The 72,089-nt window shown below is 37.5% G+C and overlaps 2 protein-coding genes across 2 annotated transcripts; both read left to right on the forward strand.

Annotated features, from left to right (window-relative positions):
* The first annotated feature begins 9,162 nt into the window (after window positions 1-9,162).
* On the forward strand, window positions 9,163-13,646 carry LOC115929022 (caldesmon-like). The gene is made up of 4 exons (XM_030997055.1): window positions 9,163-10,277; window positions 10,717-10,780; window positions 11,117-11,406; window positions 11,628-13,646. The coding sequence occupies exons 1-4, from the start codon at window positions 9,296-9,298 to the stop codon at window positions 12,221-12,223; spliced, it is 1,932 nt and encodes a 643-aa protein (XP_030852915.1). The 5' UTR covers window positions 9,163-9,295; the 3' UTR covers window positions 12,224-13,646.
* Window positions 13,647-28,406: 14,760 nt separating this feature from the next.
* Window positions 28,407-47,356, forward strand: LOC105440971 (myosin heavy chain, clone 203-like). The gene is made up of 5 exons (XM_030997295.1): window positions 28,407-28,536; window positions 40,971-41,996; window positions 43,293-43,616; window positions 44,063-44,400; window positions 47,285-47,356. The coding sequence occupies exons 1-5, from the start codon at window positions 28,407-28,409 to the stop codon at window positions 47,354-47,356; spliced, it is 1,890 nt and encodes a 629-aa protein (XP_030853155.1).
* Window positions 47,357-72,089: the final 24,733 nt, after the last annotated feature.

The following is a 72,089-nucleotide window of genomic DNA, read 5'->3' on the forward strand; positions in this document are numbered from 1 at the left end:
TCAGACACTGAAAGTACAAAGTCCATGAAAGCCATATTTTGAACAATAAACATTTGCCGTACGAGAATATACTGATTGCATTAACTGCATTAGGTTGTACTTATTCATACGTAGGCAGGTAGTTATTCAAAATGGCTTCCTCAAACGTGGATATTGAGACGAGGATCGCTACATTACGACATGAAATCTTGTCGTACAAACCAGGCAAGGCTGTATCTTGTGATGATGAACGCGTGGTGTTTCCTGATAAGCTTGTCATTGGTATGATCGAAGCTTATTCGATCGGATTGGGTGCGTACAGGTATACGCCCGACAAAGTCCCTGCTCTGAGACGCGCTCTTCATGGAGACGTAAAGCCGAGCAAGCATGCTGATAAACGACAAACATCTACCGAGGATCAGGAGGAATATCTGACCGATTCTATATCTGTCATCATAAAAACATGCCTTGGGGGTTTGTATATTGAAAGAAAATGAAATGCTGATTTATTTGTGTTTGTTTGTTGAAAAAATCAAATGAAACTACACCACGAAGTTTGAAACTGTAACTATGGTATGATTTTTTGCCTTACCCTATAATCATGAAGTTGGAAGTATGTTTTTGGTAAAATGATGAAACTTTTGACCAAATTCTGTCTTTGGTATTACTAAACCAACACAAAGCTCTTTGTACCTCATTAAACCAGCATTGTGTAGAATTCAAAACACTCTAGATATGGCGGATGAAATAAATAATTGATTCCATTTCCCATTACCTAAAATATGGGAATTCAGATGCAACTTGCGTGGTTGTACATTTGCAGAGATCTGTAAAAAAAACGGTTGTTGGTCAAAACGAATTATCTTTCCTTTATTAGATTACACTAACTTTAATATCACAATCATACGTTGTCTAACAATGCACAAAATATACTCAGTCGCTTTGTATGTTAAATCATGTTTGCTAGATTGCAGTTGTCTTGAGCATTTTAATTGTTTGTAAATTGAAGGTATAAACCAGGACATACGCCTGAGTAACCCATGAACTATTGACATCATCCAACATATATCATCTGAAAGGGGGAATTATGTGAACACTTGCGTTCTTTTAAAAAGTCATTGGTTTAACGGTAAACAAATAAAACTCTTCGAATTCGTATTACATGGCACAAATTAAACATATGGAACGCAGTATATCTTCTTTTTTTTTTAAAGAATGGAATAAAAACAAACGAATATGCGTAAGTCATTGATGAAATTAACATGTCAGCTATAATAAACAATTATTAGTTAGATGATATGTATGTTTCACTGTGACTATATACCTGACATGCCTGATGTAATTAGTTTGGAGACAACCAGGAGGGTATTATGCATAGGCTTACACGTGTGTATGCTAATTGGGGAAACAGGTTTTTGAACATTGTCAATCGTCATATCACCACATTGGGATTATTAAGGAACTGCGAATAATTAAATAACTAAGCTTTTCTCTCAAAAGCATTTGGGGATACAAATAAGGGGCCCTAACAAGCATTTCTCAAATCCATTTTCAATATTATGAAGCTCAAACAGTGTTGATATATAAATGCAAACATTTCAACAAAGAGAGTAATGTCGTGGGCTTTTCAAACATCCTCATTTTGTTGATGTCGTATAGGTGTTTCTATTTCTGGTTTTGGAATTTTACAATTACCGACCACTTCAATTTTTACGAAATTCTTGCATGGCATTATATATTATAGGCCTACATATACCCATATATAATTATTTATCACAATTTTGGTTTCCCCTTTTAAGTATGATTTCACGACAAATCCGTGTAAGATTCAAAATATCATGTTCACTTGTTTGCGAACACATAATATTATTTTGTGTGGTTTCATTAAATGTTATTGCACAAACAATTCTTCCATGCGTGTTTATTCTGACGTATTACATGCAACTTATGGAACTATACAAACTTGTCTACTTTATTTACTCTCTACTTCTGCATGTAGCCTACATGTCTTGCTCATAGTATCCCAATTGTTCATCATGATGCACAATGTATCAAACATGTTCTCTCTTGTCATCTTACCAGGTTTCAATAAAGGTGTTGTACAAGACCTTGCTGGGAAAGTTGGATGTATGGTGCTGTTAGTTGAGTAAGTTTTTTTTTCGCTCGTCATATACACATGGGCCGTATATATTTTTGACTGAAACCAAATCATATAATTCTTCATCGCAAATCTGAAGAAAAAAAAATCATTCACAAAAATAGAAGACACATGTTTTAGCACTTTGATCAAAATTCCCTCAGTCACTAGGTCCTCTTATTTCGTCGTACACAAAACGATACCAAACAATAACTTCAAGAGCAAGTTCATTGCTAGTTATGTTTATTGGGTGAATTGTTCTTTTTTTCATAGCACCTTGTAAATAAAGCGCGATTTAGCAAACCTGATTCAGCAACAACAAAAAATACACGAAAGAATAGCAAATGTGAGAAGTACAAACACGAAGGGCATCGTCAAGCATGTTGGCAAAGCTTCCAAATTCGGGAGTTTTCCGATTCATGAAATCAGTTCCGTAAAAGCCTAATTGGTAAAGGAAATTACACACCTTTATCGTAGAATATAGTGAACTGCCAGTGTCACAAATCAGATATAAAAATATGCTCATCTGACCGTAATTAAATGCCTAAAATCCCTGAGCTTCCAGGGGCTCCGCCTTTTATACCCAACGCCAATTTACGCTTAGTCTAGTTCTGGACCCTTTTCATTGATTGTTTTATTCGCCGACTGTACGCATTAAGCCGAGTGATGGCGCGATCCCGAGAACCGGTCCAGAAAAGCAGGTAATTTTCGGGAATAATCTCGAGATACTTTGTTTTCGGACGAATAAGTTATTTAAAGTTTCACAACATGTGGCATTCAAAAGGAAAGAAAAAAGAACGAAAGGAAATTAACTCACTTTTGTTTCAATCATTTATCAACAATGGTGTATATACGGGAGAGGCAGAAGATGCAGGGAGGTACAAAGGTAAGAAAGAGAAGATGAAGCAAAGTAGGAAAGAAGATTTCCCGAAATAAGAATAGGCACCAAAGTACAAAGCAAACGGTGCACTGGAAAAAGACTTGTTGAAGTTTTAAAACAAACTAATTTTCAAAATCATGGTCACTTTTATCTATCGTATAATCATGCCAATTCGGGATCGTGTAGTTCTGCGCCCCAACATAGCATAGTCCATACGAAGGGGTCAACATTAATTCTAATCGCTTTGCTCTAATTGAAATGTGTTTAATTAGGCTCTTTTCAAATTAGGCGCTGGAGTGTACACAAATAAGGTTAACAATTTAAAAGGAATTTCAACATTGTAGCATCTGACCTAATTTCTTGCCTACATTTATCGCGAGGGTTAGTGGTGAAGTCTTAATATGCAATTTACGTAGGTGCGAGGAACAAGAATTAAATTTAGGAGAGAGCGCTTAGAACTTATCGAAATGCTGCAATTTTTGTAATCAATTATATGTATTATGATGTTGATACGCGTGCCGTGCGACAAACATGAGTTTACCTTTACCCCTAATATACGGTAAGTCCCTACCTGCACACTTCCAGGGTTTTGGCATAAAGTGTGTAGGTTTTGGAAATATTTCTTTCTATGGGTATGCTCGAGAATGTCGCGTCCAAGTTAGAAACGGAAATCGGATTTTGAATCATGAAAGTGTGTATTTCCAACTTTTTTTTTTTGGAGGGGGGGGGGTGGGGGGCGGGGGCAAAATGGTAAGTGTAATTGTCCTGTCTTGAAGTTTTTGAAGTTTTATTTATTCCACATTTTACATAAAACAACAGTTTATTTATATAAATATTTGTTGGGTACAAGCGTATCGTATATTGTATAAGAGTAGATTCCACATTAGAAAAAAAAAAGGGTACGAGAAAAACAAGTTCCTACCTCGTTTTGTAAAGATTAGCACTTGCCCCGAATGTTGATTTCGGGGAATGTTGAGACACGGTTTATAATGTACACGCAGTACTGTATAACTTGGTTTGCGAGGGAGTGTAGTGACCGAATATTTAGAATGTTAATATTTTACATTTTAGAGCCAAAAAAGGCATTTGTGTTATATACATCAACGTCATTTCACGTCATTTAACAACATTTCTTTCTGTCTTGAGAAGGTGCTCATTGAAGGGGTCGAAATCGATTATTAGCACTTAAAATAATGAAACAAACCCACAAAAAGTCAGATAATTGCATGTTGAAGCGTTGAATTTTCACAATAATAAATTATATTCGTTATACTACAAGAGGGGCAGAAACGAATTAGCCGTCCTCTTAATCATGTTTAATGGTCCTCGCATTTAACGCCTCTGAAAGACAGGGTATATTCAACATACGCCTACCATTTCTGTTGTTGTTGTTGTTGGTGTGCGTGTGTAATGTAAAGGATCGTAGCATCCATTTAAATACAATACGGAAAGAAGGGTGAAACTGCATTTCAGACCTGTTATAACTGAAAGCTTTACTGAACATTATTCATTGTAATTTAGGCGCAAGAAGTACTTCCCCATCCATTGATAAATGGAAGCACCTGCCCACTCATCCAATGCCTATTCTACACAGAATGTTTACGGTGCTGAGAAACATTGCATCTTCAAACATTCGATGGAGCATACCCACGGAGCGAGAACAATTTCATTGTGATATGCTTAAGGTTTGCGTATAGGGTTAACGTGTTAGAACACAATGAACACATTTTTTAAGTGTAGGGTATAACAAATACATACACGTTATCTTCTTTGAGGTGGCCTTTGGTGGGGATGGGTTGCAGAATCATGTTAATATCATTAACCCTTCAATCATCACCACGTGAATGATAACGATTCTGAATCGGTGGATTTTCTTATTTTTATCTTCAGCCCATCTTATATTAAATATTACCCAGCATGGATCGAGATGATAAAGAGGAGTACAGGTGAGTTTGCCACTTATCCTTAATGGTAGGTAGGATCATAAAGTGAAGACATATGATGTTTATCTTTAAACAATTTTGAATTAATACAAATTGCACTGTTTATACACACAGTATACACTACAAGGCGTTGATTTACACCACCTTATTTAGTTAAAAGAATGATTAATTAAATAAATAATGTTACTAGCCAGAATTCTTTAACGCATGAATCATTATGTAGGTTGTTTAACTTTGTTTACGTATATGGTGTTTTGTGTTATATGCACTGTTATTAAATGTGTAGGTATCTAACAAAAATGACACCTGCTCCACAATAATGTTTATCAGTAATGAATAGGACATGAAAGAAACAAATATTATTCAATTTATATCATAATCAAATTTCTACAAGCAATTTCTTTTTGTTAATCATTATTCACATATTTAAAAAACAGGGTAGCTCATTCACAATCGTGTTCAACCATGAAGCCCTGTACATAAACAGAGAGAAAGAAAGAAATTAAGGATATACATAAAAAACATGACCTATCCACATATACACAATGAAGTAAAATTTAAGAAAGTTGGGACATATATATATATATAATAAATCAAGTATTTAGTATCAAGTATCAAGTTTATTTGTCTTCCGGAAAGCACATGTGACAAAATATGATAGAGTATAATCATAACAGTACAATGTAGAATAAAGAAAGACGAGGAGACCTTGGCTGAAGCACAGCTTGTTAAGTTAAGACCCCCTCATATGATGTGACAAAGATAACTGATTCATGAATACAACAACAAATCTGGAATATATAAAACTATTTACAAAATACTCTCAGAAAACAACTACCCAACGATGCATCGACCACAGCATGGATGACCACACATGTATACCCGAATATGCGCACATCCCTATCACACCGGGTGAGCTAACAAACTCACCGGCCCGAATTCACATAGGTGGTTTGTCGATTTACCTAGGTTTACGTACGTCATATGACGCGTATTGACGCGTTTTTTTTTACAAACCTTGTTTGTAAAAAACGCGTCGAAACGCGTCATATGACGCACGAAAACCTAGGTTTGTCGACAAACCTCCTCTGTGAATTCGGGCCACCGTGTGTGTTAAAATATATGCCATATGAGCAAGAACAACCCACCCATGGGAGGGCGACCTAATATGGACAAACCCAAGACACCAAATCGAGACATCAATGAGTGCAGAGGTTTAGTAGGAATATATGGTATATGTACAGATGGGAAAGAAGAAACAAAAAGCTGTGAAATAATTTGCCCATAAATATAAGAGAAGAAATAACAAGATCATCATTTCGTCAAAATGTCAGAATTAAACTCCTAAGCAGAGATGAATCATAAGGATCAAATAATATGATATTGAGACAAAATAAATGTTAATATAACTTTACATACAGTTTTAGAAACTCGGAAAAACCAATCCCGACTAGCACTCGTGCTAACTTTTGGTTCTCCCTTTAACAACATTTTAAGTTTTTAAGTTTAAAAATATCCTTTATTTGAATCACTTATACGTTATTGGAACTCGGTGAATTTCAATTCTAGCCACACATCTCTACGAATTATTAAGTTATAGCTAATTCACAGGTTTGATATGACATGATATATGATTAACTTAATTTGTACATATGGTTCAACTATGGATATTTTCTTTTACTTTGTAACCCATGTACATGGATATATCCGACATGTTATTTTTGTTACCCACTTGAATACATTTTGTAACATTGTGTTAGGTTGTTAATAAATTCAAATTATTTATTTAAAACAAAAAAGAGGGATCAAGGGGATTATGTCAAAGTCAAGAAATAGCGAAAAATAGATAGAGAGTAGAGTTAAATATGCTACAGTACATGATTTGACTTTGAAATCAAGTATTCTGATCTAAGTTTTCTATATTATCCATATTAATTACACACCATTAATTCTGATCACGTTGATATCGTAGACTCTTAAAAGCCCCCCTTTCCGTTCATTTTGTGAATTATATACGTTTTCCTTTCTTAGTAAATTGCATGTTACTTACCTCTACTTGTGTAGGCTTGTGTTAATATGTATGATAGGCCTATGTGATAACACTATTTCCCATTAAAGGGATCCGGTAACTTTGTCTCAGATTCTGAAACAAAATTCTTGATTTAGCTCATGATGTAATGATAATTATAAACCTTTAGGTCAGTCAGGATCCCCATGACTTTTACAAGCCGATCGCCTGTCTGATTATCAAGATATTTATGATTGGAATTACAAATTTTGAAAACCGTCCGCCTGACGGTTTTCATAACACTACAGTCTATTGGGGAAAACGAGTATGGTAAAACCGGTCACTCAAAGATTTTTACTTTTTTGAGGCACTTCTTGATCATTTTGAAGCGCAATTTTTTCATGGCTTCAATATTACACTATATCACAGACACTGATAACACTTAGGGCCGTGTATCTCAGATTTAACATTGTTAAACGATTCCTTTAATTTGATTATCATACCATCCATTGAAATGCTTGAACAAGATTCATTTTTTTTTCTATTAGAGTTAATATGTATGCTCACAGGCGCGTACGCAGGATTTTTTCAAGGGGGGGGGGGGGGGGTTAACATTTATAAATCGGGCCGAAAATTTCGCAATGACTCAGCCAGCCGCCGAATGAGCGGGGGGGGGGGGGGGGAGAGGGTAAGAGGACACTTTTTTTCGGGGGGGGGGGGGGTCTCGAAATTTGAAAAATTGACATTTTGCTCCGTTGGGGGGGGGGGGGTAAGGTCACCTTTTTTAGGTCAGCCATGGGAATATTTTTTTTTAAAGGGGGGGGGGGTTTAGGGGGTTACGGGGGGTTTACACACAAGCAAATACAAAAGGGGGGTAACCCCCCCCCCCCCTGTGTACGCGCTTGCATGCTCATATCATCTCATATCCTCGGTTGGTAACCAATCGAATAATCACGGTGATTTTATAAGATTTAGGATTTTGAGACCATCCTGTAAATTCATTTGAAACAGGCATGGTGTGTACTATGTACCATTCCCCCAACATCTACCTGCTCCCGTGTTGACATGGTTGACCTTAATCAGCTGAACATGGATCTACGTGAGACATACGGCCATGATCTGACGATCCACAGTCAATAATTTAAACATAAATAATATATCTGAAACGACTTTGACTTTATATTTGGATGAAACATAAATTAAGCATAAAATAGAAATATACCTTCCACTTATCTGCTTGTATACTATATCATGCAATTTGGTGCTTAATATCCATTTTCCGTGTACTGGATACAGGTTTCTAACTTTGAGCCGAGGCATGGGGGTGATTAAAGTTAAATATAATTATGGCAATGCTTACACTAATACCGATATTATTTTAATCGAGTCCAACTTGGTCTTGATTTCATTTATTTATTTATCAATTAATTTTCACTAACTACCGATCTTTAAATTTCCAAATCGTGTTTCAACCTTTTTATCATAAACAACATCATCAGTCTATTATAACATGATTGTCCTGACTAATTTTCCTACCACAAGTATATTACATTTCATTTACATCATCATAGTTTTAAATGTATTTCTATCTCATTACTCACTTCATTTACTTCTTATACCGGCTCCTCCTCAGTCTCCTTCCTTTATCACCCTTATTTCTCTCTCCCCCTCCCTACGTTTCTCACTCGAATTCGCCCATTCTTTTTAAAATTTAAATATGGCAGGAAATGATATGCCACTGAGAATACTGATAAAAACACACATATATGATGATGATGATGATTCACAGCATTTGTATGGCGCCATTTATCTGTTTAAAAACATTCAAAGGCGCGAGCTCCTCCAATAAAGTTATATAGCATAATTTAAATGAATGAAGGAAGATGTAAGTTTTGAGTGAAATATTTCAGATTTTCAGAGTTTCTCCATTCGTTTGTGGTACCCCCCCCCCCCCCCCCCTGGTAGAAAACAGAATATTATGTGACGTAGGTGTGGTATGTAGATGTCATAAAAATATCATGAGTTTGGACGTTATGTTGAGTTTAACTCATTGAATTTGTTTCGATTGAATAGGCCGCGTCCCTCTGTTTGCTATTTTTTCTCACGGAGACATCCCCAAAGCGAGAAATAGATTGAAGCAGCTCGGGATCACTGGTATGCACGTACCTGGCTATAGTGAAATTCGCTCAGATGAGAATAAGTTGCAGTGGCTTGACCTGCTACGTGGATGCCTTAATGAAGGTGACAGAACGTTATTAACTAAAGAACTGAAGAAGTTATGCACGAATCCAAGATGTAGGTTGCTCTTTGAGAAAACCAAGAAAGAGGCGAAAGAAGCAAATCATAAGATGTTAACAGAGCTCGAAAAGCAAAAACATGAATTAAAGAAAGTAAGAGAGGAAGACAGAGCAAAATCTGAGAAAGAGAAGCGCTCATTGGCAGCAGAAATGAGGAAGAAACTGGAGTCTAAGCAACAGCATGTAGACACTTTGATGGAAACCGTGGGGGTGAAAGAGCGAAATGAGACGTCTCTTACACAACAAGTTGAGGAGTTAAAGGAAGGGAGAGAGGAAGACAGTGCAAGAGCTGAAGAAGAGAAGCGCTCATTGGTAGCCTCAATGACAAAGAAACTCGACTCCAAGCAACAGCATGTAGACACTTTGACGGAAGCCGTAAGGGAGAAAGAGCAAAATGAGACGACTCTAACACAACAAGTTGAGGAGTTAAAGAAAGGAAGAGAGGATGACAGAGCAGAAGCTGAAAAGGATAGAGGAAGATCTGAGGAAGCAAAGCGCTCATTGGCAGAAGAAATGAGAAAGAAACTCGATTCTAAGCAACAGCTTATAGACACTTTGACAGAAATCGTAGGGGAGAAAGAGCGAAATGAGACGACTCTGACACAACAAGTTAAGGAGCTAAAGAAAGTAGGAGAAGAAAACCGTGCAAAAGCTGAGAAAGAGAAGCGCTCATTGGCAGCAGATATGACGAAGAAACTGGACTCTAAGCAACAGCATGTAGACACTTTGATAGAAACCGTAGGGGAGAAAGAACGAAATGAGACGACTCTAAGCAAGCAAGTTGAAGAGCTAAGGAAAGGAAGAGACAGAGACAGAGGTCGATTTGAGAAGGACAAACGGTCAATAGAATTAAGCTGGAAGAAGGAGCATGACTACAAAGAACGTTTGGAGCAACTTCAGCGTGAGACCTGGAAGCTGAGAACTAAAATTCAACTAGAAAGTGAGATACGATCAGCAGAGCAGAAGAAGAAAGCAGAGTCACATCAATGGAGTTTCATTCCTTGGGTGAATTCTGGAAAACAAGCTCAGGGTGGTAAGACTTTATTTTCATTCTCCCTTTCAACTCCTTTTTTTTTTATTATACTTAATACTATATAACTCATATTCCATTTTTTGCCACTTTTTGAAATATTTGTAATGTGAAGCTTATCAAGATTATATAGTCTTTAGTATAGCCCCTTACCCCGTTTTTGCTACTTTGAAAATACTCAGAATATCGAGCTTATCACAGTCCATAATAGTACTAAACCTAAATGTGTATGTTTCTCGTTTGTTTTTGTTGTCACTATGCCAAAAGTAACGTCATTCGATTACATTATGCAATGGAACCAGAGTTATGTATTGCTTGTGCATTATTAACACTTTAGAATTAAACAAAACACTTGGAGATACAGTAAACGATAAAGATCATTTGAACTATTTCTCTTATTAATTGTTTACTTATTCAAACTGACTTCATTCCGTCTTGACAGGCCCTTCATCACTTGAGGATAATTCAACTGGAGGACTTGGAACGAGTGATTCAATACAAGCAGGGTGAGATCAATTTATTTACTCTTTACATGACAAAGAACGCATTATTTATCTCATAGTGATAAAGCTACTATGGAACGTACTTTTGGGTGTAAAATGAGAGGTGCTAGACTGTCAATAACGGTTCTAAAAGTATGGCAGGACATGTTTTATGAATCCAAAATTATGTAAATAATTTGAGGATGTTCAGTATGGTCTTATCACCGGAAAAAAGAACTTATTCCAGTTTTTTTCCTTACCTAAGTAACAATTTTAATTACTGTTCTAAGTTGAGAAGTCATACCTACGTTTTCTGACCGCCCCCATCTTTGTATTTTATATTACCGTGTACCATTCTAGAGAGGAGCCCCCAGATGATAAGTTTGCGGGCATATTACAGCAGATAGCTGACGATCTATACGATGAAGCCAAGATCGACAGCCTTGCTGGTCAGCTGGGAATCCTACATGGTGATATACAGAGAGCGCTCATGACCAATGTGAAGTTCAACCGTGTTACCAGTGATGGAACTCGCCATTTGCTGAAACAATGGAGAAGAGGTGTGTCCAGGGAAGATGAACGGATTGAGCTTACGAAGGCACTGCACGCTGCCAAGTTGGTCAACCTTGCAGACCTGTATCTCAGCGAAGGTAAAGTTTATTTTAATAACGATTGTAGTTTCGTAATAAGGACCCCATTCAACACTTCAGCAACATACTGTTATAGTTGGTGTACAATACGGCCCATGTGTTTAGATACCAAGGTGACGTAATGCAGAAAAAATAGCTGTGCACACATGATAATTCCGATTCGATGTCAATTGAGATGAAAAAAACAACAATTATTTCTTTTCTTTCTTGCTGCCGGTCAGGTGTAGCAGAAGAACAGATCGATTCGGAATGTGCCAACGAAGACGACAATGATCAGCAACTCTCTAATAGAGATGACACCTCTCTAGAACAGGACCCGACCAAAAGACACACTGACATCCAGGTACTTCAGGAAACTACAGCAAACAATAACCACACTCCTCGAGATAGTCATACAGGAAACATGGCTGCCAAAGCACAGGAGAACGTGACAGATGGTAGTAGGAGTCAACATCTTGACCAATCGCCAGAGCACAGTACAGAGGACTTGGATGAATCTGAAGTGACTTCTGAAGAAGTTCATCCTGGTGATGATATGAACAACGTTAGTAGCATTCAACCTTCTGAACAATCGCCAAGCCATGAAATACAAGTCCTACCTGAAGACATGTCTGAGATTACCCCTCTGGTATCTTATGGTGGGAAACCCAACGAGGAATCCACCACCTTGGATACAAGCCATGTAGGCGGAATCATAAGTAACGAAGAAGATCTGATTTCTCAACTCGTTCTTACTGATACATCCCCAGAGAAAATATTGCTCATTTTCCTGGTAAAGATAGTAATGGATGCTTCCCAGAAAGCATTCAGTTTATAAGGAATCACCAGATAATCTTCATCATGTCAGGTTTACTTACATTATTTTAGCTTGCGACGTTTCAGGTCCACTCCGGGACCCTTCATCAGGATGACTAGTCTTTAGTGTCAAATGATTGTTGACCCATGAACACGGTAACGTGGTCGAGGAACGTCGGCATGGTCGGCCTGATGAAGCGTCTGTAGACGTAAGACGTCGCAAGCAAAAAAAGTAAATCAGTTGACTATTTAAAAATACATTATCTACTGCCTGCATATTTGAAAAGAGTCATGAACATAACCTTAATGATCATTAAACCGAACCATATTGTATCCAAACACCGCATTTATAATTTCAACATTTCAACATTGTTAATTTTTGTAAATATTACACGAATTGCATGCAGAGCGGGATGTTTTTTATGTACTTTTGAATTTTCTTTTGGCAAGATATCTGGATATAGAAATTCAATCGATTCTAGTAGTTCAAAAGTCACATATTATAACCGGAGCAATTTTAATGTATTGTTATACTTTAATCTGTCAAAAAGATATGAGGTTTGATCAATCCTATAACATTATTTTTTAACAATTTACTATACTTTAAACAAAAAATCTTAATTTGAAGCAGTAGAATCGAATTATGTCAATTAGAAAGCTACAACACTCGTTGTTATTTCTGTACCAACCGCCATTTTAGAATAGTAGTTAAAACAAGTGTCACTTTTTATTTTAAGACAGTTTCTTGACAATATCTCAAAAATATCTCTAACTGTTTATAATGTTTTGAATTACACAGATTATAAAAAAGACTTAGATGTAGGCCAATACGGTAGAACATATATTATTTGCTACGTGTTTTCCTATGATGCATTCGGTGTTCAAGATAATAATGTTCTTTGTAATGTTTGTGATTATAATTCTGATTTTATCCATATCATCTTTTCATATGTCATATATGTTATCTTATGTCATTTTTCTTAGTACCGTTATTGATATTCCGACCTTATACATATTTCAACTGAAACGGAACATTACACAGATTACATAGTAGACTTAGATGTAGACATGGTAGATATAGGCCAATACGGTAGAACATAATTATAACCAGTTGGCTTATTAGCAGAAACTCATTGGGCTGTACATAGATGTGGTCACACACTGGGAATGCAATTATTAACTATGAAAGGAACTTCCTTAATTACTTGATATGTTAATAACATAAACGGAATAGATGAACATTTATTACTTTAGCATTCTTCTCATTACTTTCTTAGCATTTAACGTAAAACAAAAATAATCGCATGTACAGTATGAAGACGTATCTGCGGGCAAAATGCCATCTTGGCTTGGTTGGCTTACCAAATCAAGCAACTCTTGATTTCTGTGTATCCTCGAATTGCAAATGTATGTTTTGCGCTTATGTATTTTGAATTAATTGTAGGTTGATTAGTATATATTAATTATAGTTATTGAATGTATTATTATCTAAGTACAACTTTGTAAAGCGCTTAGAAACATTGTAATAAGCGCTATAGAAATATAATGTATTATTATTATTATTATAGCACTTGGCAAATGTTAGTTGAACCTAGAAATTATATTGTATATTATAAATCATATGCAACTGTCATTACAATGGCGGGGGAAATTTATGTAGATGATATTCTAAAAATGATGTAAGAAATAATGTGACATGACTTTCGATTTCATTTTGAATATGTAAGCTTCTAATAACATGTCATTGTCTTCATCCAATATATCACTAATGTTTATTTCTCTACCAGATTGTTCATCAGCTTAATATGAGTTTACTTGGAAGATAATCATAGAGTTTGCTTTAAAACATGCTTAATAAATCATTGGTATATTCGTCTGGCATTGATATCTCTCTCATGCGCAAAGTGTTTTCGAAAGTTAAACGAGGTGCGGGGAGGGTATAATTTAACCCATTGTCATCAACGGGTACAGGCATGTATTCAACACCAGAGGGACGAGACATAGATTTTACACTCGCCTTGAACATTGGTTAGTGGCAAATTATGCAGGTTTAAAGGGGGGGGGGTTAACATAAATTACAATATATGTAACAGAGAGGAACATTTGCCAGAGATTTGTGTTTGTGTATTGGAGAAGCATTTAAAAAGAGGTGGGGGGAATGGAGAGAGAAATGGAAAGAAAGAGAGAGAGAGAAGGAGAGAGAGAGAGAGTAATGAAGAGAGAACTAAAGAGGAAGAGAGAGAGAGATAGTACGGAAGAGAGAACTAAAGAGGGGTGAGAGAGAGAGAGAGGGAGAGTACGGAAGAGAAAACTAAAGAGGGGGTGTGAGAGAGAGTACGGAAGAGATAACTAAAGAGGGGGAGAGAGAGAAGGGGGAGGGGAGGGAGCATGTACACGTTACAACCTGCATTGTTTAAATCAAGGCATTATGAAGAGTTAAATGGTAAATGCTCTCCGAAGAGCAAAGACATAACGGTAAACTTCAACACTCTAATGTGAAGTTGACAGAATTATGAATTGCTTGTTCACTTTTATTGTTTTATTTACTTAAAACATGAACAAAGTGCCATTCTAAATTGTTCTTCAACATATAGGAAATGCACAAACTAGCACGACAAAACAAAGTTAAACGACAATTTCTCAGGTGATATACTGGGTGTTAACATCTTGCCCTAAATGAATTTTCAGTTCAGCACTGGAGCCCAAATTATAATCCACGTTCACCCTTACCCTAAATCTAATCTAAAACCCAATACCAACCCTATCCCTGCCGCTATAATTATTATTTTAACGAAATAAAGCCAATCTCATTTTTTTGGCCGGAGTAAATGTTGAATCACTGCAAATTCGAACTTAAAGGCAAGCAAAATGTTATTATCTAATCGCTGACATGTCTGAAGCATTCTCGAAATTGGAAAATGCAATTCACGATTCGACATGGCGAGATTCGCGATAAAAGGCCGGGTTTCACAGCGATGCTTAAAGCTGTATCTTGAAGTTCTAGTTTAAAAAAATCAAGACGAAGATGGCAACAGGCAACAAACAAGCTGTTTACTTTTTAAATGGTTTGACGACTTGTGAATGTATTTGTATTTCATGCCAATCGAGCGCAAATATTTACTTGACGCGATATCAAAATACGAACATAAAGTTCAATGATTAGGTACCCTTAAATCGGTATTTACTCTCTTCAGAGTTTCAAAGTTTGACTGGAATTGAAGCAATACAAGATGCACATTCTCCCTTCTTGCAAAAATTTTGCAAATGCTTTACAAAGTTTGTAATGGCTTATTAGACAATACATTGATTTTGCTTTTGCTATTTTTTTTCTCGCGCCTCTGCCTAATTATTCGAGATAACAGCATATTGATGTTGTTGGTTGTACTTTTGGCCGTTCAGTCAAATTTTACCATTTACGCCTGGAAGGTCTGGTTCTTTAATAGTTGAATCAATCAAGGTAGTCGAGTCGAAAGAGTACCTAGCTTGGAAACTCTGTGCGTCTGTTCTTCGCTGGTGGACTGCTGGTCGTTCGGCCCACTTTGAAGAATCCTCCCCCCCCCCCCCAACGATACGAAAAATCGGTCGGCCAAATTTTAAAATTTTGAGACTCCCCCCCCCCCCCTCCAGCTTATTCAGCGACTGGCTGAGTCGTTGCGATATTTTCGGCGTGATCTTCAAATTTTAACCCCCCCCCCCTACCCCCCCCTACCCCCCCCCCCCCCCACCTCTAAAAAATCCTGCGTACGCGCCTGGCCCAGCTTAATTTGTACGACCGGCCGGTGTCATAGGCGATTTGTTCCGTGCAGGCGATCGGTTCCGGTGTGGTAGGCGATTTTTTTCCGGGTTCCGCGGAACAAATCGGCGCGATAGTTTTCTGATATTAGGCCTACATGTACGTGAAAATGTACGTGAAATTAGTGGTTTCCAAACAAGGGGGCGCAACAGATCTGCCACTGTATGTAGCGGAATGGGGGGGGGGGGGTATAGACACACTATGCTATGGCTCTGTTTAACACTAACTTTTGTCGGCTAGTACCAAGGGTTGAAAATTCAACAAAATATGTCGGGTTTTTCTTTTATTTCTTTTTTTTTATTCTGCCGGACACGTCTTTTACTTGAGGAATTTTCTTTCTCTTATTTATTTTTTATTTTTTTATTGGTCCTTCTTAATTATCAGCTCGACCACTCATTTCTTTTTGTGTTGACCCCGGCCCCCCCCCCCCCCCCCCCCCCCACCCCGCATCTCTTTCATTTAAATTACATGTACATCATGCATTCAGCCCACATGCATAATTAGATTCTGTGATGAAGCCCGGTAATAGGTGGTTGACGTAACACGATATCATATAAAGCAGCATTCAAACCAAATTAGAAGGCCTGATTAGAAAACACCCCGACATCTGCTTTTACAGGCAAACTAAGCCTATGGCAACAACTGCCCTTTTTGCTAGACAACCCAGTCCCCGTCGCTTCGCGACGGCGCTGTCTATAGTTACTGTTTGTGGTCAATCATTGGCCGCAATTATCAACATATTTGAACAACGGGAATCTGCATTTCTATACAAAGTTCTCAAATTGGCAATCGTTGGTGTAGCTAATTTGGAGAAGTTTGATTGGTTGCAAAGGCCCACCCCTAAAGCAAAATGAACTATTCTGGTCGGCCTTTGCAACCAATCAAACTTCTCCAAATTAGCTACACCAACGATTGCCAATTTGAGAACTTTGTATAGAAATGCAGATTCCCGTTGTTCAAATATGTTGATAATTGCGGCCAATGATTGACCACAAACAGTAACTATAGACAGCGCCGTCGCGAAGCGACGGGGACTGGGTTGTCTAGCAAAAAGGGCAGCTGTTGCCATAGGCTTAGTTTGCCTGTAAAAGCAGATGTCGGGGTGTTTTCTAATCAGGCCTTCTAATTTGGTTTGAATGCTGCTTTATATGATATCGTGTTACGTCAACCACCTATTACCGGGCTTCATCACAGAATCTAATTATGCATGTGGGCTGCATGCATGATGTACATGTAATTTAAATGAAAGAGATGCGGGGTGGGTGGGGGGGGGCGGGGTCAACACAAAAAGAAATGAGTGGTCGAGCTGATAATTAAGAAGGACCAATAAAAAAAATTTAAAAAAATAAGAGAAAGAAAATTCCTCAAGTAAAAGACGTGTCCGGCAGAATAAAAAAAAAAGAAATAAAAGAAAAACCCGACATACACTGTTGGTCATAATGGTGGAATAATTATTTTTACCCCAGTTTAGGGAAGGATTTAAAAAAATTATTTATTTCTAATAGATCTAGATAATGGCATACATTCTCAGATTTTATTGAATATTGATTTGCGAGTGTTTCTTTTGCGTGACTGCTAAATCATATGTGTGCTACTATGCTAATCAGCTAGGGAACCTACGTCCTTAAATCATAATTGACAGTAATGAGGATTAATGCCTCACAAAAGGGCACTTATATAGCTGATCGACACGATTTTTATCCTGGGGCCTCACAGTAACGAGGCCATTACTTAGCCCCTGAATCATGACTGTACGCAGTGTTTGCTAGGGTACGCGGCCGCCCCCACAAATCCCCCAAAACGAAGAAAATGCAATAAATTGTCAAAAATTCATTGCAATTTCCCCCCGCCCCCAACAGGAAAAATTTCTCTGTGTGGCCATGCCTTGAACCATAATGCATGGCCCTACAGAGGAATTTTTCCTGTTGGGGGCCGGGGGAAAATGCAATGAATTTTTGACAATTTATTGCATTTTCTTCGTTTTGGGGGATTTGTGGAAGGGGCCGCGTACCCTAGCAAACACTGCGTACAGTCATGATTCAGGGGCTAAGCAATGGCCTCGTTACTGTGAGGCCCCAGGATAAAAATCGTGTCGATCAGCTATATATCAGTGCCCTTTTGTGAGGCATTAATCCTCATTAATGTCAATCAAGACTTAAGGACGTAGGTCCCTTAGCTGATTAGCATAGTAACACACATATGATGAAGCAGTCACGCAAAACAAATACTCGCAAATTAGTATTCAATAAAATCTGAGAATGTATGCCATTATCTAGATCTATTAGAAATAAATAATTTTTAAAAATCCTTCCCTAAACTGGGGTAAAAATAAATATTCCACCTTTATGACCAACAGTGTATTTTGTTGAATTTTCAACCCTTGGTACTAGCCGACAAAAGTTAGTGTTAAACAGAGCCATAGCATAGTGTGTCTATACCCCCCCCCCCCCATTCCGCTACATACAGTGGCAGATTTGTTGCGCCCCCTTGTTTGGAAACCACTAATTTCACGTACATTTTCACGTACATGTAGGCCTAATATCAGAAAACTATCGCCTGCCCCCCCCCCCCGTTTTTCAAATTTTCGGGCTGCGCCCGGCCCCTATTTTCGAATCCTGGATCCGCCGCTGTAGTGCGCACCCTTTCCTTACTTATTCCAAGTGCCATTTTAATATCAATTGTCACAGTTGCTACGTGCACATTATACTTTGACAAAGTGGCCCTTGTACCTTTTATGCATTTCCCTTGTAAGCATGCCCTTTGAATCTGTGATGGGTGTCCCATCTGTAAGTTACACTTTTTTTTTCTTTCCCCTTTTTTTTTAAAAATTAGAATACTTCAGTCTCAGAAAGGCCTCATTCTCTGAAATTTCAGATAATTTTCTCATTGCCCATGTAACTGGCCTGCATGGAGTGGTTATCTTTATTCTCATGTGCTTTCGATGTAGAAACTGTGAAGCCAGTCAGTGTGGTGTAAGGAAATACTTGTGATTAACTGATCATCCATAAAAAATGAAAAAAAGAAACCATGAGCCTGCATGCATGTAACGCAGCAAGAAAGAAAAAAAAAGAAAAAAAAAAGGGGGATATGGGACAGCGTAACAAGGGTTGCGTTAGTGGGGGGGGGGGGGGGGGGAGGGGGCAGGGGGAAATTTAAATTTTATTTCAAAGAGTCCCAAATGAGAGGTGGTTTTATAAGGGGGAAGGTACCTAAGAGGGACATGTGAAAGGGGAGATGTGAAGGAATTTAGGGAATCATATACACAGTCTACTCCCGTTATAACGAGCACATATACGAGATTCCCTTTTAAAGACGCAATTCTACTACCGTCCCTGTTTCAAACATGTGCACATGGGTCTATGTGCCTATTTCATTACAAGGTAATTGGCTTGGTCGCAAGCACCTTGTTATTTTCTAAATGTATTCATTACTGTTTAAACCAATTTCATTTCATGGAGCCAGTCGTCGGCCGCCTGGGTCTGGTCTTCAGCCACCTTATCAATCTTCTCTCTAATTTCTTATAATAACTTAATATGGCCTAATTCTCAATCAATATCATAAGGTACATGTAGCTACGCCAATAGTTATTACAACTTTATGCTTGGAATGTTAAAGCTTCACGAGAGGATTTCTTAAGAAAGAATTTTTACTGTAACTCTCATTGTGTTAGATCGGATGCTCGATCTGCATATGAACGAAAACAAGGAAACGCAAAGCGTAGCATCCCCCTCGCAGGGTACAAATGGCCTATGTATAGTCAGAACAAGTTTATACCTCCATTAGACTTATTACTAGGCAAGGAAATTACTAACATCTGGGGACTGAATGAACAGAATGTTTACTACTTTATGGAATGAAATTACTAACATCTGGGGACTGAATGAACAGAATGTTTACTACTTTATGGAATGAAATTACTAACATCTGGGGACTGAATGAACAGAATGTTTACTACTTTATTGAATGACCTATGACCTTCGACCTTTAACTTGAATACTCCGAAATTAATCTTAGGCTGTATTTTGATACCGTGTACCTTCATCCCAAATTTCATTAAAATCCGTCAAACATTACAAAAGTTATCGAACGGAAACCACATATTCGCATATTTTCATGAGCTATGAACTTTGACCTTTGACCTACATAGGCCGAAATCGAAATTGAGGTGTGTTTTGATACCAGGTACCTCCATATAAAATTGTATTGAAGTTCCGTCAAACATTACTAAAGTTATCAAATGGAAACCACATTTGTTACGGAAGTATCCCTCCAGAGGGATAATAAAGTCAGAAAAAATCTTGGATCCAGGAGGGATTCGAACCCGTAACATCTACCTCTATTCGGGAAGCGACTACACCACGTTGCCATCTCTGGTTCTGCGGAGAAGACACGATGAATTAGGAACAAATACCCCAGGGCTCTTAGTTCTGACTCATTAATATTCAGTCCCCAGTAGGACAATTAAAGATTAGGAATGTTAAAGCTGGGTTATAGTTTTGGTAGCAAAAAGAGAATTGGCATGAAACTGATCAAATATAGTCTGACATTGTCCGGAATGCCTAAATCTATTTGAGACTTCTAGTTTTAAACAATGAACGTTTGACTTAACTTAAGAGTTAAGGATTTCAAAGAAAATGATTTTCAAGTGCAAAATAGACACCCATTAATAAGCCAGGCATAAGCATATTATCATAGAGGTCCAAGTTAAACGTTAGATCTACTAGATTCCTCTAGTCTAGATCTAACGTTAGATCTATGACTATACCCACTTGACTGAGTTCGGTTACGAGGTCGATCTATCGATAGGTTGACCTCGTAGTCATACTCATACTCAGTCATAGTCGTACTCGTACTCAGTTGTACGTATGTGATATCAAGATATAGATCTAGGGTATTATTACCTAGGAATTTTTCAGAAACACAATGCATAACTTACCTGTATAGACTAATTCTGTGAGCCCATCATGTGTCACACTCAACTTGAAGTTGGCTGCTTTCTTTCGGAGCCCCCTCTTCTTGTTGTCACTCATCCCTTCCGGATAACTCCTATTCGCAAGAAACCTTTCGATGTTCCTGCAATCATCAACAAATTGCTCATCTGCCATTTTTTATGACTATCGCTCATACATACGACTACGAGGTTGACCTACGACTACGATGACAATGAATGCTGAAGGTCGATGCTGTCGAAATTCACGTTGACGTTATCGAGTTCGCGCCCAGATCAGCATGCTGTGTCGCAATATATCGTGCCGAGTATGCACGTGCGTGCATGCATATGATATACATGTACTCTGTGCGCATATACTAGTCAGTAGGTTATTTATTTATTTATTTTTCGTACCGCGCGCGGGTAATTCCGTACGAGGTTATAAACCTTATTATTAAGTAATATTTCAAAAAAAATAATATTGGTTTTCATTCCAACAATAAATACAAAAGTATCAAGATAAAGCTAAAATTTATTTTTACTATGTTTATTCGACACAAGTAATAAAAATATACGCGATTATATAAGCAGAAACGTTCGGCCAATGTCGGATAAGAACGGCGGCTTTCAACGTATCTGCGAACGAGTCGATCCAGTAGATTCGTTCCGCGGAACAAATCGCCTACCACACCGGCCAGGTTCTCTATAAGATTCCCTACACTTGCTGCAAACCGCCGAAGATGGCGTTATAAACGAACTCGTACGCCCAGCATTATATGGCTAGGGTATAGAATAATTTGTATCTCTATAATATTACCTACACTTGCTGCAAGCTGTCGAAGATGCCGTTATGACCGGTTATAGGGGGGGGGGGGTTACTTTACTAGATGAGTCTGGCGAGAATTTTCTCAAAGTCACGACCATGGTCAATCCCATTTTCCGGCGAGCGTGACTGGCTGAAGGACAGTACAGAGTCAAACACTGGCCTCATAGTCAGAACTTGACTTTGACTGATCGAGCTGGATAAAATATGGCTCTGACTTCAAAGTCTAAACTTTACTTTCAAAGGAGAGTAAGAAAAAGTAACAAATTTGACTTCGTGCAGATATCAAATTTAGGCGAGAAGTAATATGAATTTCAGCAAAGGGATAGACAGAAAGAGAGAGAGAGGTGACAAACTTTTAATTAGTTAGTTAGATAGATACATACAGAGAGTCAGAGAGAATAGTGAGAAAATTATAGGCTGCTATTTTAGATCCTCCAAAATAAGAATAAGCAAAGGTTTGTAAAACCGTAACAATCCAATCTGAGAGATTCACATTCCCTTTTCGCACGTGTTCTATCGTGTTTCCACTGATCACAAGACCGACCTAAAAGAAGTCAAGAAGAAAAATGCATTAGATCAATATTGTACCACTTACAGGTGACAAGACTTACTCATTAAATTATACGCACACATCATGTATACTCGACCTTTAGGACCCTAGATTGAAATTAAGTAAATATCAATGATCTGTTTCAAAGTCCTTGCTGGTCTCGTAATCATACTCACACGTCAGCTGACGCGTCAATTATGAGCTGTATTGAAGTTTCACTTCACTTGCTTATGACGTATCAAGTTGATTAGTCACATTACGGTCCATGTTGCATACAGTGAACAACTAAATTATTCATACCCCTGATAAATTTAATATTTCTGTTTTTTTTTTATTTGTACTTCAAGAATGAAAGGTTAACTGATTGAATTAGGGCCTTTTTTAATGTAAGCATTAAGATGTCACATTCTGAAGAAACATAAGTTGGGACAAATCGTTTGTTCACACACTTAAAAATTACAAAAATTGGTAAGGGTACGAATAAATCAAATGAAAGCTGCATGATTTTCGGGGAAATCCAACCTCACCATCCGATTTCTATGAAATTAAATTTAGTCAAAATAAAGAGAGAAAATATTCTTCTAGAATGCCATGAAAAGAATGAAAAAGATCCCAATTCCCCAAAACGTCAATTATTTGTGTCTAAAATTCAAAGGGAATGAGACCCAAACATGCAAAAGCTAGTACCAGTCGTAATCAAATTAAGAAATTTTAATATTAAGCCTATTTGATTACTTAGCTGATAAATCAATCCCTCCTAATATTTCGCATTTTCCTTGCTAGCCATTGTCCCATGGAAATTGTCATTTTGGGGTTCACTTGAAGAACGAGCAATACCAACGTATACCGGCCTAGTTGCGTTGAAATTAAATAATCAATACATTTGATCAGCCCGAGCTTCTGAAAAAAATAAATATAGTAGTATTCATCTAGAATTACGGAAATCATACAAAGATGCAGGGAAACAGATGAATCTATTTATTCGTTAAACGAGAGCGGTACGTGAAACAGAGGGATATAGTGAGGGAGACGGGGCGGGAGGGGGACGGGTGTTCGTTGTGGTTCAGGAAAGATATGTCTAGGTCATGTGAATATATGCCGGAAACTCTGAAATGGTACCGTCATACTAAGACAAAATTCAAAAGGTATACATCGTTGTCGTACCTGAAGTCGAAACTAATCAACAATTGCGTAATACATACATCATACAGACACCCCCTCCAACCTCCCTCCCCCACTCTCTCTCTCTCTCTCTCTCTCTCTCTCTCTCTCTCTTACGTACGCTCAAGAGTTTGACTAGTTACTCGAGATATGATCAGGCGCAGATCCAGGATTTCTTAGGGGGGGGGCCAAATTTGAAATTATGCGAGCCAAATATTGGTACGTAATATTGACCAGCAGTGACGTAATGCGGGGAGGGGGTGGGTGCAGGGAGGGGCGAGTTCCCCCTCCCTCTTGACGCGGAATTTTGGACGTTTCATAAGATTGTGAGAGAAAGAAGACGATTCGCTGTACCGTTCTCGAGTCTTAATCCTTGTCTGAATTCAGTCCCCCCCCCCCCTCCCCTCCTGCACGAAGCGCGGAAGCTTTGACGTTTTATTAAATCATTAGAGAAAGAAGACGATGCGTTGTACTGTTCTCTACTCTTAATCCTTGTCTAAATTCGTTCCCCCCCCCCCCCCCTCCCGCGCGAAGCGCGGAAGCTTTAAGTTTCATTTAAATCATTAGAGAAAGAAGACGATTCGTTGTACCGTTCTCGAAAATGATTCTCGTCTGAATTCAGTCCCCCTCCCCCTCCCCTCCTGCGTGAAGCGCGGAAGCTTTTAGGTTTTATTAAAATCATTAGAGAAAGAAGACGATCCGTTATACTGTTCTCGATAATAATCCTCGTCTGAATTCAGTTTTTCCCCTACCGCGCAAAGCGCGGAATTTTGGACGTTTCATGAGATTGTGAGAGAAAGAAGACGATTCGCTGTACCGTTCTTGAGTCTTAATCCTTGTCTGAATTCAGTCCCCCCCCCCCCTCCTGCGCGAAGCGCGGAAGCTTAGACGTTTTAATAAATCATTAGAGAAAGAAGACGATGCGTTGTACCGTCCTCTACTCTTAATCCTTGTCTGAATTTCAAAGATGTTCTTTGTCTGCTCCTTTTTATTCCTACGCCCTCTTTCTTTTCTCTCCTCTCTTTTTTATTTTGACGGCGATTTTCGGGGACCGCCCCCACAGCCCCCCCCCCCCCCCTTGGCTTCGCGCCTGCGGTCAGATAAACACATTTTGATATCTTGTCCGACCCCAGAAGCTCAGGGGCTATAAATTACGGTCAGATAAGCATTCAGGGGCCCACCTTAGGGCCCCTGATGGGGTCGAGGCGGTAGAACCCCCGGAGGCTCAGGAGTTTTAGACATTAAATTACCGTCAGATGAGCATCTAAGAGCCCGTCTTAGGGCCCTAGGTGGAATCCAGGGGCCATCAGAGCTTGGGGGCTTTAGGCATTTAATCACGGTCAGATGAGCATATTTTGATGCCTCATTATTTTTTGACACTGGCAGTTAAGCAAGGCACGCTCGCCCCCCCCCCCCCCCCTGGAACCGCGCCTGGATATGATTTTAGATTATGTTCCTATCTACCTATAGGGATAATAAGAGCAAGTCGTTATTCAATCATGACAGAACAAACAAACACTTCATATATTAGACATCCTGGACTCAATATTGATAATATATTAAAAAACAAACATTGCTTTAAATGAAAAATACTCATGCAGAAATATAATTATAACGTTATATACAGTTTCGTCAATTATATTTATTGAATATTCTCTGCGTCAAGAGGCATATCCGCTTTATGCTTAAAAGTTATTTTAGTTTTGTTATGTAATGTACTTTAATTTGGATATGACGTGCGTATGATCCTTACTCGCAGCACCTCATTTAACCCATACTCGAGTGTTAGGAGCCAGAAGGACGTTAAATCTGTGTTAAAACAGAATGATATAACACCCTTCTGGCTTCAAACAGACGTAGTGATGCTGTATCAAGAGACACAGTACGGACCACTTAACCACGGTTACTCGACTGGCATGTTGAAATAGCAAACAAACTATACCATGCAGCGGTCATGAAGTAGCACATCATGCTTGCATTTTCAATGGTGTTAAATAAGGAGACAATAATGATAATAGTTATAGTGGTTCTAGTAGCAGTATTTATAATAATAGGGACTTTTAGATTTGCGTGGACTGATACGTGTGACGTCCATTCAAGACAGTGCATTAAAAGGACGTCGACCGTAGCAATCCCATTGTCTTCGTGCGAATATAAAAGTCCCAATAACAATAATAATCACAAGAGTATTAACGATAATGATAAAACTACTAATAGCTTTAACAATAATTGGTTCTTGTATAGCACTCATGTATGTCAGACGTGACTCTATTGGCGCTCCAAAATTATTACCCCGACTCCAGAATTCATTTCAGGTACTTCACCTGGGTCGATTGTAACAAAATAATGTAGAAAGTGCCGCGGAAATGGGATCAATAGTCTGGTGACGAATCCACTAGACCACGCCCCTCCACGCGCAAGGATAGATTACACATTGTAATATGTGCACCATCTCCACTCCCTGCAAAAGGCTCATAGAGAAAACATGAGACGATATATATGAAAATGACTTTCATCACCATCATCATCATCGTCATAATCATCAGAGTCTGGTGGTTAGGGACCCACAATGAAACCGTTTGACCCAGTTGTCATTATTAGCATGTCTGATCGAGTCTCTTAAAAGAGGACAATTTAAATGAATAAAGAATGCTTACGATTTATGCGTGTGAAATATTAGATAAGGAGTGATTCCGAATTATTTGGAAGGGTAATATTCACTTGCACCACAAGTATGATACGTAGGAATGAAAACGTGAAAACTAAATTATTGTTTAAAGGTAAAGACCAGTTATGGTCATGCGATTGCATTGTGAAAGAAACGTTGTGGAATCGATCAGAAAAGGTTGATCATCTAGCATCTAGCATCTGCAAGGTTCTGGAATCATCAAAATGATAATAAATTTAGCCCATTCTTCGTGAAGTTACAATCACTATACACAGAAAGATGTATATGGGACTACCCTATATCTCTCACAGACCATGAGAGAAACAAATTTACCAAATATATGAATTAGTAGGCGGTTTCACGGCAAATTTGTTATCATCATGTATTAGTCAAAACATATTCTTTCACATGATTGGTAATGAGAGCCTCCATTTCATTTTTTGAAATTGGGGCGTTTCCAATACTGGTCTTTACCTTTAATATCACACTATAGTATTCTATGGTTTATTTGCGCTCAAGAAATTAGAAAATACGCCTCGCATATCTCCTGACGAGCCTACCAGCTAAATGGGATCTTATCAGTTTGTATTAATAGCAAATTTAGCATATCTTAACTGATTTATGAAACAAAATAACCGCAATTGACGCAACACTAACTTGTAGCAATACTCAAAATTGTTTGCAGCGGAAATTGCAACCCTTTTCAATTTGAAAAAGTTTCAATTTGTGGAGGTAATTGGCTTTTCAGGATGCAGAAGCTAACTTTCATATTAATATCTGACGATCATGCCACAAATATTGAGATTTGACAAACAATACACTCAGTTCAATTCATTCTCCATGAACGCACATTGAAATCAGGTAAACATAATGCACATTCAAACCGTGCAATAATGTTGACAAATCCAAAGGCCATTAGTAACGTAACCATAACGTTAGTCTGATTCAAAAGTGAAAGTGAGGTAACTGAAGAGATGATTGGTCCTACAAAATCAAAAAATAGCAACGAAAACAGACATACCAAAGGTTTTCATCTTCACTCATCGGAATAAATCGCAAAAAAATAAACGGAAAGGCAATTTCGACTTTGTTCTGAAATTGAAGTAAGAGTACTGGAGAAATGCTTGTAGTATGGTTCCCTTCTATTATGTTAGCTGTGTTACGGGGTATATATCGGTTTGTTGCCAATTGGTCTGTAATCAATTCGTATACTACCCAATAAGTTTAATCCCATATGGTCTACATCCAGTCCTTCTACTATCCTTATAGTCTAATAATCGTTTCACCTACTTATCATTTGGTCTAATGACCACTAAGGCTAGTAGCCATTTGGTCTATTGTTTATTTATACTACTAACCAGTCAGTCTAATTCCCAGTATGTATAATGCCAATTTCGTCTATTATACATAAGGTCTAATAATTGTTTGACGATTGTTATTATGTATGATGAAATGAGTATTAAACTATATGGATTGTAGACGAAATGGGCATTGAAAAAACTGGGAATGTGGCCCACTGGAAATTAGAATAAATATGAAATAGCCTTTTTGTTTTCATTGTGATATGTCACGAATATCCATCCATTTCCTAAACTGAATTTAGGGTAGAGTCATAAAGGAGACGCAGTCGCATTTGTTTTTTTTTTTTTGTTTTTTTATTGTGTCTGTACCTATTTGTTATGATTGTATATATTTTGTATTTTGTATTTTTGTAAACGCAATTCGGCCTTTAGCCCCGATGAAATGTTATTAATAAACGATTTTAATTAAATTCAATATTCATTTATATAATCAGCTATTTGTTTCGGCCTATCACCTTAAACGTATTATGTTTGTGTGGTTTTCACTCTGATGCTTTAACACATTAAACAATATATGTGGGAAGGGGGCTTGTGAAAGGGCAGCTCGGTGATCACGACTCAATTGATGCACATGGGAAAACGGAACGAATCGTATATTAAATTATAAGATCGACAAGGGTTTTTATGCACATGTAGCAATGACTCCGGAAACACTGAACGTACAAAAGCATGGTCTATTGATCATATCCTTTCTAAGGTAGCTCGCTCCGATAAAAACAAATACAACTACATTACTAATTGTAATGTAATCTAATTTCATAGATTGATTACTAGTTGATGTCCTTTGGAATCTCTTATCACTGGAGTCTATAAAAACAATATCTTGAACAGTGAACATTTGCCCTGCGAGAATATACTGATTAAATTCACTGCATTAGGTTGCACTTATTCATACGTAGGCAGGTAGTCATTCAAAATGGCTTCTTCAAACGCGGATTTGAAGACAAGGATCGCTACATTACGACATGAAATCTTGTCGTACACACCAGGCAAGGCTGTACCTTGTGATGATGAACGAGTGGTGTTTCCTGATAAGCTTGTCGTTGGTATGATTGATACGTGCGGGTATCCGTCCCACATAGTCCCTGCTCTGAGACGCGCTCTTCATGGAGACGTAAAGCCGAGCAAGCATGCTGATAAACGACAAACATCTACCGAGGATCAGGAGGGATATCTGACCGATTCTATATCTGTCATCACGAAAACATTCATGACGGGTTTGTACATTGAAAAATGCAATGTTGATTCACTTGTGTTTGTTTGTTAAAAACACTTCGAATGAAACTGCACCTCGAAGATGCAAACTATGGCATGTTGTTTTTCCTTATCCTATAATCATACAGTCAGTGTTATGTTTTTGGGTAAAAGGAGGAATCTTATCATCAAATTCTGGTACTACTAAAACAACTCAATGCTCTGTGTACCTCACTAAACCAGCATTGTGTAGAAATTCAAAACATTCTAGATATGCCGGATAAAACAAACAATTGATTTAATTTCCTTTTTGGTGTTTCCATCATTCGCTCTCTGAACGCATAGTATGCTCAATTGCCTAAAATAAAGGAAATCAGACGAAACTTGCGTATTTGTAAATTTTAAAATATCATGTTACAAAATGGCTGTGAGGTAAAACTGCGAGACCATCCAAACTGTGCTTAAAATTACATTCACTTTGGTAGATTACACTAACTTATCACGATCAAACGTTATCTAACAATGTAATAAATATACTCAGTCGCTTTGAATGTTAAATTATGTTTGATAAATTAGTGTTGTCTTGAGCATTTTAATTGTTTGTACATTGAAGGTATAAACCATGACATACGCCTCGGTAACCCATGAACTATTGACATCATCCAACATCTATCTTCTGAAAGCCAGGGATAATTATGTGAACACTTGCGTTCTCTTATAAAGTCATCGGTTTAACAGTAAACAAAAAAAACTCTTCGAATTCGTATTACATGGCACAAATTAAACACAAGGAGCGCAGTAAACAAACGAATATGTGTAAGCCGTTGATTAATTTCACATGTCAGCTATTTGAAACAAGATGATGTGTATGTTTCACTGTTACTATATATATACCTGACCTGCCTGACGTAGTTAGTTTGGAGACTACCAGGAGGGTATTATGCATGGGCTTACACGTGTAATCGTAAATTCTGGAAACAGGTTTTCCAACATTGTCAGTCGTCAGATCACCACATTGGGATTATTAACAAGGAACTGCGAATAAGTATATAGCTAAGCCTTTTCTCTCTCAAAATCGTATGGAGTACAAATAAGGGGGCATAAAAAGCAATTACTCAAATACATTTTCAATATCATATAGCTCAAACAGTGTTGATATATAGATGCCCAAATTTCATTAAAGAAAGTGATGTATTGGGCTTTTCAAACATCCTAATTTGTTTTGATGTCGTTATGGGTGTTTCTATTTCTGGTTTTGGAATTGTACCATTACTGACCACTGCAATTCTTACAAAATTCTTGCATGGCATTATACTTATAGGCCTACATAATTTATACACATATATTTATCACAATTTTGGTTGCCCCTTCTTAGTATGATTTCAAGACAAACCCAGGTAAGATTCTCTACATTAAAAGTATCATGTTCACTTTTTTCGCTATCACATAATATTATTTTGTGTGGTTTCCTTAAATTTTATTGCACAAACAATTCATCCATGCGTGTTTATTTAGTTTATTCTGAAATATTGGATGCAACTTATGGAACTACACAAACTTGTCTACTTTGTTCTCTCTCTCCTTCTGCATGTAGGCTATATATCATGTTCATAGTATTCAAAAGTTCATCATGCACAATGTATCAAACACGTTTTCTCTTGTCATCTTACCAGGTAAATTTGGAAAAGAGGTACAAGACCTTGCTGGGAAAGCTGGATGTATGGTGCTGTTAGTTCAGTGAGTATTTTTTTTTCGCTCTCCATTATTCACATGAGCCGTATATATTTTAACTGAAACCAAATCACATCATTTGTCATTGCAAATTTGAAGAAAAAAAAACATTCACGAAAATAGAAGACACATGTTTTAGCGCTTTGATCAAAATTCCATAAACGCGCATATTAATAATAACAAACGATAAATATTAAGAATTAATCAATTAGGACTGAAACAAGGATTGTGATAATTAAAATTAACAGAAAACTCAGTCACTAGGTCCTCTTATTTCTTCATACACAAAACGATATTAAACAATAACTTCAAGAACATCTTTATTGCTAGTTATTTTTATTGGGTGGGCACCTTGCAAATAAAGCGCGATTTAGCAAACATAATTCAGCAAAAAAAGCAAAAGAATAGCAAATATGAGAAGTACAAACACGAAGGGCATCGTCAAGCATGTTGGCAAAGCTTCCAAATTCGGGAGTTTTCGGATTCATGAAATCTGTTCCGTAAAAGCCTAATTGGTACAGGAAATTAGACACCTTCATCGTAGAATAGCGTCACACAAAAATATCAAAATATGCTCATCTAATCGTAATTAAATGCCTAAAATTCCTGAGCTTCCAGGGGCTCCACCTCTTAGACCCCACACCAATTTACGCTTAGTCGAGTTCTGGAACCTTTTTTATTGATTGTTTTATTCGCCGACTATACGCATTAGGCCGAGTGATGGCGCTATCACGAGAACTGGTCTAGAGTACCTATATATAGGTACTCTAAACTGGTCCAGAAAAGCAGGTAATTTTCGGGAATCTCGAAGATAATTTTTTTTAGAACGACGAAGTTATTTAAAGTTTCACAACATGTGGCATTCTGAAGGAAAGAAAAAAAGAACGAAAGGAAATGAACTCACTTTTGTTTTAATCATTTATCAACAATGGTGTATATACGGGAAAGGCAGAAGATGCAGGGAGGTACAAAGGTAAGAAAGAGAAGAGGAAGAAAAGTAGAACAAACATTTCCCGGAATGAGAATCGGCACCAGAATACAAAGTAAATGGTGCATGGGAAAACGACTTTTTAAAGTTTTAAAACACAATCATTTTCAAAATCATGGTCGCTTTGAGAGTGTAATTCAAAACTCGAAAGTCTTCTGTCCGATTGCAGGGTATTTCGACTTTCCATTTTTCGGGCAATCATCACCTCATCATTATTTACGATTTTGTTCAAATAATGAAATAGCGCCAAATTGGAGGTTCCATGAGTCAATCACTCGCAAAATGTATACACATAATGGACTCATCCCCCAATGGCAATACTTATACGTCTTTGACATCAGTAGGTGGTGCCTTGGGATATTTCTATGGGTAAAATGCATAAGAAATTGTGTTTTTTGTTTAGGGTTACAATTCATGAAACAATATACCGTTCAATCTCTTTGTTTACTCGCTTATATAGTAACGTGAAGTTTGGGCGGAGGGGGGGGGGGGGGAGCAATTTTAAAATATCTAGATACCACACTTGTTATCAGCTTCGTCTTTTAAAACAAGTTTTTACAAAGAAATTAATTATTAGTCAATTCATTTTTCATTAGCAGTAGCATGCACCGTTTCTGGATGACTCGAGGTAGTCGAATGTCACATGACCTCATACAAAATCTATATTTTTCCAAGATCTTGGTCCCTGTAAGAAGATGCAGCTATTAGCCTCAAAACTACATGAGTTGTTAGATTTGTTCATGTTTTATTGAGACACATTTTAGTTAGTTATATGACTATCGATAAATGCATTACACATTAACGAAAGAGGGAAATAAATCACCATCAAGCTCCTGTCCAACAAATTATTGGAACTCACTGTTAGAGCCGACAATGCGGCAGTTCAGAACGCAATGCAATTGAATAACTATATGATACTATTATAAGAATAGAATTGCAGGGCCCTTTTTCGAATTCTCTTTTCGAAGTTCGTTATATCGTGTTTACCTATCGAAATATTATGAAATTGCATGGGAACGAGCAAAAAGAGAGTATGGCACAATAGAAATAAGGTTCTACACAAATGCTGATAAAACAACAAAAATGAACATGATAAGGAACATGTTAATTAGCATGTTCATTAGCAAGTTCATTTTTATGATATTATCCCCATTACAAAGTTGTTAGGAGATATAGAGAGAGAAGAGAGAGAGAGAGAGACTAGTATTTGCTTGCTGAAATCATAATATTTTCAAACAGCAATGTTTGTATATTTTCGTTTAAAAAAAAGATACGCTGTCGTCTTATTTGTACATCCATTGATGTGTTCATCACTAATTAGGCATGGTAAGGTAGAAGGGTAGGGTAAAGGTTGAATGAAGAAAAGGAGGACTGCCAAGAATACTCAATGGGTTTTAAATCACACTTTTCTTGAGCAATTTTTAAAACGCACAAACAAAGAAGATAATACGAATCTCTATACTTTTCATATATATAGAACAGTTCATTCCTAATAGTACACTTTCTCTACAGAACTTATGATCTTATTACTATAAAGAACGTTTATTACAAGGCGAGTGAGAGTAGCGACCGAGCGAGAAAAAAAAACTCCCTCACACGCTTCTACGGTATTGTAATTAATTCAATCAAGACTACATCTACATACACGGACAAATCACAGCCTACTTCGAAATTATGATAATTAGATTGAGCATATGCCATCCTCAGCAGATAGAGCTTTCAGCTAAATATAGCACTTTGTGTGTTGTGAGAGGGTGGCGAAATCGATTGTGCCCTACCCCCTTCATTACAGTTAAACACGGATAAGAAATACTCCATGCATTAATACGCGATTTACATAGGTGCAAGGAGCCAAAAATAGATTTAGAATAGAGCGCTTTAAACTTATCGATATACTGCAATTTTTAAAGATGAATTACATGTATAATAATACGCGTAAACCTTTCCCCCTTCATACGGTAAGCCCCTATCTGCACACTTCCAAGGCCTTGGCATAAGGTGTGTAGTATTTGGACATATTTCTATCTATAAGTATGCTCGAGAACGTCGCGCCCAAGTTAGAAACGGAAATCGGATTTTGAATCATCAAAGTGTGTATTCCCAACTTTTTTTTTCGAGGGGGGGGGGGGGAATAGTGAGTGTAATTGTCCTGTCTTGAAGTTTGTGAAGTTCTATTTATTTCACATTTTACATAAAACAACAGTGTATATTCTTTTTTATTTTTGTTTGTACAAGCGTATATTATATAAGAGTAGATTTCACACAAGAAAAAAAAATGTACGAGAAAAACAAGTTCCCACCTCCTTTTGTAAAGATTAGCACTTGCCCCGAATTTTGACTTTGGGGCCTGTTGAGACAGGGTATATAATGTACACGCAGTACTGCATCACTTGGTTTGCGAGGGAGTGTAGTGACCGAATATTTAGAATGTTAATATTTTACATTATAGAGCCAAAAAAGGCATTAGTGTTATATACATCAACGTCATCTCACGTCATTTAACAACATTTCTTTCTGTCTTGATAAGGTGCTCACTGAGGGGGTCGAAATCGATTATTAGTACTTGAAACAAACAAACAAACACACAAAAAGTCAGATAGTTGCATGTTGAAGCGTTGTATTTTCACAATAATAAAAGATATTCATTATACTACAAGAGGGGCAGAAACGAATTAGCCGTCCCCTTAATCATGTTTAATGGTTCTCGTATTTAACGCCTGTGAAAGACAGGGTATATGCAACATACGCCTATCATTTATGTTGTTGTTGTTGTTGTTGTGCGTGTGCGTGTGTAATGTAAAGGATCGTAGCATCCATGTAAGTACAATACGGACAGTGAAACTGCATTTCAGACCTGTTATAACTGAAAGCTTTACTAAACATTATTTATTGTCATTTAGGCGCAAGAAGTATTTCCCCATCCATTGATAAATGGAAGCACCTGCCCACTCATCCAATTCCTATTCTACACAGAATATTTACGGTGCTGAGAAACATTGCATCTTCAAACATTCGATAGAGCGTACCCACGGAGCGAGAACAATTTAATTGTGATATGCTTAAGGTTTGCGTATAGGGTTAACGTCTTAGAACACAATGAACAATTATTATAAGTGTAGGGTATAACAAATACATACACGTTATCTTCTTTGAGGTGGCCTTTGGTGGGGGTGGGTTGCAGAATCATGTTAATATCGTTAAAAATAAATGTAGGCCTATGCAATTTATATTTTTTGATGTACATGCATTTTCTACAACTTCCTCTTATACTTTTGATTGATTGATTGATTTTATTCGTCAAGTATAGTACATTGAATGGTTACATAAAGCAAAATGAAACGAGAAGATACATTGACAGAATAACCCATGAAAGCCGGAAAAGGCTTATTTCCAACGGGGTCCTATAAAGTACGTGTACAGTACGGCATGAGAATAAAATATCACAACTAATAACTACTACGAATATTATATTATTTCTCCTCTCTGTTTTCCTGACTTCATGTTTTCTTGTTTTCTTATTTTTGCTGCCCTAGCAATCGTATCTTAGTAACTATATATGCATGTATTTCAATATTGACAAATTAATTGTAACTGTATTTTATGTTTGAAATATGCAATGAGTGTTTTATTTGTACACATGATCAATTCAGCCATTGGGCTGCGACACATGTTTTTTTCAATAAACCTTGGTTCAATTCGATTCAATTCAATCATTAACCCTTCAATCATCACCACGTGAATAATAACGATTCTGAATCGGTGTATTTTCTTATTTTTATTTTCAGCCCGCTTGATATTGAATATTACCAACCTTGGATCGACATAGTAAAGAGGAATACAGGTGAGTTTGCCACTAATCCTTAATGGTAGGTAGGATCATAAAGTGAAGACATATGAAGGTTTATCTTTAAACAATTTTGAATTAATACAATTTGAACTGTTGATACACACAGTATACACCACAAGGCGTTGATTTACACCACCGTATTAGTTAAAACAATAATTAATTTAATAAATAATGTTACTAGCCAGAATTCTATAACACATGAATCATTATGTAGGTTGTTTAACTTTGGTTACGTATCTGGTGTTTTGTGTTATATGCACTGTTATGAAATGTGTAGGTATCTAACAATAATGACACCTGCTACATGATGTTTCATCAGTAATGAATAGGACATAAAAGAAACGAGGAACAACTATTATTCAATTTAAATCATAATCAAATTTCTACAAGCAATTTCTTTTTGTTAATCATTATTCACATATTTAAAAAACAGGGTAGGTCATTCACAATCGTGTTCAACCATGAATCCCTGTACATAAACAGAGGGAAAAAAAGAAATTAAGGATATTCATTAAAAAAACATGGCCTATCCACATATACACAATGAAGTCAAATTTAAGAAAGTTGGGACATATACACAATAAATCAAGTATCTAGTATCAAGTAGCAAGTTTATTTGTCTTCCAGAAAACACATGTGACAAAATATAATAGAGTATAATCATATTACAGTACAATGTAGAATAAAGAAAGACGAGGAGACCTTGGTTGAAGCACAGCTTCTTAAGTTAAGGCCCCCTCATATGGTGTGACAAAGATAACTGATTCATGAATACAACAACAAATATGGAATATATACCATTCACAAAATACTCTCAGAAAACAACTACCCAACGATGCATCGACCACAACATGGATTACCACAACAAGTATACCCGAATATGCGCACATCCCCATCACACCGGGTGAGCTAACAAACTCACCGGCCCGAATTCACTAAGGAGGTTTGTCGACAAACCTAGGTTTATGTACATCATTATAACGCGTTTGGAAGCGTTTTTTACAATCCAGAGGGGTAACCTAACTTAACTCTAAGTTGGACTTAAATATTATTAAAAGCCATTTGTAGCCTCAAAATGAAATATATTCAAAAGCAAAAATTCAAGTAATTTAGACTTTTTATAAATTCCACATCAAGAACATGAAATCTCCTTGATAATATAAAATATGAACGATTTTAATTAACATTACATGCCTTTTAAAATAACGTTTACAAGATATTTTCATAGATGCTAACGGCTTTCCATAATGTCCAACTTAGAGATAAGTTCAACTTAGGATCTTTGTGAAACACCCCCTTGGTTTCCAAAAACGCGTCGAAACGCGTCATATGACGCACGAAAACCTAGGTTTGTCGACAAACCTCCATTGTGAATTCGGGCCACCATGTTTGTTAAAATATACGCCATATGAGCAAGAATAACCCACCCATGGGAGAGCGATCTAATATGGACAAACCCAAGCTGACACCAAATCGAGACATCAATGAGTTAATGCTCTCTGAGTGCAGAGGTTAAGTAGGAATATATGGTATATGTACAGATGGGAAAGAAGGAGAAAAAGAAGAGGGATCAAGGGGCTTATGTCAAAGTCAAGAAATAACGACAAATAGATCGAGAGTAGAGTTAAATAGTCTCCAGTACATGATTTGACCTTGAAATCAAGTATTTATCTAAGTTGTCTATATTATCCATATTAATTACACACCATTAATTCTGATCACGTTGATATCGTGGACTCTTACAAGCCCCTTTTCCGTTCATTTGTAAATTATATACTTTTTCCTTTCTTCGTAAATTGCATGTTAATACTTACCTCTGCTTGTGTAGGCCTGTGTTAATATGTATGATAGGCCGATGTGATAACACTTCTTCCCCATTAATTTGATTATTATACCATCCATTGAAATGCTGGAAAAAGATTCTTTTTTTTTCTATTAGATTTAAAGGAAACCAAAACCTTCATACAAAGTTACTTTTATTGTAAAGTTTAAGATGTTTGAAAAATATCAGTGAAAATTTGAACAAAATCGGGCAAGGATTAAGGAAGTAAGAGTTTTTTTAAACTACTAGTCACTAGAGGGCGGTATTCAATTCGATGACATCATCTGTAAACAACTCTCCATGCCTTTTGTACATCAAATTTCATGTTTTTCCTTCTTTCTTGTGATTGAGATAATGTACTCCCCTGAAAGCAAGATATAGAATGCAAAATGATATTCTACTTCACATGTTATGAAGTCGGATCAAGAACACAAATAAATATGAAGAAAACAAAAAAATTGTGAAATTTTATGTACAAAAGGCATGGAGAGTTGTTCAGAGATGATGTCATCAAATTGAATACCGCCCTCTAGTGACTAGTAATTTAAAAAGCTCTTACTTCCTTATTCCTTGTCCGATTTTGTTCAAATTTTCACTGATATTTTTCAAATATCTTAAACTTTACAATAAAATTAACTTAGTATAAAGGTTTTGGTTTCCTTTAATATGCATGCACATATCATCTCATATCCTCGGTTGGTAACCAATCGAATAATCACGGGGATTTTACCAGATTTTGTTTTTTGAGACCATCCTGGTAATTCGTTTGAAACGGGCATGGTGTTTACTATGTACCATTCCCCCAAAAACATCTACCCCCCCCCCCCCCCCCCCCCCCCCGGCGTTGACATGGTTGACTTTAATCATCTGACCATGGATCTACGTGTGAGACATAAGGCCATGATCTGACAAATCACAGTCAACAATTTGAACATCAAAAAAATAAAACGATTAGGGTTATGACGAAAGGGTGGGTAGAGTCGCGTTGACTTGAACGCGACCGTTCGTCCAAAGCCCTCCACCCCCCCCCCCTCCCCCCAGTTGTGCCGAAAGAGTGCGTTGGGAGTGTCGCGTCGCGTCGCGTTGACTGGAACGCGACCATTCGTCCAAAGCCCCCCACCCCCTCCCCCTTCCCGGTTTTGCCGAAAGGTTGCGCTGACTAGTCTTCCACTTCAGTCGTTTATAATAGAATTTAATGAAATAGAAATTTAAGTCGTTTAAACATAAATAATAAAAAAAGAAACAGATTGAAATTCAATAAAAACAAGTTTTGACGTCTGGAAAGGGTGCGTTGACTAGTCTTTCACATCAGTCGTTTTAATAGAAATTAAGGGCTAGAAATGTTAGTCGTTTCAATTGAAATATTCAAAATAGAAACAGATTCAAAATTAAATAAAAACTAGTTTTTACGAAGTCTTGCAGATTAGGCGTTTATAAGAATTAAATCAATGAATAAATTCAATAAATATTTTAAAATGTCAAATAAAAACAATATTCATTTCTTTCTATGTATAGAATTATTTTGTTTGATGTAGACTTCATGCATAAGAGTCTTTACGAATGAAATAACTAATAATTAAAATTAATTATTAATGGAGTAGCGGGCCGGCGGGGGGAGGTTCTCAATTCCATACAATTATAAAAGAAATGGATATGAATATATTTTTTAAAATAAATACACGCCTAATATGCAAGACTAGGCAAACACCTTTATTTGACATTTGTTAATATCAAAGTAAATTATTTGATTGTGTTATTTATTTATTTAATTCTTATAAACGCCTGATCTGCAAGACTACGTAAAAACTAGTTTTATTTAATAGTTTAATTTTTAATCTGTTTCTATTCCTTTAATTCTTTTATAAACGACTGGTGTGAAAGACTAATCAACGCATCCTTTGGGCAAAACGGGGGGGGGGGGGCTGTTTACGAATGGTCGCGTTCCAGTCTACCCGACGCGACGCGACACTCCCAACGCACCCTTTCGGCACAACCGAAAGGGGGGGGGGGGGTGTTGGACGAATGGTCGCGTTCATGCAAGTCGTGATGCTACCCATCTTTTCAGCATAAGCTGAGGCATGGGGGGGGGGGGGTGATGAAAGTTGATCATGGCAAGGCTTACGTCAAATACCGGTATTATATCAATCTAACCCGACGTGGTCTTGATTTATATCCTTTATTTGTTAATTAATTCCTTCGAACTACCGATCTTTAGAATTTGTTGTGGTTAAACAATATCATAAACAATATCATCAGTCTATTCTATCATGATTTTCCCGACTAAATTTCCTATCATTAATATTATATTTCATTTGCATTATCATAGTTGTAAATGTATTACTATCTCATTACTCACTTCAATTTACTCCTAATAGCGGCTCCTCTTCAGTCTCCTTCCTTTATCACCCTTCTCTCTCTCTCTCTCTTTCTCTCTCTCTCTCCCTCTCTACTTTCCTCACTCGATTTTGCCCATTCTTTATACAACTTAAAAATGGCGGGAAAGTCTATGCCACTGAGAATACTGATAAGAGCCCGCATAGATAAGGAAGCATGTCAGATTTTCTCCATTCTTTGTGTCACCCCCCCCCCCCAGAAAAAAGGTTGTATGTGACATAATTTTGTGTTAGATAGTTAGATAGTTTATTGGTTTCCACAATATCTCATTTTACAAAGAGTGTAACAACATATTGAAAATGATTATAATATGCATGTTCATACAATATTGGTACACACTATTAAGAATATTGTCCATTAAGTTAAACTTAAGAGATATAGTGGCGGAGCCTATGGAAAAGCAGAGCTTGTTGTGGATAGGCCCCTTAAACTACAAATGACATAATTAACTAAAGTAAAGTTTATAAAATACAAATATACGCTAAAACAGGGAAAGGGTGATTACAGGGGTACATGAACCGATACTCACAATTAACTACAAAAGACAAGGAAAAGACAAAGACAATATAACAATAAAGTTTGTCCTCGATGCGAGTATATTATAAACATTGTTTGTATGGTCATACCGTTAGTTACTCATTTTAATGAACAAAAGTATACAGCTTGGAGACAAGAATAGTCAGGAATCAGGAACGACAATATGTATTCAAATAATAACTTTTCAATTTACTTCTGAATATATGTACACTTACAGACCTTTTAATCATAGAATCGAAAGAATTCCGGAACTTAGGACCTGTATAATATTTTGAGCAAAGCGTGTACTCGTTCTATATGAAGGTGATAGGAAAACGCCTGTTGGGTAGGATATTCGTGGACTTGATTTCTTTTCTTAAACAAATAAGATAGTGCCTGGGGCAGTTCGTTTCAGCTGGGGCAGCTGAAACATGAGGCAGCCTAATTGTAAATTAAAAATATCCCGAACTCTCAGTACTTTAGTATTAAAGAAAAGAAGGCTCGAGTGAGTACGAATAGGCAAATTGTTCGTATTGCTCTTTTTCGAACAACCAGGATCTTGTCCAGTTGAAGTTTCAATGAACTACCTCAGGCAAGAATACCATAGTTCAAGTAGGGCAACATTAAAGTGGAGTACAACATTTGCAATACATATGATGGGAACATAGGTTTCAGTTTGTATATCACACCAGCATTTCTTGATAGTAATGAACACAAATAATTTGTATGTATTTTCCGGGACATTTTATCGTCGATAAACAGGCCAAGAAACTTGGCCGATTTTACTTTCTTAATTTTAACATTGTTGAAATAGATATCTCCTGGTAAATCGGATAATGAATCGCTAAATAATATGAAATTAGTTTTGTCCAAGTTCAGTGACAGTCTATTCGCAAAAATCCACTGTGTTGTATGTATATGTCATACAAATATCATGACTTTGGACGGAATTTCGAGTAAACTCATTGAATATGTTTCGATTAAATAGGCCGCGTCCCTCTATGTGCTCTACTTCCTTACGAAGACATCCCCACGGTGATAGATGAATTGAAGAAGCTCAAGATCACTTATATCTACGAAATACCTGCACCTGGTCCCATTCACTCAGATGAGGATAAGTTGCAGTGGCTTGACCTTCTACGTGGATGCCTTCATGAAGGTGACAGAACGTTAGCAGCTAATGATCTAAAAAAGATATGCAAGAATCCAAGATGTGGGCTATTTTATGAGAAAACCAAGAAAGAAGCGAAAGAAGCTAATCAGAAGATGTTCACAGAGGTCGAAGAGCGAAAACAGGAATTAAAGAAAGGGAGAGAGGAAGACAGAGCAAGATCGGAGAAAGAGAAGCGCTTATTGGCAGCAGAAATGACGAAGAAACTCGAGTCTAAACAACAGCAAGTTGACACTTTGACAGAAATCGTAGGAGAGAAAGAGCGAAATGAGACGACTCTAACACAACAAGTTGAGGAGCTAAAGAGAGGAAGAGAGGAAGACAGAGTAAAAGCTGAAAAAGACAGAGGAAGATCTGAGGAAGCAAAGCGCTCATTGGCAGAAGAAATGAGGAAGAAACTCGATTCTAAGCAACAGCATGTAAACACTTTGACAGAAACCGTAGGGAACAAAGAGCGAAATGAGACGACGCTGACACAACAAGTTAAAGAGTTAGAGAAAGGAAGAAAGCAAGACAGAGCAATATCTGAGAAAGAGAAGCGCTCAATGGCAGCAGATATGACGAAGAAACTCTTCTCTCAGCAACAACGCGTAGACACTTTGATTGAAACCGTAAGGGAGAAAGAACGAAATGAGACGACTCTAAGACAGCAAGTTGAAGAGCTAAAGAAGGAGCATGACTATAAGGAACAGCTTTTGGAGCAACTTGAGCGTGAGACCTGGAAGCTGAGAACCAAAATTCAACTAGAAAGTGAGATACGATCAGCAGAGCAGAAGAAGAAAGCGGAGACACATCGATGGAGTTTCATTCCTTGGGTGACCTCTGGGAAACAAGCTCAGGGTGGTAAGACTTAACTTTCCAATCTCATTTTCCCTTTCCAACTCCTATTTTGATATCTACAATATGCTACATAACTCCTATTCCATCTTTGGTTACTTGTTAAAATATTGATAATGTGAAGCTTATCAAGTCTAATATGGTCCTCAATCTAAATTGATATATGTCTTGTCTGTTTTAGTTGTCATTATGCCAAAAATATCACCATTCGATTATATTATCCAAGGACGCTAGAGCTTACATGCTTGTGCATTATTTATACTTTACAAGTTAAAATAACACATAGAGATACATTGAACGATAAAGATCAGTAAAGTATGTATCTTTTTTTTTTCTTCATTCAAACTTACTTCATTCCTTCATGACAGGCACATCATCTTTTGAGGATAATTCAAGCGGAGGACTGGGAAGGAGTCATATATTACAAGCAGGGTGAGATGAAATATATATATTCTTTGCATGACAATAAACGCATTATTTATCTTATAGTGACAAAACTACTATGGAATGCACTTTTGTGTGTAAAATGAGTGATGCTAGACCAGGCGCGGATCCAGGATTTCTTAGGGGAGGGGAGGGGGCCCAACTTTTTTTTTTTTTTTGCTCCCGAAAATTTGAAAATCGCGCCGGCCGAAAAGTCGCTCAGTGGGGGGGGGGGGGGGGGGGGGGGGGGGGGGGGGGGGGGGGGGGTAAGCGGACATTTTTTTTTTGGAGTCCCAAAAAAAAAATCGCAACGACTCAGCCAGCCGAAAAGTCGCTCAGTGGGGGGGGGGGGGGGGGGGGGTGTAGTGAGCACAATTTTTTTTTTTGGTCCTCGAAAATTTTAAAATTTGCACCCCCCCCCCTTGAGCGCCAGGGGGGGGGGGGGGCCCAACCCCCAAAAAAGGTAAAAATCGCATGATTTTGCATGATTTTTTTCTCAAGGGGGGGGGCCGGGCCCCCCGGCCCCCCCCCCCCTGGATCCGCCACTGTGCTAGACTGTCAATAACAGTTTTAAAAGTACGACAGCACTTATGTTCTTTGAATAAAAAATCATGACCACCTGTGATTATGTAGAAGCAGAAGTGAATACAAGATTACAACTCATTAACAAAAAAATATTATCTTAGCTGCATTCTTGTCTATGGTGATTAGAGTTAAAAGTAAAATCCTTTCATGAATTGATATCAATAATTTGAGCATGTTGAGTATGGTCTCATCACTGGAAGAACGTATTTTTCCCTTCCTATTTTCACCTAAGTAAAGATTTTACTTTACTTTTTAAGTGTATACGTCATACCAACGTTCTCTGACCACCCCAAGTTTGTCTTTTTTTGTTTACCGTGTACCATTCTAGAGAGGAGCCCCCAGATGATGAGTTTGCAGGCATATTACAGCAGATAGCTGACGATCTTTACGATGAAGCCAAGATCGACAGCCTTGCTGGTCAGCTGGGAATCCTACAGGGTGATATACAGAGAGCGCTCATGACCAATGTGAAGTTCAACCGAGTTACCAGTGATGGAACTCGTCACATGCTGAAACAATGGAGAAGAGGTGTGTCCAGGGAAAATGAACGGGTTGAGCTAACGAAGGCGCTGAAAGCCGCCAAGTTAGTCAACCTTGCAGACCTGTATCTCAGCACAGGTAACGTATATTTTCATTAAGAACAATTGTAGTGTTGTAATAAGGACCCCATTCAACACTTCAGCATCATGCTATTATATTTGGTGTACAATACGGCCCATGTGCTTAAAAAAAGATTGGTAGTATTTCTGAAGCAAGTTCATTTCCCAAATGTATACTGCTGATATAGAGACTAAGGTGACATAATGCAGAGAAAAAAAAGAAAGAGGGAGCTTAATAGGTACTTCTTGCAGTTAGCAATTTCCTCATTATAGCTGTGCACACGAAAAAACCCAATACGATGCTGATTATATAGTAACGTCAAGTTCTCGCCTACTCCCTGGTTAACATAAACATAAAATAAATTTCGAATTCACTGCGATAAGTTCTACACAATCATGATAATTCCGATTCGATATGCTTTGAGAGAAGAAAAAAAAACTTTTTTTTTTCTTGTTGCCGGTCAGGTGTAGCAGAGGAACAGATCGATGATGAATATGCCAACGAAGACGTCAATGATCATCAGCTCTCTTATAGAGATGAGACCTCTCTAGAACAGGACCGAACCAAAGGACACATTGGCATCCAGGTACTTCAGGAAGCTACAGCTAGCAGTAACCACAGTCCTCAAGATGGGCATACAGGAGACATGGCTTCCAAAACCCAGGAGGACTTGACAGATGGAAGTAGGAGTCAACATCTTGACCAATCACCGGAGCGCAGTACAGAGGAGTTGGATGAATCTGAAGTGACTTCTGAAGAAGTGTCCTCAGAAGAAGTTCATCCTGGAGATGATATGAACAACGTTAGTAGCATTCAACCTTCTGAACAATCGCCAAGCCATGAAATACAAGTCCTACCTGAAGACATGTCTGAGATTACCCCTCTGGTATCTTATGGTGGGAAACCCAACGAGGAATCCACCACCTTGGATAAAAGCCATGTAGGCGGAATCATAAGTAACGAAGAAGATCTGATTTCTCAACTCGTTCTTACTGATACATCCCCAGAGAAAATATTGCTAATTTTCCTGGTAAAGATAGTAATGGATGCTTCCCAGAAAGCACTCAGTTTATAAGGAATCAACAGATAATCTTCATCATGTCAGATTTACTTACATTATTTTAGCTTACGATGTTTCAGATCCACTCCGGGGTCCTTCATCAGGATGACTGGTCTTTAGCACCAAATGATTGTTGACCCATGAACACGGTGACGTGGTCGAGGAACGTCATCATGGTCGGTCTGATGAAGCGTCTGTGGACGTAAGACGTCGCAAGCGAAAAAAGTAAACCAGTTGACTTTTTGTTCATACACTATCTACTGCTGGGATGGTTGAAAAGAGTAATAGACATACAACTTCATAATCATTCACTGACCCATATTGTATACAAACACCGAATATGTAATTTCAACAAAGTGAATTTATAAAATATACAAGAATGGCATGCAGAGCGTGATGTTTTTTAATGTAGATTTGAGTTTTCTTTTTGGCAAGATAAAGAAGATATCTGGATATAGAAATTCAATTAAAAAATTCGAGTAGTTATTACAAGGGTCACTTATTATAACCGGAGCAATTCAATTTTGTGTGTATCTACCGCCACTTTGAAATAGATAAAGTAAATACGAATACGTGAAAGAATAACGAACTCAATTAGTAAACAATGAATATGAAATAACGAATAATTTAAATAAAGAGTATAAACATTGATTGTATAAGACACAGCACTCTTTAGAGAAGTATATCTTTCACAGTTTCTTTACGGTTTTGTTTGTCTCTGTTTTTAAATATTTTTCCACGTACGTATTATGTAGACGTACTGAACGTATATGCATTAAAAAAGGCGTGTTAGTTGTTATTCGGGCCATGTCCAATATGTCCAACCTTGTCTACGCATATTTAACCGGTTTCTGTACAGGTATTCGGTCTGATATAATCTTGGTCTTTGACGCGCCTGGTATACTTGTCATTTATCTGATGTCTGTTAGAAATATTATTGATTTGTTTTACATTTCTTTGTGGCCACATACACAATTTATTGTCCGCTAAGTATAGCAGTAAATAACGTTATTCTAAATTATGTAGTCGATGACATTTAAACTATGTGAACTGCATTTTATGGAACGGAATACATGTATATGCGAATCAATGTTACACAATAACGATGTGGGAGATTAGACGGAGACACAAAGGGAATAGACGACCTATCTACGCGAAGACAGCGCGAAAAGCAAATCACAAAGAAAAGAAAATGTATATTTAAATTCTTCAAATTGGAAATATGACAAGATATAATAATAATAATGAACGTTACTTCTATAGCGCATATCACTAACACAAAGAAAGTCCCTATGCGCTTAGGAAAGAAGGAAATAGAGATAGGGCAGAATAAAAATGAACATTTATGCCTGATATATGAAAACTAAAGAATTTGGACCAAACTGCCAAGCCATGTGTGCGTGCGTATGTGTGTGTGTGTATATTATGTGCGTGAGCGTGTGCTTTGCAGCAAGACTACGTCACGAATGTGTCAATTTCCTCTCATGTTGGTGATGCCGTAAAACTAAGGTATACAACAGTGTTTATATAAAACACAATCAGCTGTCTATTTTGTTTTCAGACAGTCGCTTGACCAGATCTCAAAAATATCTATAACTGCTTTTAATGTTCTAAATGAATGTAAAACTAACCACCCTAAAAAAATGAAAATTAAGGAGAGAGAAACAAAATATTATATGTTGAATTTATTTTAAGAACATCACTTATGAATCCTTTGATATTGGGGTGGAAGCATAACCGTGACATTATGACATTGTATTGCTGTATATTATTTGCTACCTGTTTTCCTACGATACATTTGTTGTTGAAGCTAATAATGTTCTTTATAATGCCTGTGATTATAATTCCGATTTTACCCATAATCTTTTCATGTCATATATTTAATTTTAAGTCGTGTTCCATAGTACCGTTATGGATATTCCGAACTTATACGTATTTCATCTGATCTACATGTATTAGTTTTCAGTTCCTAAAATTGTATTTTCAAAATATTTAGGTTAAACAAAACATTACACAGATTACATGAGAAGACTTAAATAGATGTAGACATGGTAGATGTAGGCCAATACGATAGAAAATATAACCAGTTGGCTTATTTCCATAATAATAGCAGAATCTCATTTGGCTGTACATAGATGTGGTCATATACACACGGAAAGCAAATATTAACTCTGAAAGGAACTTCCGTAATTTTTTGATATGTTAATACAAAATACTGAATAGATGAACATGTATTACTTTGCGCTTGTTACACCAATCGTTAATACTCTGTATATACAGAAATGCTCTTAGCATTGAACATAAATAGACCATAATCGCATGTCTGAGTATGCAGGCGTATCAGCGTGCAACATATCATATAGGCTTAGTTGTCATATGCAACTGTCATCATGTATATTACAATGGCGGGGGGAAGTTTATGTAAAATCTTTGTTTCTCTACTATAATCAGTGTTTTTATCACAACACTGAATAGATATAATCAATAAAGTAAGGTAATATTTTGTTGGTTCAATTAGTACTCTTATCATAAGAGTAATTGTAATCGCCTCATTCTTTTAATAATTGTTAATTGGTTTTGCCATGCTTAGTTGTAACCACTGCCCTGTGGTTCAGGTTCTCTTTAGAATCTAACTAAGGCTAAGGGAGCAAACCCTAACAGAAAACCATGCTACCGTGACAGCATTGAGGGCGATTGACGATACGGAACTCCCGACATCCTTCGACCAGTCACTGCAGGGTCTAGTGGTTCACACCCGTCCTGGTTTGTCCTCGCCGGTGTGAAACTGCCACCAGTTCCCCGAGAGAGTGCCGGTAGTAACTTGCAAGAGCTACCGGTACTTATCCACCTTTGCAAGCAGCCTTCACTATGCGCAACAGTATGAAACTTCATACCGGTTCGGTCGTCTTCCGGGTTAACAAGGACCGCGCTGTTAGATCAGGACTTCCGTCGACAGTGCCAAGTATGCTAGGAAGCAAACAACAACAACAACAAAAAGATGACACCAGCGGAATTACTACAATGACGTTTGGACAGTGGAATGTCAGGACACTCCTCGATCGGGAAGGAACTGGCAGGCCAGAGAGAAGGACTGCCCTTGTAGCCATGGAGCTGGAGAAGTACAAAATTGACATTGCTGCTCTGAGTGAAACACGTTTCTCCGAGTCAGGTAGGCTCGATGACATGGGCTACACATTCTTCTGGAGCGGCAAGCCGGACGGGGTACGACGAGAGGCTGGAGTGGGATTCGCCATCAGAAAAGAGATCTTAGCGAAGCTCACAGAAATGCCTAAAGCGGTGAATGATAGAATTATGACAATGACAGTACCACTGATGAAGAAGGGAAATGCTACTCTCATCAGTGTATACGCACCAACCATGACGAGTCCGGATGAAACAAAGGAGAACTTCTACAATCAGCTTAGACGAACGTTGCGGGACACCCCCGGACTGACAAGCTGATATTGATGGGAGACTTCAATGCCCGGGTAGGACGAGACTATGAAAAATGGCAGTCGGTGTTAGGCAGGCACGGAATCGGTAAATGCAACACCAATGGTGAGCTACTTCTAGCGCTGTGCTCTGAGTTCGAACTCCTACTGACAAACACCGTGTTCAAGCAGAGGGAAGAACACAAAACCACCTGGATGCACCCTCGCTCTAAGCATTGGCACCTGATTGATTACATCATAACAAGACAACGAGACAGAATGGATGTTCACAGCACAAGAACTATGCGTGGAGCTAATTGCTTGACCGATCACCAGCTACTAAGATCAAAGATTGCATTTGCTTTACGTTCAAAGCGTAGGAAGCAAGGAGCTACTAAACTTGCAAAGCTGAACACAGACCGGCTACACGTCAACACACAACGGCTAAAGCTAGAGCAAGATATGGAGAAAGCTCTGGCGACTTGGGGAGTGCAAGAGGGAATGACAGTTGATCAGACCTGGGCATCACTCAGCAAAGTAGTATATGACACAGCGAGCAACACCCTCGGTAAACCAGAGCGAAAACACCAGGACTGGTTTGACCCAGAAGACTCCGAGCTTCTGATACTCATGAAGAAAAGGAATGAAACACACCAACGTGTATTACAGACTAGAAGCACCAGGTCAACCACCACCGCGTACAAGGAAGCCTGCAGACACTTGCAGAGGTACACACGGAAAATGAAAACCACCTGGTGGGAGAAAAAGGCAGAGGACCTGCAGCGCTCCGCAGACAATAATGACATGAAGTCCTTCTACACTGGACTGAAAGAAGTCTGGGGGCCCCCAGACTAGGAGTACAGTTCATCTCAAGTCCCTGGACGGTAACACAACCTTTTCAGACAACAAAAGGGTGCTTGAACGATGGTCGCAGCATTTTGAGACACTACTCAACCAGCCAGGAGATATCGAGCCTGCAGCGCGTGATAGGATCAACCAGCGACCTGTAGTTACTGCACTCGATGATATTCCAACACGAAAAGAGCTAAACCTGGCAATTGCCTCCTTGGGTGATGGCAAGGCACCCGGAGTGGATGGGATACCAAGCGAGATATGGAAGCACGGAGGAGCCACACTAACCAACAGTTTACTAATGCTGATACAACAAGCATGGGCAGAAGGCTCCGTACCTCAGGAATGGAAGGATGCTAATATTGTCGCCATCTTCAAAAAAGGAGATAGAACTCAATGTGGAAACTACAGAGGAATATCGCTATTGTCAATAGCAGGGAAAGTTTTTGCCAGGATCCTTCTGAACAGATTGAATACCCACATAGCACCAGATATATTGCCGGAGACGCAATGCGGATTTAGGAACAACCGCAGCACAGTAGATATGATCTTCTGCCTCAGACAACTACAGGAGAAGTGCATTGAGCACAACCGATCCCTCTATGTGGTTTTTGTCGATTTCACGAAAGCCTTTGACACTGTTGGTAGGACAGGTCTTTGGGAACTACTACGAAAGTATGGATGTCCCGAGAAGTTCACCGGAATGGTAGAGTCCTTACATACGGGTATGATGGCTAAAGTCAAGGAAGCAGGCGAAACATCCCATAGCTTCCCTGTAAGTAACGGTGTAAAACAAGGATGTGTGTTGGCCCCTACGCTGTTCTCTATCTTTCTCTCGGCGATGCTGGAGGAGGCCTTTGCTGACTTTGAGGAAGGCGTTTACATACAATCACGTCAAGACGCCGACCTATTCAATGTCGCACACTTCAAAGCTAAGACGAAGTCTACACAGATTCTCGTGAGGGAACTCCTCTTTGCAGATGACAGTGCTCTTGTTTCTCATACACCAGAGCAGATGCAACATGTTATAGATGTATTTTCATCAGCATCAAAGAAGTTCGGTCTACAAATAAACATCAAAAAGACTGAAGTACTATTCCAACCAGGTACAGACCACCGAGAGGAGGAGGAGATCCTAGTGGATGGGACAGCCCTAAACCAGGTAGATGACTTCACTTACCTCGGCAGCACTATATCAAAAGACGGACGCATCGACTCTGAGCTGGTGAAAAGAATGTCAAAGGCCAGCAGTGCCTTTGGAAGACTGCGAACCAGGCTATGGAACAACCATCATGTCTCAACAAGAGTGAAGTGCAAAATCTACAGGGCTATCGTCTTATCCACTCTCTTATACGGTGCGGAAAGCTGGACTCTCTACACAAGTCAAGTAAAGAAACTTCACGCGTTCATGATGAGACACCTTCGAGCAATCATGAGAATCAGTTGGAAGGACAAGGTGACCAACAAAGAGGTACTAGAGCGAGCAAACCTTCCTTCTATGGAGGACCTGCTCATCAGGAAGAACCTACGATGGACAGGCCATGTCATCAGGATGCCCTCTGAGAGGTTACCAAAGCAAGTACTATTCTCGCAACTACCCGCTGGCGAAAGAGGGATTGGTCGTCCACGGCTTCGCTACAAAGACACGATCAAGAGGAACCTTAAGCGGAGGCAAATTGAAACCAAGCCTTGGACAACTGCTGCAGGCCAGCGAGCTGTATGGAGAACAGCTGTAAAGTGAAAATGAAGGCGGTCATTGTCGCTTCGCGACAGACAGCTACTACTACTACTCTGAAAATTATGTAAGAAATAAAGTGACATGACTTTAGATTTCATTTCGAATATGTAAGCTCTTAATACCATTTCTTTGTCTTCCTCAATATATCACTAATATCTCTTTTCCTACCAAATCGTTCATCAGCTTGATATAATATTACTTGCAAGAGAATCATAGAGTTTGCAATAAAATGCTTAATAAATCATTGGAATTGGAAATCGTCTGGCATTTACATCTCTCTTATGTGTAAAGTATTTTCGAAAGTTAATCAAGGTGCGGGGAGGGTATAATTAGTATACAGTTATAATTTAACCCGTTGTCATCAACGGGAATACAGGCATGTATTTAACACCAGAGAGACGGGACATATTTTCACCCTCGACTTGAACATTGGTTAGTGACAGATTATGCAGGTTTAAAGGGGGGGACATCCATTACAATATCATGTAAGAGAGAGGAACATTTGCCAGAGATTTGTTTTTGTGTATTGGAGAGAGAAGCATTTAAAAAGAGGGAGGGGAGCTGGAGAGAGAAATAGAGATACAGAGAGAGAGAAGGAGAGAGAGAGAGTAATGAAGAGAGAACTAAAGAGGAAGAGAGAGAGAGAGAGATAGTACGGAAAAGAGAACTGAAGAGGGGGTGTGAGAGAGAGGGTATGGAAGAGAGAACTAAAGAGGGGGTGCGAGAGAGAGAGTACGGAAGAGATAACTAAAGAAGGAGAGAGAGAGTACGGAAGAGAGAACTAAAGAAGGAGAGGGAGAGTACGGAAGAGAGAACTAAAGAGGGGGTGTGAGAGAGAGGGTATGGAAGAGAGAACTAAAGAAGGAGAGGGAGAGTACGGAAGAGAGAACTAAAGAGGGGGTGTGAGAGAGAGAGTACGGAAGAGATAACTTAAGAGGGGGACAGAGAGAGAAGGGGGAGGGGAGGGAGCATGCACACGTTACAACCTGCATTGTTTAGATTAAGACATAACGAAGAGTTAAATGGTAAATGCTCTTTAAATAGAAGAGCAAAAGCATAACGATCAACTTCAAAACTCTAATGTAAAGTTGACAGAATTATAAATTACATGTTCACTTCTATTGTTTTATTTACTTAAAACATGAACAAATTCTGTCCTAAATTATTCTACAACATAGGAAATGCTCAATCTAAAACCCAATACCAACCCAATCCCTACAGCTTTCATTATTTTAACGAAATAAAGATTTCAAAAGAAGATCATGAAGCTCAATAATCATGTAACCTTATATCGATGTTTACTCTCTTCAGAGTTCAAAAGTTTGAATTGAATTCCAGCAAAACGAGATGTAAAACTTTGCAAATGCTTTACACAGTTTGTAGTGGTTTAGTAGACAAAACATTGATTTTGCTTGTTTTCTTTTTTTCGCGTCTCTGCCTAATTATTCAAGATAACAACATACGTCTATGTTAATGTTTTTGGTTGTACTTTTTGGCGTTCAGTCGAATTTTACCATTTACGCCTGCATGGTCTGGTTTTTTAATAGTTGAATCAATCAAGGTAGTAGAGTCGAAAGAGTAAAATCAATCAAGGTAGTCGAGTCGAAAGAGTAAAATCAATCAAGGTAGTCGAGTCGAAAGAGTATCTAGCTTGGAAACTCTGTGGCCCGAATTCACAAAGCTAGGTTAGAGCTCAGACCAGGGTTTGACCTCAAACTTCCTTTTGTTTCGCCAAACCTCCTTTTGTTATTTACAAACTGGTTTATAAATAACAAAAGGAGGTTTGGCGAAACAAAAGGAGGTTTGCTCAAACCTTGGTCTGAGCTCAAACCTAGCTTTGTGAATTCGGGCCTGTGCGTCTGTCCTTCGCTGGTAGACTGCTGGTCGTCTGGCCAACAACACTTGCTGCAAGCCGCCGAAGATTGCGTTATAAATGAACTCTCACGCTCAGCTTATTCATGGCGGTCCCGGTTCTTATAATTTAACTCTATAATATCAGCCAGTTGACGATTGCAGTATGAGCATGAGCAGATAAAGGTCATTGCGGAACAAATTGTGAAATACACGGAGACCAAATACTGGATACGTGCTCATGACAGTCATGTAATCATTATTCATTCATGCACAAGCAGTGGCACTTCATGATACACAGGTGGAAGTATTCTTTGAAAAGGGGGAACAAAGGCTATTTATGTACCACCTCCATCGCTGTAGGAGTGATTATTTAAAAATGTACAAAGTGGCACCTTTTCATGTGTTGTAGACCAGTGGATATTCGGGGTCATTGCAGCCATGTGCTAACCGTGAACTGGACTATTCCGGTCACTTGCTGCAAGCCGCCGAAGATGGCGTTATCAACGAACTCTCACGCTCAACTAATGCTATGGTCACATTACCCAAAAGTAGCCTGCTCGGCGGCTGAGCGGCGAGTTTTTAACCAATTCTGCCCGGCGGCTGCCCGGCCACCGAGCGGCGGCCGCCAAGGCACCGCTCGTTTTTAGAGCATCGCTCGGTCGCCGCTGAAGTTTTAGCGCGGAGTTAAAATTTGGGCGGTGCCTGCTCACTTTTCACTCGCCGCCCAAAATACGCTCGGTGCCTGGGCGGTCGCCGCCCGGGCACCGACCTAATCGCTGGGCGATGCCTAAATTCCAGCAGCGACCGAGCAGGCTACTGATCGGTCGGTCGCTGCTCTGATTTGTGACCATAGCTTAAGTCCTGCCTGTTTTTATAACACATGCTGCAAGCTGCCGAAGATGGTGTTATCAACGAACTCGTACACCCAGCTTAAAGGTAAAGACCAGTTATGGTCATGCGATTGCATTCTGAAAGAAACGTTGTGGAATCGATCAGAAAAGGTTGATCATCTAGCATCTAACATCTGCAAGGTTCTGGAATCATCAAAATGATAAGAAATTTGGCCCATTATTCGTAAAGTTACAAGCACTATACACAGAAAGATGTATATGGGACTACCCTATATCTCTCACAGACCATGAGAGAAACAAATTTACCAAATATATGAATTAGTAGGCGGTTTCCCGGCAAATTTTTTATCATCATGTATTAGTCAAAACATATTCTTTCACATGATTGGTAATGAGAGCTTCCATTTCATTTTTTGAAATTGGGGAGTTTCCAATACTGGTCTTTACCTTTAATCATGTCGGTTCTTATATTTTATCTCTATAATATTCCCTCCATCTTCGAACTCATACGCTGACACACTTCATGTACCCAACCTTTAATACCCGAGATCGAAATTTAGCATATATCAATGCTCTGTTTCAAAATCCTAGCTGGTCTAGTGGGCATACTCTGACGTTAGATGACGTGCTAATTATGAGCTTTATTGAAGTTTCACTTCACATGCTTATGACATATCAAGTTGATTAGTCACATTACGGTCCGTGTCGCATACAGTGAACAACTAAATTATTCATACCCCTGGTAAATTAGATATTTCTTGGTTGTTTTTTGTAACTAAAGAATGAAAGGTTAACTGGATGAATTAGAGCCTTTTTTAATGTAAATCTTAATAAGTCACATTATCAAAGAACCTAAATTGGGACAAGTCATTTGTTTACATACTTTGAAATTACAAAACTTGGTATGGGTAAATACGAATGATATTGTCAATGTGTTGATGTGGACATAAAATAAAAATTACATGATTCTCGGGAAAATCCGAAGTCACCATCCGATTTTCATTTAAAAAAAAACATACTAAAAAACGAACATTATGGTATAAATATCATTTTGTCTACTTATCATTTGGTCTAATGTCCATTTAAGCTTAAATCCGTTTGGTCTGATGTCCATTTTGACTTATCGTCAAAAAGTCTACTACCCATTTGGTCTATTGTTCATTTATCTTACTAACCAGCTAGTCTAATTCCCAGTTTGTAAAAATACCAATTTCGTCTACTATCCATAAGGTCTAATAATACTTTGACAAATATCATTATTTATGATTAAATTATTATTATACTTTATGAGTTGTAGACGAAATGGGAATTAGACCGACTGAAAATAAGAATAAATATTAAATACGCAATATCTAAATAATACAGTTATTCATCTCATGAGAAACAAGAAAAATAAAAAATAACGCAGACCAGATTTCACAAAATCATAACAACAGTAAGCAAATGTGGAGATGATTAAGAGGCCTTATGCCTAAGTCGTTACCTATTTCTCCCAATACCACAAACGTTGATGGAGCAAATGTGTCAGACAATGCAAATATTGCTGAAGCCTTTAATGACTTTTTCATTTCTAATGCTACTAAGACTATGAAGGACCTGCGGAGCAATACGTCTCTACTGAGAGTAGACGAGGACAATGATTTTGGTCCAACTCATTCGCAATTTAATTTAAATTTGATTACTAAGGATTTTGTTTTGAAACAGATTGATAATCTGAGTATAGATAAAGCAACTGGTGAAGATCCCATCAGCTGTACACTTTTAAAGACGACGAAGAATGTTATCGCAGAGTCTTGTTGTGGTATCATTAACAAATCCCTGTCTACAGGTCTGGAGTTGTTCCACGTGAATGGATCAAGGCTCGGGTAGTACCAATATTCGAATCTGGAGATATTTCTTCTTTGAATAATTACCGTCCCATATCAATTTTACCCATCTTGAGTAAAATTATTTTAAAAAGGGCCGTCCATCAACGACTCAGTGATTTCTTGGACGAGAATCAATGATTACACCCTAATCAGTCTGGTTTGAGACCTAAACTTTTAACAGCTACTGCCCTTGGAATAATTGTAAATCAATGGTCGTTGAATATTAATAACAGAGACATTTCTGGAGTTGCCTTCGTAGATCTTCGGAAGGCTTTTGATAGTGTTGACCATGAGCTACTTTTATATAAACTAGCAAGTATAGGTTGTAGTAATAGGACTATTTATTGGTTCAAATCATATTTAGGTAATCGACAACAAGTGACCCAATTCAAAGGAGCCGAGTCGCATCCATCAACCATCAAATTAGATGTGCCACAATGTTCAGTCTACCTGAATGTACTCCTGAAGGTATCATTATGTATGCTGATGATACGACACTTACCGTCAGCGCTAATGATGCAACTGTTGTGGAAGAAAATCAACTGTTCATTAAACAAAGTCATGGTATGGATTAAGGGAAATCGTCTCTTTCTTAACACTGAAGAAAACTTGTGTCATGATAATAGGCTCTCGTGCTAATCTCAGGATAATTGCATTTCATCAAAAAAGTTCAATTCACCAAATGCTTAGGAATTTTGATAGATGAAGAATTGAAATGGTCTAAACATATAAAAAAAAAAAAGGTAAGTGAACTTACCCAGAAAACATTAGCAAAGAGTTTTTTTGCCTAAACAATCCTCAAGGTACTCTATTACAGTATAGTGTTGCCACGATTAGAATACTGCTCTGCTGTATGGTCGAACAGATTTCATTCCGCGGCATACAACTAAACTCCAAAAAATTGAAACAGAGCCACAAGAATAATATTGAACAAGACATATGACACACCGTCGACTGATTTGTTCACAAGTCTTAAATGGATGACACTAGAAAAACGGTTTCAGTTAAATCGCGTTATGGATGATATATAAATTTGTTCTTAGCACCTTCTTATCTTAGCACCTTCTTACCTTCAGGTAGGCTTAATCAATCATAATGATGTACATCAGCATCATACAAGGCAGTGGATGTTTACGTGTGCCTAGATTTCACGCTGATTGGTATAAGTGTAGACCAGTTGTTTCTTCTATATTCGAATGGAATAAGCTAGATAATTCGATGAGAACGGCTTCCTCTGTCAAATCAGAGATTGTTTTAAAAAAGTTGTAATTCGTCAATGGCTCAGCCGAACATACACTACGTGCATGTTCTGTAATATTAACATGATTTATTCACAAAATTGCGACTTAATCAATATTTTCCTATTGGCATTACAGTTGAACTAGGTTATTGATTATGTTTATTTTACAAGCAAGTATTCGTTACTTTGTTTCACGTATGCTATTGCTCCGTCATATCTTTCTAATTGTATTATGGATTTTTATTTTAACTGTTCTGTTAAAATGGTATGCTTTTTGATGTAAATATGTTCATGCTTATTCAGATCCCTATGGAAGACCACTACTTATTGGTGAATGGGCTACCCTGAAAAAGATTAGAAATAATTAAATACAAATGACCTATTCGATTTCATCTTGATATGTCACGAATATCCATCCATTTCCTAAACTGAATTTAGGGCAGAGGAATATAGGAGACTCATTTGCATTTGTCTTTTTTGTATTATTGTTTATGTACCTATTTGTTATGATTGTATATATTTTTGTATTTTTAACATATAACAATGGAAAACCACAATTCAGCCTTTAGCCCCGACGAAATGTTATTAATCAACCATTTTAATTAAATCTAATATTAATTCATAAATAATTAACATTATTTAGCCTATCACCTTGAAAGTATTATGTTTGAGTGGTTGTCACACGGATGCTTTAACATATTAAACAATGGATGTGGAGAGGGGGGGGGGGTCTTGGGAAAGGGCTCAGTGATCACGAGTCAAATCAATGCAAATACACGTAACTGAAATAGGAACAAAACGAAAGGGGATGCATCAGTTTGAAAGGCCACCAGAGCGAATCGTTAACTCATACAAAATATTAAATTAGCAATGATTTCAGACACTGAAAGTACAAAGTCCATGAAAGCCATATTTTGAACAATAAACATTTGCCGTACGAGAATATACTGATTGCATTAACTGCATTAGGTTGTACTTATTCATACGTAGGCAGGTATAGTAATTCAAAATGGCTTCTTCAAACGCGGATTTGAAGACGAGAATAGCTACATTACGACATGAAATCTTGTCGTACAAACCAGGCAAGGCTGTATCTTGTGATGATGGACGAGTGGTGTTTCCTGATAAGCTTGTCGTTGGTATGATTGAACCGTACCTGTATGCGGCCGACATAGTCCCTGATCTGAGACGCGCTCTTCATGGAGACGTAAAGCCGAGCAATCATGCTGATACACGACAAACATCTACTGTGGATCAGGAGCAATATCTGACCGATTTTATATCTGTCATCACGACAAAATTAGATGGTTTGTATATTGAAAGAAAATGCAACGTTGATTATTTGTGTTTGTTTGTTGAAAACAATTCAAATGAAACTAAGCCTCGAAGATAAAACTGTAACTATGTTATGTTTTCTGTTCCTTATCCTTTAATCATAAAGTCGGAGGTATGTTTTTGGTAAAATGATGAATCTTATAACCAAACTCTATATTTTATTACTAAACTAACGCAATGCTCTTTGTACCTCATTTAACCAGCATTGTGTAGAAATTCAAAATACTCTTCATATGCCGGAAAAAAACAAATAATTTATCTCATTTCCTATTTGGTTCTTCCATCATTCGCTTTCTGAACACGCGCTTATGCTCAATTGCCTAACATAAGGGAAATCAGACGCAACTTGCGTGTTTTTAAATTTGATAAAAATTTGTTTAAAAAAATGGCTGTTAGGTAAAACTCCGAGACTATCCACGCTGTGCTTAAAATTACATTCACTTTTGTAGATTACCCTAACTTATCATTATCATACATTATCTATAAAATGTAATTAATATACTCAGTCGCTTTGAATGTTCAATTATGTTTGCTAAATTGCAGATGTCTTGAGCATTTTAATTGTTTGTATATTGAAGGTATAAACCAGGACGTACATACGCCTGAGTAATCCATGAACTTTTGACATCATCCAACATCTATTATCTGAAAGGGGAATTATGTGAACACATGCGTCCTCTTTAATATAAAGTCACTGGTTTAACAGTTAAAAAAGAAAACTATGGAATTCTTATTACATGGCACACATCAAACACATGGAGCGCAGTATATCCTCTTTGTTATTATAATGAATGAAAAAAAAACACACAAACGAATATGAGTAAGCCGTTGATCAATTTAACATGTCAGCTATATGAACTTAGTTATAATGATGTGTATGTTTCACTGTGACTATATACCTGACCTGCCTGATGTAATTAGTTTGGAGACTACCAGGAGGGTATTATGCATGAGCATACACGTGTGGATATTAATTGTGGAAACAGGTTTTCGAACATGATTGCCAATCATCATATCACCACATTGGGATTTTTTTAAAGGAACTGCGAATGACTTTATAACTTAGCCTTTTCTCTCCCAAAAGCATATGGGAAATAAAGAGCCCTAACAAGCATTTTTCAAATACATTTTCATTATCACGAAGCTCAAATAGTGTTGATATGTACATTGTATAGATGCACAAATCTCATTATGGAGAATGGTGTCATGGGCTTTTCAAACATCCTCATTTTTAAAAGTCGTTACGGGTGTTTCTATTTTTGGTTTTGAATTTGTACCATTACTGACCACTGCAATTCTTACAAAATTCTCACGTGACATTATTCTTATAAGCGTACATAGATTCATCACCATTTTTGCTCCCCTTCTTCTTAGTATGATTCCACTACTTTCAAACCCATGTAAGATTCTATTAAAAAACACATTATGTTCACTGGTTTTGTTATCACATAACATGATTCTATGAAGTGTCTTACATGTTATTGCACAAACAATTCTTGTGTAATTCTGACATATTCCAAGCAATGTATAGAACTACACAAGCTTGTCTACTTTGTTCTCTGTCTATTTCTGCATGTACGCTAAATGTCAAGTTCAAAGTATTCAAAATGTTCATTATGTACAATGTTTAAATACGTTCTCTCTTGTTATCTTCTCAATTAATTTAGAAAGAACTGTACGAGAACTTGCTGGGAAAGTTGGATGTATGGTGCTGGTCGTTCAGTGAGTATTTTTTTTTTTCGCTCTCGATATTCGCATGGGCCGAATATATTTTGAATGTAGCCAAAATCATATAATTTTGTAGCGCAAATCTGAAGAAAAAAATCATTCACAAAAATAGAAGACACATGTTTTAGCGCTTTGATCAAAATTCCATAGACGCGCATATCAATAATAAGAAACAATAATTATCAATAATTAACCAATTAATCAATTAGGACTGAAACAAGGATTGTGATAACAGAAAAATCAGTCACAAGGTCCTCTTATTTCATCATACACAAAACGATAACTTCAAGAACAAGTTTATTGCTAGTTATTTTTATCGGGTGGGTTGCTTCTCTGAAATGTTCTTTTTTCATAGCACCATGCAAAGAAAGCGGCGATTTACCAAACCTAATTCAGCAAAAAAAAGGCGAAAAAATACAAAATGTGAGAAGTAAAAACACGAAGGGCTTTGTCAAGCATGTTGGCAAAGCTTCCAAATTTGGGAGTTTTCGGATTCCTCAAATCAGTTCCATATCGTAAAACCCTAATTGGTACAGAAAATTACACATTTTTATCGTAGAATATAGTGAACTGCCAGTGTCACAAATAAGGTATCAAAATATGCTCATCTGACCGTGATTAAATATCTACAATCCCTGAGCTTCCAGGGGAATTCACGCTTAGTCTACTTCTGGACCCTTTGTATTGATTGTTTTATTCGCCGACTGTACGCATTAAGCCGAGTGATGGCGCAATCCCGAGAACCGGTCCAGAAAAGCAGGTAATTTTTGTGAATCTCGAAGATAATTTTTTTTCGAACGACGAAATTATTTAAAGTTTCACAACATGTGGCATTCTGAAGGAAAGAAAAAAGAACGAAAGGAAATGAACTCACTTTTGTTTTAATCATTTATCAACAATGGTGTAAATACGGGAGTGGCAGAAGATGCAGGGAGGTACAAAGGTAAGAAAGAGAAGAGGAAGAAAGTAGAAAAAAAAATTCCGGAATAAGAATAGGCACCAAAGTACAAAGCAAACAGTGCACTGGAAAAAGACTTGCTGAAGTTTTAAAACAAATTAGTTTTCAAAATCATGGTCGCTTTTATCTATCGTATAATCATGCCGATTCGGGATCGTGTAGTTCTGCGCCCCAACATAGCATAGTCCATACGAAGGGGTCCACATTAATTCTAAGCGCTTTGATTTAATTAAAAATGTGTTTAATTAGGCTCTTTTCAAATTAGGCGCCGGAGTGTACACAAATAAGGTTAACAATTTAAAAGGAATTTCAACATTCTAGCATCTTACCTAATTTCTTGCCTATATTTATCGCGAGGGTTAGTAATGGAGTCTTAATATGCAATTTACGTAGGTGCGAGGAACAAGAATTACATTTAGGAGAGAGAGAGCTTAGAACTTATCGATTATAGCAATTTTTTAATGAATTACATGTATAACAATGTTGATACGCGTGCCGTGCGACAAACATGAGTTTACCTTTATACCTAATATACGGTAAGCCCCTACCTGCACACTTCTAGGGCTTTGGCATAAAGTGTGTAGGTTTTGGAAATATTTCCTCTATGAGTATGCTCGAGAACCCGGCGCCCAAGTTAGAAACGGAAATCGGATTTTGAATCATGAAAGTGTGTATTTCCAACTTTTTTTGAGGGGGTGGGGGGGGGGGGCAAAATAGTGAGTGTAATTGTCCTGTCTTGAAGTTTTTGAAGTTTTATTTATTCCACATTTTACATAAAACAACAGTTTATATATATAAATGTTTTTTGGTGTACAAGCGTATATCATATAAGAGTAGATTCCACACAAGAAAAAAAAAGGGTACGAGAAAAACAGGTTCCTACCTCGCTTTGTAAAGATTAGCACTTGCCCCGAATTTTGACTTCGAGGAATGTTGAGACAGGGTTTATAATGTACACGCAGTACTGTATCACTTGGTTTGCGAGGGAGTGTAGTGACCGAATATTTAGAATGTTAATATTTTACATTTTAGAGCAAAAAAAGGCATTAGTCTTATATACATCAACGTCATTTCACGTCATTTAACAACATTTCTTTCTGTATTGAGAAGGTGCGCATTGATGGGGTCGAAATAGATTATTAGTACTTGAAACAAAGAAAGAAACAAACACAAAGTCAGATAATTGCATGTTGAAGCTTTGTATTTTCACAGTAATAAAATATATTCGTTATACTGCAAGGGGGCAAAACCGATTTAGCCGTCCCCTTAATCATGTTACTGAAAGGCAACATAATGGTCCCCGCATTTAACGCCTCTGAAAGACAGGGTATACACAAATACACTTTGGGCGACCTTCCACGCAAGCCGCCGTAAGTGGCGCTACAGTTGGGGGGCAGCTGGGGGGCTTCTGGATAGCACCTGAATGGAAAATTTGAATGAGCGAGAGCTCGTTCGTACTTAGGCCCGCATCTACTGGCGGTGTGGTGAGAGTGCCTCCGTACCGTAAGATCGAACTCACAACTCTGCTCCAGCTAGCTAAAATTCCTTGAATTATTTATATTCTAACTCTAAATCATTCCGTCTCTCACTCTCTTCAATTCAATAAAATCATCTGCATGTTAACATACACGATAATGAATATGTGGGGCACCGTTACAACGGCGTCTCCCAAACTTCGATTGCCGAAAACGCACGCAAAACTCGCCAATGACGGACATCATCTACCCATTCATCCATCGTAAATGAAATAAATTTAGACAAAATGAAGTTGAAATGTCCGAAAGCGGCAAGGAATAATAAGTGGTTTGTCTGTGAGAAAGCAATGATCGTTGCATGCAAGATGAAAGCGCAAGCTGATAGAAGCCCCCCAGCGTGTAATGATAAACGTAGAGGGCTCACATCCATGAAAATTCGCCCGTATCGGTGTATATGCAACATACGCCTATCATTTCTGTTGTTGTTGTTGTTGTGCGTGTGTAATGTAAAGGATCGTAGCATCCTCTTAAGTACAATACGGAAAGAAGGGGGGAACTGCATTTCAGACCTGTTATAACTGAAAGCTTTACTAAACATTATTTATTGTCATTTAGGTGCAAGAAGTATTTCCCCATCCATTGATAAATGGAAGCAACTGCCCACTCATCCAATGCCTATTCTACACAGAATATTTACGGTGCTGAGAAACATTGCATCTTCAAACATTTGATGGAGCGTACCCACGGAGCGAGAACAATTTCATTGTGATATGCTTAAGGTTTGCGTATAGGGTTAACGTGTTAGAACACTATGAACAAATATTATAAGTGTAGGGTATAACGAATACATACACGTTATCTTCTTTGAGATGGCCTTTGCAGGGGTGGGTTGCAGAATCATTTTATTATCTTTAACCCTTTCGTCATCTCCACGTGAATAATAACGAATCTGAATCGGTGCATTTCTCATTTATATCTTCAGCCCGGGTGATATTGTCTTTTACCCAGAATGGATCGAGATAATAAAGAGTATTACAGGTGAGTTTGCCACTAATCCTTAATGGTAGGTAGGATCATAAAGTGAAGACATATGAAGGTTTATCTTTAAACAATTTTGAATTAATACAATTTACACTGTTGATACACACATTATACACCACAAGGCGTTGATATACACCACCGTATTAGTTAAAACAATGATTAATTAAATAAATAATGTTACTAGCCAGAATGCTATAACACACGAATCATTATGAAGGTTGTTTAACTTTGTTTACGTATATGGTGTTTTGTGTTATATGCACTGTTATTAAATGTGTAGGTATCTAACAATAATGACACCTGCTACACAATAATGTTTCATCAGTAATGAATGGAACATGAAAGAAAACAACTATTACTCAATTTATATCAGAAAGATGAAATTTCTACAGGCAATTTCTTTTTGTTAATCATTATTCACATATTTAAAAAACAGGGTAGCTCATTCACAATCGTGTTCAACCATGAAGCCCTGTACATAAACAGAAAGAAAAAGAAATTAAGGATATACATAAAAAACGTGGCCTATCCACATATACACAATGAAGTAAAATTTAAGAAAGTTGGGACATATATACAATAAATCAAGTATCTAGTATCAAGTATCAAATTAATTTGTCTTCCAGAAAACACATGTGACAAAATATAATAGAGTATAATCATAACAGTACAATGTAGAATAAAGAAAGACGAGGAGACCTTGGTTGAAGCACAGCTTCTTAAGTTAAGGCCCCCTCATATGATGTGACAAAGATAACTGATTCATGAATACAACAACAAATCTGGAATATATAAAGCTATTTACAAAATACTCTCAGAAAACAACTACCCAACGATGCATCGACCACAGCGTGCATGATGACCACATATGTATACCCGAATATGCGTACATCCCCATCACACCGGGTGAGCTAACAAACTCACCGGCCCGAATTCACAAAGGAGGTTTGTCGACAAACCTAGGTTTATGTACGTCATATGACGCGTTGTGACGCGTTTTTTTTACAAACCTTCATTTGAAACAGGCATGGTGTGTACTATGTACCATTCCCCCAACATCTACCCGCTCCCGTGTTGACATGGTTGACCTTAATCATCTGACCATGGATCTACGTGAGACATACGGCCATGATCTGACGATCCACAGTCAACAATTTAAACATAAATAATATATCTGAAACGACTTTGACATTATATTTGGATGAAACATAAATTAGACATAAAATAGAAATATACCTTCCACTTATCTGCTTGCATATTATTTCATGCAATTTGGTGCTTAATATCCATTTTCCTTGTACTGGATACAGGTTTCTAACTTTGAGCCGAGGCATGGGGGGGATTAAAGTTAAATATAATTATGGCAATGCTTACACCATTACCGATATTATTTGAATCGAGCCCAACTTGGTCTTGATTTCATTCATTTATTTGTCAATTAATTTCCACTTCTTACGGCCATGATCTGACGATCCACAGTCAACAATTTTAACATAACTAATATATCTGAAACGACTTTGACATTATATTTGGATGAAACATAAATTTGGCATAAAATAGAAATACACCTTCCTCTTATCTGCTTGTATATTATTTCACGCAATTTGGTGCTTAATATCCATTTTCCTTGTACTGGATACAGGTTTCTAACTTTGAGCCGAGGCATGGGGGGGATTAAAGTTAAATATAATTATGGCAATGCTTACACCAATACCAATATTATTTGAATCGAGCCATTCTTGGTCTTGATTTCATTCATTTATTTATCAATTAATTTTCACTAACTACCGATCTTTAGATTTCCCAATCATGTTTCAACCTTTTTTCCGTTGAAGTTGTAGTATTTAAACAATATCATAAACAACATCATCATCAGTCTATTATAACATGATTGTCCCGACTAATTTTCCTACCACAAGCATATTACATTTCATTTACATAATCATAGATTTAAACGTATTACTATCTCATTTCTCACTTTATTTACTCCCTATACCGGCTCCTCTTCAGTCTCCTTCCTTTATCACCCTTCCACCCTCTCTCTCTCTCTCTCTCTCTCTCTCATCCCCCTCTCTACTTTTTTCACTCGATTTTGCCCATTCTTTTTACAACTTAAATATGGCAGGAAATTATATGGCACTTAGAATACTGATAAAACACACTTATGATGATGATGATGACTCACATCATTTGTATGGCGCCATTTATCTGTTTCAAAAACATTCAAAGGCTCGAGCTCCTCCAATAAAGTTAGCATTTAAATGTCTGAAGGAAGATGTGGGTTTTGAGTGAAGCATTTCAGATTTTCTCCATTCGTTTGTGTCACCCCCTCCCCTCCCCCTGGAAGAAAAACAATATTATGTGACGTAGGTGTGGTATGTAGATGTCATAAAAATATCATGAGTTTGGACGTAATGTCGAGTTTAACTCATTGACTATGTTTTGATTAAATAGGCCGCGTCCCTATATGTGCTATATTTCGTAACAGAGACGTCCCCAAAGCTAGAAATAAATTGAAGCATCTCGGGATCACTGGTATGTACGAAATACCTGATCCTGGTGGCTCTCTCTCAGATGAGGATCAGTTGCAGTGGCTTGACCTTCTACGTGGATGCCTTCATGAAGGTGACAGAACAATATCTGAGAAAGCGATGCGCTCATTGGTAGCAGAAATGACAAAGAAACTTGAGTCCAAGCAACAACGCGTAGACACTTTGACAGAAATCGTAGGGGAGAAAGAGCGAAATGAGACGACTCTTAAACTACAAGTTGAGGAGCTAAAGAAAGGAAGAGAGGAAGACAGAGCAAGAGCTGAAAAGGACAAACGCTCATCTGCAGCAGATATGACGAAGAAACTCGAGTCTAAGCAACAGCATGTAGACACTTTGACAGAAACCGTAAGGGAGAAAGAACGAAATGAGACGACTCTAACAAAACAACTTGAGAAGCTAAAGAAAGTAGGAGAAGAAAACAGAGCAAGAGCTGAAAAGGAGAAACGCTCATTGGTAGCAGATGTGACGAAGAAACTTGAGTCTAAGCAACAACGCGTAGACACTTTGACGGAAACCGTAGGGGAGAAAGAACGAAATGAGACGACTCTAAGACAGCAAGTTGAAGAGCTAAAGAAAGGAAGAGAGGAAGACAGAGGAAGAGCTGAGAAAGAGAAGCGCTCATTGGCAGAAGATATGACGAAGAAGCTCGAGTCTAAGCAACAGCATGTAGACACTTTGATGGAAACCGTACGGGAGAAAGAGCGAAATGAGACGACTCTCAGACAGCAATTTAAAGAGCTAAAGAAAGGAAGAGAGGAAGACAGAGCAAAATCTGAGAAAGAGATGAGTGCATTAGCAGCAGATATGACGAAGAAACTTGATTCTAAGCAACAGCATGTAGACACGTTGACAGAAATCGTAAGGGAGAGAGACCGAAATGAGACGACTCTAATACAGCAAGTTCAAGAGCTAAAGAAAGAAAGAGAGGAAGACCGTGCAAGAGCTGAAAAAGACAAGCGCTTATTGGTAGCAGAAATGAAGAATAAACTCGAGTCTAAGCAACATTGCGTAGACACTTTGATGGAAACCGTAGGGGAAGAAAAGCAAAATGAGACGACTCTAAGACAGCAAGTGAAAGAGCTAAAGAAGAAGCATGATTATAAGGAACAGCTTTTGGAGCAACTTGAGCGTGAGACCTGGAAGCTGAGAACCAAAATTCAAGTAGAAAGTGAGATACGATCAGCAGAGCAGAAGAAGAAAGCAGAGACACATCAACGGAGTTTCATTCCTTGGGTGACTTCTGGGAAACAAGCTCAGGGTGGTAAGACTTTATTTTCGAATCTCATTTTCCCTTTCAACTGCTTTTTATTTTTTAATACGCATAATAATTCCCGTTCCATTTGTATTCACTTAAACAAATATTTATAATGTGAAGCTTATCAAGTCCGATTGTGGTCTTTATATCTCCCTTACCCATTTTTGCTACGTTGAAAATACTTAGATTATCGAGCTTATCACAGTCAATAATGGTCCTTAACCTCAATGTATATGTTTCTTGTTTGTTTTTGTTATCCTTATGCCAAAAGTAACGCCATTTGATTACATTATCCAAGGACACTATAAAGCTATGCAATGCTTGTGGATTATTTACACTTTAAAACTTTTTTTTTTAAAGAGATACAGTTAACGATTAAGATCGTTCAAAAAATTTCTCTTATATTTTCTTTCTCATTCAAACTGACTTCATTCCTTCATGACAGGCATTTCATCACATGAGGATTCAACCGGAGGACTGGGAAGGAGTGATACATTACAAGCAGGGTGAGATGAAACATATTTACTCTCTACATGACAATGAACGAAACTACTATGGAATGTACTTTTGTGTGTACAATGAGTGGTGCCAGACTACCAATAACAATTTTAAAAGTAAGGATACACTTATGTTTCTATGAATCCAAAATCATATTTAGAAATTTCATGACCACCTGTGATTATGTAGAAGCAGAAGTGAATAAAAGATTACAACTCTTTCTCTTTTTAATGAAAATTTAGCTGCATTTCAGTCTATGGTATTTAGAGTAGAAAGTGAAATCCGTTAATGAATAAATAGTCAATAATTTGAGCATGTTGAGTATGATCTCATCACCGGAAGAACGTATTTCGTTTTTTTTCTTCATCTAAGTAACACTTTTTAATTCCCTTTTATTACTACGTTCTCTAACTGCCCTCATGTTTGTCTTTTTTATTGCCATGTACCACTTTAGAGAGGAGCCCCCAGATGATGAGTTTGCAGGCATATTACAGCAGATAGCTGACGATCTTTACGATGAAGCAAAGATCGACAGCCTTGGTGGTCAGCTGGGAATCCTACATGGTGATATACAGAGAGCGCTCATGACCAATGTGAAGTTCAACCGAGTTACCAGTGATGGAACTCGTCACATGCTGAAACAATGGAGAGAAGGTGTGTCCATGAAAGATGAACGGATTGAGCTAACGAAGGCACTGAAAGCTGCCAAGTTGGTCAACCTTGCAGAACTGTATCTCAGTGAAGGTAACGTATATTTTCATTAAGAAGAATTGTAGTTTTGTAATAAGGACCCCATTCAACACTTCAGCAACATGATGTTATATATTTTAGTGTATAATACGTCCCATGAGTTTAGAGTCAGATTGATAGTATTTTCTGAAAAATATTATTTTCCACATTTACACTGTTGATATAAATACTAAAGTGACGTTATGCAGAGAAAATAAAGGAAACAAAAGCTTAGGTACTACTTTAAGTTAGCATTTTCTCTATTATAGCTGTGCACACGAAAAAGCCAAACAGATGCTGACTAGTAACGTCAAGTTCTTTTCTACTTTACCATAAAAATAAAAGAAATTTGAAATTCAATGCGATAAGTTCTACACAACCAATTCCGATTGGATGCGTTTTTAGAAAAAAAACAATTATTTGTTTTCTTTCTTACTGCTGGTCAGGTGTAGCAGAAGAACAGATCGATGCTGAATATGCTAACGAAGACGTCAATGATCAGCAGCTCTCCAATAGAGATGAGACCTCTCTAGAACAGGACAGGACCAAAGGACACATTGACGTCCAGGCCTCTCTGGTATCTTATGGTGGGAAACCCAACGAGGAATCCACCATCTTGGATACAAGCCATGTAGGAGGAATCATAAGTAACGAAGAAGATCTGATTTCTCAACTCGTTCTTATTGATACATCCCCGGAGAAAATATTGCTCATTTTCCTCGTAAAGGTAATAATGGATGTTTCCCAGAAAGCATTCAGTTTATAAGGAATCACCAGAGAACCTTCATCAAGTCAGGTTTATTTACATTATTTTAGCTTGCGACGTTTCAGGTCCACTCCGGAACCCTTCATCAGGGCGACTGGTCTTTAGCGCCAAATGATTGTTGACCCATGAACACGGTGACGTGGTCGAGGAACGTCGGTATGGTCGGCCCGATGAAGCGTCTGTGGACGGAAGACGTCGAAACCGAAAAGAAGTAAACCCAGTTGACTTCTTTGTTTATACACTATCTACTGCTACACTGTACAAAAGAATTTGTTCATTGGTAATTTTTACGTATTTTTTCTATGTAGAATTTACTTGAAAACATTAGTTTTGCCACTTACGCACTAAATTTAAGTCTTGCTAACTCAAACTTTTAATTTAGTAGAACATACGTGGAATATTTAAGTAAAATCAAATACATAAGAACTTTAAGTAATTTCAGCTTGTATTAATTTAGTAATTTTAACTCAAAATCAGAAATTATACGTATTACTCAAACAATTTATATTTATTATTCTTATCTTTTTAAAGTAAGGACCGATGCAGTGCGTAATAGAAATGTTTACATAATTTATGAATATTCATTAAGACCAAATTAAACTCTTTTTTAAATAAAACAATTCTTTTTTTGTGGTTGAATGAAAATTTAAGGACTTTAAAACATTTACTAATTCATTTAACATGGCTAAGCAAAGACAAGACAATTTTTAATTGTTACCCAGTTCAAAACAAATCAAAACTTGATATTTCAGGAAATTGTCAACCAATTTTCCTTTTAAGATGCTACGATCAAGTTTATATAAAATTTGGAGCCTTTCAATATGTGTCGAATTGAAGCGTATGTAATAGTTTGTGATGATGGTAGATATATATATACGGTTAAATCTTAAATAGAAGTAGTGAATGATTAGTGGATGTTACTTGTTAGATTAGATGGGTACCAAATCGTGCAATATGTAATCCTATCATAGCTTTTTTTTAATTATCTAAAATGATTACAATACTTAAATTATTTACGTTAATGTAACTCGATTTAACTGAGTAAAAATTTATTCAGCAAAATAAGTAAATTCTACTTAAGATGCCGTAGGTAATATTTACTTAATGAAAATAAGGCAATTCTTTTTCTCAATTTTATTGAGTTATTTCGACTATTATTTTTTTACAGTGTGGGATTGTTGAAAAGAGTAATAGACATACAACTTCATAATCATTCACTGACCCATATTGTATACAAACACCGCATATTTAATTTCAACAAAGTGACTTTATAAAATATACAAGAATGGCATGCAGAGCGTGATGTTTTTTAATGTAGGTTTGAGTTTTCTTTTTGGCAAGATAAAGAAGATATCTGGATATAGAAATTCAATTAAAAAATTCGAGTAGTTATTACAAGAGTCACTTCTTATAACCGGAGCAATTTAATTTTGTGTGTATCTACCGCCACTTTGAAATAGATAAAGTAAATACGAATACGTGAAAGAATTCAATTCAATTCAATTCAATTTTATTTCGCAATATAAAAATCAAAATATACAAGGTAACAGTAAAGTTTAACTATGTTTACAAAGGTTATATGCGGGGCTTTCCACGAAGGTTGCGAAAACCTGTAAAGTTGGATCGCCCATTAAAGAATGAAAAACAATACAAAAAGAAATATAACATATTAAAAGCACACAACAAAAAATTAAGTAAAAATAAGTACAAACAAGTACAAGTACAAGTAATAAGTACAAGAATAACAAACTCAATTAATAAAGAATGAATATGAAATAACGAATAACTTAAATAAAGAGTATAAACATTGATTGTATAAGACACAGCACTCTTTAGAGAATTATATCTATCACAGTTTCTTTACGGTTTTGTTTGTCTCTGTTTTTAAATATTTTTCCACGTACGTATTATGTAGACGTACTGAACGTATATGCATTAAAAAGGCGTGTTAGTTGTTATTCGGGCCATGTCCAATATGTCCAACCTTGTCTACGCATATTTAAGCGGTTTCTGTACAGGTATTCGGTCTCATATAATCTTGGTCTTTGATGCGCCTGGTATACTTGTCATTTATCTGGTGTCTGTTAGAAATATTATTGATTTGTTTTACATTTCTTTGTGACCATATACACAATTTATTGTCCGCTAAGTATAGCAGTAAATGACGTTATTCTAAATTATGTAGTCGATGACATTTAAACTACGTGAACTGCATTTTATGGAACGGAATACATGTATATGCTAATCGATGTTACGCAATAACGATGTGGAAGATTAGACGGAGTCACAAAGGGAATAAACGACCTATCTACGCGAAGACAGCGCGAAAAGCAAATCACAAAGAAAATGTATATTTAAATTCTTCAAATTGGAAATATGACAAGATATGATAATAAGAACGTTACTTCTATAGCGCATATCACTAACACAAAGAAAGTCCCTATGCGCTTAGGAAAGAAGGAAATAGAGATAGGGCAGAATAAAAATGAACATTTATGCCTGATATATGAAAACTAAATAATTTGGACCAAACTGCCAAGCCATGTGTGCTTGCGTATGTGTGTGTGTATATTATATGCGTGAGCGTGTGCTTTGCAGCAAGACTGCGTCACGAATGTTTCAATTTCCTCTCATGTTGGTGATGCCGTAAAACTAAGGTATACAACAGTGTTTATATAAAACAAAATCAGCTGTCTATTTTGTTTTCAGACAGTCGCTTGACCAGATCTCAAAAATATCTATAACTGCTTTTAATGTTCTAAATGAATGTAAAACTAACCACCCTAAAAAAATGAAAATTAAGGAGAGAGAAATAAATTATTATATGTTGAATTTATTTTAAGAACATCACTTGTGAATCTTTTGATATTGTGGTGGAAGCATAACCCTGACATTATGACATTGTATTGCTGTATATTATTTGCTACCTGTTTTCCTACGATACATTTGTTGTTGAAGCTAATAATGTTCTTTATAATGCCTGTGATTATAATTGTGATTTTATCCATATCATTTTATGTCGTTTTCCATAATACCGTTATTGATATTCCGACCTTATAGATATTCCAACTGATCTACATGTATTAGTGTTCAGTTCCTAAAATTATATTTTCAAAATATTTAGGTTAAACAGAAAATTACTCAGATTACATAAGAAGACTTAGATGCAGACATGGTAGATGTAGGCCAATACGGTATAACATTATACCCAGTTGGTTTATTACTATATTATTAGCAGAAACTCATTTGGCTGTACATAG

This window comes from Strongylocentrotus purpuratus, unplaced genomic scaffold (genome assembly GCF_000002235.5).
Source record: "Strongylocentrotus purpuratus isolate Spur 01 unplaced genomic scaffold, Spur_5.0 spur5_scaffold_4, whole genome shotgun sequence".
In the NCBI taxonomy this organism is placed as follows: Eukaryota; Metazoa; Echinodermata; class Echinoidea; order Camarodonta; family Strongylocentrotidae; genus Strongylocentrotus; species Strongylocentrotus purpuratus.

Excerpts from the sequence above, each read along its gene's own strand:
- LOC105440971 (XM_030997295.1), top strand. The coding sequence starts at position 28,407 with ATGGCTTCTTCAAACGCGGATTTGAAGACAAGGATCGCTACATTACGA. Across the intron at positions 28,537-40,970 it reads TCCTGATAAGCTTGTCGTTG|GCCGCGTCCCTCTATGTGCT; the intron begins GTATGATTGATA and ends TCGATTAAATAG. Across the intron at positions 43,617-44,062 it reads AGACCTGTATCTCAGCACAG|GTGTAGCAGAGGAACAGATC; the intron begins GTAACGTATATT and ends GTTGCCGGTCAG.
- LOC115929022 (XM_030997055.1), top strand. The coding sequence starts at position 9,296 with ATGTTAACAGAGCTCGAAAAGCAAAAACATGAATTAAAGAAAGTAAGA. Across the intron at positions 10,781-11,116 it reads AGTGATTCAATACAAGCAGG|AGAGGAGCCCCCAGATGATA; the intron begins GTGAGATCAATT and ends GTACCATTCTAG. Across the intron at positions 11,407-11,627 it reads AGACCTGTATCTCAGCGAAG|GTGTAGCAGAAGAACAGATC; the intron begins GTAAAGTTTATT and ends GCTGCCGGTCAG.